Source organism: Borostomias antarcticus, assembly GCF_949987555.1.
Source record: "Borostomias antarcticus genome assembly, chromosome: 15".
Taxonomy (NCBI): Eukaryota; Metazoa; Chordata; class Actinopteri; order Stomiiformes; family Stomiidae; genus Borostomias; species Borostomias antarcticus.
Genome location: NC_140248.1, coordinates 5306821 through 5378909, shown reverse-complemented (window position 1 = coordinate 5378909; position 72089 = coordinate 5306821).

Sequence of the window (72089 nt, the reverse complement as noted above, 5' to 3'; positions counted from 1 at the left end):
CAATCTGCATGATACTGGGTACACACAATCTAAGGACCGATATCTATAATTCCATCTCGGCAAAAGTAGAAAAAGTTACATTTAACAGCAACTATGAGCCAATGAAAATGGCATGGGGCGTGGCTTTTCACATAAAGGGGTATACTTTCTTAAGAGTTGTGCAGAACACCACGCCACTTGGTAGACATCTGTGCAGATATAACCTGAGGCGGCCACTGCATTATTGGCCGAATCAAACCAAATGGGGGCGCTAGAGAGCTCATTTTCAGTTTAGGCCTAACCGCCATGCAGAGCTTTCCGAACCACGGTACAGTGGTACCAGGGTATGTCTAATGGTCACTCGAGAAAGAAGAGCCTGATTGGCCACAGGGTGGCGCTATAACAAGCCAAAATACATAAAAGGGGCTAAAATGCTAACTTTGAAAGGTCATATCTCATGCCCCGTTGGAGCTAGAGTCATGACGCTTTGGAGGCATATATGTCTCATCAGGTTGAACAAATTTGCCTCAAAGAGCCATAACTTCAGATTATGTTAATTTGCAACAATTTTGCAATTGTAGAAAAACACTTAAAATCTATCTCCTCCTAGAAAGTTTTGTCAATCTACATGAAGCACAGTAGGTAGAATCTAGCAATGAATATCTAAAGTTCCATCTCAGCATAATTTAGAAAACTTGATGAAAAGAGCCACTATGAGCAATTGAATATTGCAGAGGGTGTGGCTTTTCACAAAAAGGCATATCACTTCTGATGGAATAGATGGAACACCACAAAACTTTGTGTTCATATCAACAATGTCAGCCTGAGGCAAAGCCTCCATTACTGGCAAGATCAAACTGAATGGGGGCGCTAGAGAGCTCATTTCCTGTTAAGGCCTAACCGCTTGGATGGTATTTCCTAAAACAGATATAGTAGTACCAGAGCATATCTTGAGGTAACTCAAGAAATATGAAGCAGTTAGGCAAAAGGGTGGCGCTATAACAAGCAAAAATTCTTAAAAGTGGCTTAAACGCAATTGATTGCTGTAGCGCCCCCCGTGGCTAAATGGGGTTCATAATGCTTGTATGGGTAGCGGATGGCATGCTCTACAACTTACTAATTGGGCACAACACTGTCAGATTACATTTTGATGTTTATATAAGCATTGTTGTGCAAAGGGACCCCCATTGCACTTTCATTGTATTTTTATTGCTAGAATTAAACCAATGTGCCGTCTCTTCTTATATGAAGAATGTGCTTGTTTAACTGAAATAATCAAGATCACTACAATTGAATGTATATGGACTCCACGTTAGTTTGACAGTTGTCATTCAGGTCAATTGGATGGAAATGTAGACCTTAAATTACATAGCCTACTTACACCAAATGTATGGGTAGGAGAGGGGCATTCTTCTGAAAACTGTGAGGTTAAGAGAGAAACAAGAATTGTGAGTGTTGTTCACAGATTGCTGAATTGTCAAGCTATCCTTGCAGTGATACTTGATGGTAAAGGTGGGTCTCCCAGGCAGATGGAAGGCCTGGACAATGACCAGGTGGGATGTTGACATGCAGAGAAATAGTCACATGCATAGCTCAAATGTGGCTATGGCAGATGTTAGCCATGTTTCTGTTACACAAATGCAATCTGCGTTCATAAAGAATTGATGTGTGTGTACATCTTTGAAGTCTGCTTTAAGACTGGATATTGTATAGAGCCATTGTAAATTAACTGGCTTTTGTAGGAGTCAGTGTGTGAGAGGCATTTAGTGTAAAATGTGACATAGGTAGAGAGGTGATAGTTGGAGAAGGGTGCAAATGAGAATAAACTAGGGAATGTTATGACAGGTTTGATGGGAAGGTTAGTTGTCCAAAGAGTAACGAGTGCAGTATGTGTATTGTATGTGGAATGGGTGACAAACTGGATGGTAGAGTGGTAAAGAGTATCAAGTTTGGAAAGTGTACTTTTTGCAGTATATAGCTTACACACTTCAACCAGGGAGAGGGTTTTAGCCTTTAATCTAAACACTTCATCCTGGGAGAGGACAGTAGCCCACAGACTACATAGCCTACTTACACCAAGTGTAGGGGGGGCATTCTTCTGGAAACTGTGAGGTGTAGAGAGAAACAAAAGTTGTGAGTGTTCTTCATAGGTAGCTGAATTATCAAGAAATCCCCGCACTGAGACTTGATGGTAAAGGTGGGCCTTCCAGGCAGATGGAAGGCCTGGAGAATGATCATGTGGCATGTAGACATGCAGAGAAAAAGGTTCTAAAACATATGTACCAAAATAGAATGAATGTAATGAGATTCTAAAAAGGACCTGACTCTCACTTGACGCTGTCAGATGAATTGAATGTGAATGCAATTGTATAATGATGATGATGATCATGGTGATGATGATACTGTTGCATGAATTTGACCTGATTCACCTGGTCAGGCGACATAGATGCTCACATGCATAGCTCCAATGTAGCTATGGCGTGTTTTGCTCGTTGGCTTTGATGCGTTCATTGTGCTTGGCCCCGTTATTGCTGCTTGCAGCTATATTTAGGGGCCAAGCCCCGTAGGGGCGAAGACCCTATTGTAATTGATGGTATTATTATTATTATTTATCTGCCATGGGAGTCTATGGCAGGCCCTATAACCGACTGGTCGCTTTTTACAAAAAGCGGTAGAGTCGTAGAGGCTTAGGCCCTGAAGCCATGGAGCAAGTCTCACATGGATTGGCCAAAAGGTGGCGCTATAGCAGCCGACTGAAGTTGCGAACTTTGAACAGGCATATCTCAGGCCCCGTTTGACCTACAGACATGACAATTTGCACACATATGTCTATCCTCATGACGAACAAATTTGCCTCAAGGACCCATAACTTCCGGTTATATAGATTTTCCGCCATTTTGAATTTTTTGAAAAACGCTTAAAATCTATCTCCTCCTAGAGACTTTGACCAATCTGCATGATACTGGGTATACACAATCTAAGGACCGATATCTATAATTCCATCTCGGCAAAAGTAGAAAAAGTTACATTTAACAGCAACTATGAGCCAATGAAAATGGCATGGGGCGTGGCTTTTCACATAAAGGGGTATACTTTCTTAAGGGTTGTGCAGAACACCACGCCACTTGGTAGACATCTGTGCAGATATAACCTGAGAAGGCCACTGCATTATTGGCCGAATCAAACCAAATGGGGGCGCTAGAGAGCTCATTTTCAGTTTAGGCCTAACCGCCATGCAGAGCTTTCCGAACCATGGTACAGTGGTACCAGGGTATGTCTAATGGTCACTCGAGAAAGAAGAGCCTGATTGGCCACAGGGTGGCGCTATAACAAGCCAAAATACATAAAAGGGGCTAAAATGCTAACTTTGAAAGGTCATATCTCATGCCCCGTTGGAGCTAGAGTCATGATGCTTTGGAGGCATATATGTCTCATCAGGTTGAACAAATTTGCCTCAAAGAGCCATAACTTCAGATTATGTTAATTTGCAACAATTTTGCAATTTTAGAAAAACACTTAAAATCTATCTCCTCCTAGAAAGTTTTGTCAATCTACATGAAGCACAGTAGGTAGAATCTAGCAATGAATATCTAAAGTTCCATCTCGGCATAATTTGGAAAACGTGATGAAAAGAGCCACTATGAGCAATTGAATATTGCAGAGGGTGTGGCTTTTCACAAAAAGGCATATCACTTCTGATGGAATAGATGGAACACCACAAAACTTTGTGTTCATATCAACAATGTCAGCCCAAGGCAAAGCCTCCATTACTGGCCAGAATAAACTGAATGGGGGCGCTAGAGAGCTCATTTCCTGTTGAGGCCTAACCGCTTGGATGGTATTTCCGAAAACAGATATAGTAGTACCAGAGCATATCTTGAGGTAACTGAAGAAATATAAAGCAGTTAGGCCAAAGGGTGGCGCTATAACGAGCCCAAATTCTTAAAAGTGGCTTAAACGCAATTGATTGCTGTAGCGCCCCCCGTGGCTAAATGGGGTTCATAATGCTTGTATGGGTCGCGGATGGCATGCTCTACAACTTACTAATTGGGCACAACACTGTCAGATTACATTTTGATGTTTATATAAGCATTGTTGTGCAAAGGGACCACCATTGCACTTTCATTGTATTTTCATTGCTAGAATTAAACCAATGTGTCGTCTCTTCTTATATGAAGAATGTGCTTGTTTAACTGAAATAATCAAGATCACTACAATTGAATGCATATGGACTCCACGTTAGTTTGACAGTAGTCATTCAGGTCAATTGGATGGAAATGTAGACCTTAAATTACATAGCCTACTTACACCAAATGTATGGGTAGGAGAGGGGCATTCTTCTGAAAACTGTGAGGCTAAGAGAGAAACAAGAATTGTGAGTGTAGTTCACAGATTGCTGAATTGTCAAGCTATCCTTGCAGTGATACTTGATGGTAAAGGTGGGTCTCCCAGGCAGATGTAAGGCCTGAACAATGACCAGGTCGGATGTTGACATGCAGAGAAATAGTCACATGCATAGCTCAAATGTGGCTATGGCAGATGTAAGCCATGTTTCTGTTACACAAATGCAATCAGCGTTCATAAAGAATTGATGTGTGTGTACATCTTTAAAGTCTGCTTTAAGACTGGATATTGTGTAGAGCCATTGTAAATGAACTGGCTTTTGTAGGAGTCAGTGTGTGAGAGGCATTTAGTGTAAAATGTGACATAGGTAGAGAGGTAATAGTTGGAGAAGGGTGCAAATGAGATTAAACTAGGGAATGTTATGACAGGTTTGATGGGAAGGTTAGTTGTCCAAAGAGTAACGAGTGCAGTGGTGTGTATTGTATGTGGCATGGGTGACAAACTGGATGGTAGAGTGGTAAAGAGTATCAAGTTTGGATAGTGTACCTTTTGCAGTATATAGCTTCACACTTCAACCAGGGAGAGGGTTTTAGCCTTTAATCTAAACACTTCATCCTGGGAGAGGACAGTAGCCCACAGACTACATAGCCTACTTACACCAAGTGTAGGGGGGGCATTCTTCTGGAAACTGTGAGGTGTATTCTTCTGGAAACTGTGAGGTGTAGAGAAACAAAAGTTGTGAGTGTTCTTCATAGGTAGCTGAATTAACAAGAAATCCCCGCACTGAGACTTGATGGTAGAGGTGTGCCTTCCAGGCAGATGGAAGGCCTGGAGAACGATCATGTGGCATGTAGACATGCAGAGAAATAGGTTCTAAAACATATGTACCAAAATACAATAAATGTAATGAGATTCAAAAAAGGACCTGACTCTCACTTGATGCTGTCAGATTAATTGAATGTGAATGAAGTTATATAATGATGATGATGATCATGGTGATGATACTTTTGCATGAATTTGACCTGATTCACCTGGTCAGGTGACATAGATGCTCACATGCATAGCTCCAATGTAGCTATGGCGTGTTTTCCTCGTTGGCTTTGATGCGTTTGTTGCGCTTGGCCCCGTTCATTGCTGCTTGCAGCTATATTTAGGGGCCAAGCCCCGAAGGGGGCGAAGCCCTATTGTAATTGATGGTATTATTATTATTAGGGGCCAAGCCCGAAAGGGCGAAGCCCCTATTGTAATTGTTAGTGTTATTATTATTATTATTCATCTGCCATGGGAGTCTATGGCAGGCCCTATAGCCGATTGGTAACTTTTTACGACACTTTGCAAGATGGTAGAGGCTTATGGCCCGAAGCAGTGGAGCAAGTCTCACATTGATTGGCCAAAAGGGGGCGCTATAGCAGCCGACTGAAGTTGCGAACTTTGAACAGGCATATCTCAGGCCCTGTTTGACCTACAGACATGACACTTCTCACACATATGTCTCTCCTCATGATGAACAAATTTGCCTCAAGGACCCATAACTTCCGGTTATATAGATTTTCCGCCATTTTGAATTTTTTGAAAAACGCTTAAAATCTATCTCCTCCTAGAGACTTTGACCAATCTGCATGATACTGGGTACACACAATCTAGCGACCGATATCTAAAATTCCATCTCGGCAAAAGTTGAAAAAGTTAAATTTAACAGCAACTATGAGCCAATGAAAATGGCATAGGGCGTGGCTTTTCACATAAAGTGGTATACTTTCTTAAGGGTTGTGCAGAACACCATGCCACTTTGTAGACATCTCTGCAGATATAACCTGAGGCGGCCACTGCATTATTGGCCCAATAAAACCAAATGGGGGCGCTAGAGAGCTCATTTTCATTTTAGGCCTAACCGCCATGCAGAGTTTTCCGAAAAACAGTACAGTGGTACCACGGTATGTCTAATGGTGACTGGGAAAAGAAGAGCCTGATTGGCCACATGGTGGTGCTATAATAAGCCAAAATACATAAAAGGGGCTAAAATGCAAACTTTGAACAATCATATCTCATGCCCCGTTGGAGCTAGATTCTTGGAAGCTTTGGAGGCATATATGTCTCATCAGGTTGAACAAATTTGCCTCAAGGAGCCATGACTTCAGATTATGTTAATTTGCAACAAATAAGCATTTTTGGAAAAACACTTGAAATCTATCTCTTCCTAGGAAATTTTGTCAATCTACATAAAGCACAGTTTATAGAATCTAGCAATGAATATCTAAAGTTCCATCTCGGCATAATTTAGAAAACTTGATGAAAGTAGCCACTGTGAGCAATTGAATATTGCAGAGGGTGTGGCTTTTCACAAAAAGGCATATAACTTCTGAAGGAATGCATGGAACATCACAAAACGTTGTGGTCATATCAACAATGTCAGCCCAAGGCTAAGCCTCCATTACTGGCCAGAATAAACTGAATGGGGGCGCTAGAGAGCTCATTTCCTGTTGAGGCCTAACCGCTTGGATGGTATTTCCGAAAACAGATATAGTAGTACCAGAGCATATATTGAGGTAACTGAAGAAATATGAAGCAGTTAGGCCAAAGGGTAACGCTATAACGAGCCAAAATTCTTAAAAGTGGCTAAAACGCAATTGATTGCTGTAGCGCCCCCCGTGGCTAAATGGGGTTCATAATGCTTGTATGGGTAGCTGATGGCATGCTCTACAAATTACTAATTGGGCACAACACTGTCAGATTACATTTTGATGTTTATATAAGCATTGTTGTGCAAAGGGACCCCCATTGCACTTTCATTGTATTTTCATTGCTAGAATTAAACCAATGTGTCGTCTCTTCTTATATGAAGAATGTGCTTGTTTAACTGAAATAATCAAGATCACTACAATTGAATGCATATGGACTCCACGTTAGTTTGACAGTAGTCATTCAGGTCAATTGGATGGAAATGTAGACCTTAAATTACATAGCCTACTTACACCAAATGTATGGGTAGGAGAGGGGCATTCTTCTGAAAACTGTGAGGTTAAGAGAGAAACAAGAAGTGTGAGTGTTGTTCACAGATTGCTGAATTGTCAAGCTATCCTTGCAGTGATACTTGATGGTAAAGGTGGGACTCCCAGGCAGATGTAAGGCCTGGACAATGACCAGGTGGGATGTTGACATGCAGAGAAATAGTCACATGCATAGCTCAAATGTGGCTATGGCAGATGTTAGCCATGTTTCTGTTACACAAATGCAATCAGCGTTCATAAAGAATTGATGTGTGTACATCTTTAAAGTCTGCTTTAAGACTGGATATTGTGTAGAGCCATTGTAAATGAACTGGCTTTTGTAGGAGTCAGTGTGTGAGAGGCATTTAGTGTAACATGTGACATAGGTAGAGAGGTGATAGTTGGAGAAGGGTCCAAATGAGATTAAACTAGGGAATGTTATGACAGGTTTGATGGGAAGGTTAGTTGTCCAAAGAGTAACGAGTGCAGTGGTGTGTATTGTATGTGGCATGGGTGACAAACTGGATGGTAGAGTGGTAAAGAGTATGAAGTTTGGATAGTGTACCTTTTGCAGTATATAGCTTACACACTTCAACCAGGGAGAGGGTTTTAGCCTTCAATCTAAACACTTCATCCTGGGAGAGGACAGTAGCCCACAGACTACATAGCCTTCTTACACCAAGTGTAGGGGGGCCATTCTTCTGGAAACTGTGAGGTGTAGAGAGAAACAAAAGTTGTGAGTGTTCTTCATAGGTAGCTGAATTATCAAGAAATCCCCGCACTGAGACTTGATGGTAAAGGTGGGCCTTCCAGGCAGCTGGAAGGCCTGGAGAACGATCATGTGGCATGTAGACATGCAGAGAAATAGGTTCTAAAACATATGTACCAAAATAGAATGAATGTAATGAGATTCTAAAAATGACCTGACTCTCACTTGACGCTGTCAGATGAATTGAATGTGAATGCAGTTGTATAATGATGATGATGATGATGATGATGATCATGGTGATGATGATACTGTTGCATGAATTTGACCTGATTCGCCTGGTCAGGCGACATAGATGCTCACATGCATAGCTCCAATGTAGCTATGGCGTGTTTTGCTCATTGGCTTTGATGCGTTCATTGTGCTTGGCCCCGTTATTGCTGCTTGCCTATGCAAGGCCCTATAGCCGATTGGTAACTTTTTACGAGACTTTGCACGATGGTAGAGGCTTATGGCCCGAAGCCATGGAGCAAGTCTCACATTGATTGGCCAAAAGGGGGCGCTATAGCAGCCGACTGAAGTTGCAAACTTTGAACAGTCATATCTCAGGCCCCGTTTGACCTACAGACATGACACTTTGCACACACATGTCTCTCCTCAGGTTAAACAAATTTGCCTCAAGAACCCATAACTTCCGGTTATATAGATTTTCCGCCATTTTGAATTTTTTGAAAAACGCTTAAAATCTATCTTCTCCTAGAGACTTTGACCAATCTGCATGATACTGGGTATACACAATCTAAGGACCGATATCTATAATTCCATCTCGGCAAAAGTAGAAAAAGTTACATTTAACAGCAACTATGAGCCAATGAAAATGGCATGGGGCGTGGCTTTTCACATAAAGGGGTATACTTTCTTAAGGGTTGTGCAGAACACCACGCCACTTGGTAGACATCTGTGCAGATATAACCTGAGGCGGCCACTGCATTATTGTCTGAATCAAACCAAATGGGGGCGCTAGAGAGCTCATTTTCAGTTTAGGCCTAACCGCCATGCAGAGCTTTCCGAACCACGGTACAGTGGTACCAGGGTATGTCTAATGGTCACTCGAGAAAGAAGAGCCTGATTGGCCACAGGGTGGCGCTATAACAAGCCAAAATACATAAAAGGGGCTAAAATGCTAACTTTGAAAGGTCATATCTCATGCCCCGTTGGAGCTAGAGTCATGACGCTTTGGAGGCATATATGTCCATCAGGTTGAACAAATTTGCCTCAAAGAGCCATAACTTCAGATTATGTTAATTTGCAACAATTTTGCAATTTTAGAAAAACACTTAAAATCTATCTCCTCCTAGAAAGTTTTGTCAATCTACATGAAGCACAGTAGGTAGAATCTAGCAATGAATATCTAAAGTTCCATCTCGGCATAATTTGGAAAACTTGATGAAAAGAGCCACTATGAGCAATTGAATATTGCAGAGGGTGTGGCTTTTCACAAAAAGGCATATCACTTCTGATGGAATAGATGGAACACCACAAAACTTTGTGTTCATATCAACAATGTCAGCCTGAGGCAAAGCCTCCATTACTGGCCAGATCAAACTGAATGGGGGCGCTAGAGAGCTCATTTCCTGTTAAGGCCTAACCGCTTGGATGGTATTTCCTAAAACAGATATAGTAGTACCAGAGCATATCTTGAGGTAACTCAAGAAATATGAAGCAGTTAGGCCAAAGGGTGGCGCTATAACAAGCCAAAATTCTTAAAAGTGGCTTAAACGCAATTGATTGCTGTAGCGCCCCCCGTGGCTAAATGGGGTTCATAATGCTTGTATGGGTAGCGGATGGCATGCTCTACAACTTACTAATTGGGCACAACACTGTCAGATTACATTTTGATGTTTATATAAGCATTGTTGTGCAAAGGGACCCCCATTGCACTTTCATTGTATTTTCATTGCTAGAATTAAACCAATGTGCGGTCTCTTCTTATATGAAGAATGTGCTTGTTTAACTGAAATAATCAAGATCACTACAATTGAATGTATATGGACTCCACGTTAGTTTGACAGTTGTCGTTCAGGTCAATTGGATGGAAATGTAGACCTTAAATTACATAGCCTACTTACACCAAATGTATGGGTAGGAGAGGGGCATTCTTCTGAAAACTGTGAGGTTAAGAGAGAAACAAGAATTGTGAGTGTTGTTCACAGATTGCTGAATTGTCAAGCTATCCTTGCAGTGATACTTGATGGTAAAGGTGGGTCTCCCAGGCAGATGGAAGGCCTGGACAATGACCAGGTGGGATGTTGACATGCAGAGAAATAGTCACATGCATAGCTCAAATGTGGCTATGGCAGATGTTAGCCATGTTTCTGTTACACAAATGCAATCAGCGTTCATAAAGAATTGATGTGTGTGTACATCTTTGAAGTCTGCTTTAAGACTGGATATTGTATAGAGCCATTGTAAATTAACTGGCTTTTGTAGGAGTCAGTGTGTGAGAGGCATTTAGTGTAAAATGTGACATAGGTAGAGAGGTGATAGTTGGAGAAGGGTGCAAATGAGATTAAACTAGGGAATGTTATGACAGGTTTGATGGGAAGGTTAGTTGTCCAAAGAGTAACGAGTGCAGTATGTGTATTGTATGTGGCATGGGTGACAAACTGGATGGTAGAGTGGTAAAGAGTATCAAGTTTGGAAAGTGTACTTTTTGCAGTATATAGCTTACACACTTCAACCAGGGAGAGGGTTTTAGCCTTTAATCTAAACACTTCATCCTGGGAGAGGACAGTAGCCCACAGACTACATAGCCTACTAACACCAAGTGTAGGGGGGGCATTCTTCTGGAAACTGTGAGGTGTAGAGAGAAACAAAAGTTGTGAGTGTTCTTCATAGGTAGCTGAATTATCAAGAAATCCCCGCACTGAGACTTGATGGTAAAGGTGGGCCTTCCAGGCAGATGGAAGGCCTGGAGAATGATCATGTGGCATGTAGACATGCAGAGAAAAAGGTTCTAAAACATATGTACCAAAATAGAATGAATGTAATGAGATTCTAAAAAGGACCTGACTCTCACTTGACGCTGTCAGATGAATTGAATGTGAATGCAATTGTATAATGATGATGATGATCATGGTGATGATGATACTGTTGCATGAATTTGACCTGATTCACCTGGTCAGGCGACATAGATGCTCACATGCATAGCTCCAATGTAGCTATGGCGTGTTTTGCTCGTTGGCTTTGATGCGTTCATTGTGCTTGGCCCCGTTATTGCTGCTTGCAGCTATATTTAGGGGCCAAGCCCCAAAGGGGCGAAGACCCTATTGTTATTGGTAGTATTATTATTATTATTATTCCGCCATGGGTGTCTATGCAAGGCCCTATAACCGACTGGTCGCTTTTTATGAAAATCGGCAGAGTCATAGAGGCTTAGGCCCCGCAGCAGTGGAGCAAGTCTCACATCGATTGGCCAAAAGGGGGCGCTATAGCAGCCGACTGAAGTTGCGAACTTTGAACAGGCATATCTCAGGCCCCGTTTGACCTACAGACATGTACATTTGCACACATATGTCTCTCCTCATGACGAACAAATTTGCCTCAAGGACCCATAACTTCCGGTTATATAGATTTTCCGCCATTTTGAATTTTTGGAAAAACGCTTAAAATCTATCTCCTCCTAGAGACTTTGACCAATCTGCATGATACTGGGTACACACAATCTAAGGACCGATATCTATAATTCCATCTCGGCAAAAGTTGAAAAAGTTAAATATAACAGCAACTATGAGCCAATGAAAATGGCATGGGGCGTGGCTTTTCACATAAAGTGGTATACTTTCTTAAGGATTGTGCAGAACACCATGCCACTTGGTAGACATCTGTGCAGATATATCCTGAGGCGGCCACTGTATTATTGGCCGAATCAAACCAAATGGGGGCGCTAGAGAGCTCATTTTCAGTTTAGGCCTAACCGCCATGCAGAGCTTTCCGAACCACAGTACAGTGGTACCAGTGTATGTGTAATGGTCACTGGAGAAAGAAGAGCCTGATTGGCCACAGGGTGGTGCTATAACAAGACAAAATACATAAAAGGGGATAAAATGCAAACTTTGAATGGTCATATGTCATGCCCCGTTGGAGCTAGAGTCAGGACGCTTTGGAGGCATATATGGCTCATCAGGGTAAACAAATTTGCCTCAAGGAGCCATAACTTCGGATTATGTTAATTTGCAACAATTTTGCATTTTTTGAAAAACACTTGAAATCTATCTCCTCCTAGGAAGTTTTGTCAATCTACATGAAGCACAGTATATAGAATCTAACAATGAATATCTAAAGTTCCATCTCGGCATAATTTAGAAAACATAATGAAAATAGCCACTGTGAGCAATTGAATATTGCAGAGGGTGTGACTTTTCACAAAAAGGCATAATACTTCTGAAGGAATGCATGGAACACCACAAAACGTTGTGTTCATATCAACAATGTCAGCCAGAGGCAAAGCCTCCAATACTGGGCAGATTAAACTGAATGGGGGCGCTAGAGAGCAAATTTCCTGTTCAGGCCTAACCGCTTGGATGGTATTTCCGAAAACAGATATAGTAGTACCAGACCATATCTTGAGGTAACTGAAGAAATATGAAGCAGTTAGGCCAAAGGGTGGCGCTATAACGAGCCGAAATTCTTAAAAGTGGCTTAAATGCAATTGATTGCTGTAGCGCCCCCCGTGGCTAAATGGGGTTCATAATGCTTGTATGCGTAGCTGATGGCATGCTCTATAACTTACTAATCGGGCACAACACTGTCAAATTACATTTTGAGGTTTATATAAGCATTGTTGTGCAAAGGGACCCCCATTGCACTTTCATTGTATTTTCATTGCTAGAATTAAACCAATGTGTCGTCTCTTCTTATATGAAGAATGTGCTTGTTTAACTGAAATAATCAAGATCACTACAATTGAATGCATATGGACTCCTGTTTAGTTTGACAGTAGTCATTCAGGTCAATTGGATGGAAATGTAGACCTTAAATTACATAGCCTACTTACACCAAATGTATGGGTAGGAGAGGGGCATTCTTCTGAAAACTGTGGTTAAGAGAGAAACAAGAATTGTGAGTGTTGATCACAGATTGCTGAATTGTCAAGCTATCCCTGCAGTGATACTTGATGGTAAAGGTGGGTCTTCCAGGCAGATGGAAGGCCTGGAGAATGACCAGGTGGGATGTAGACATGCAGAGAAATAGGTCCTAAAAATATGTCCCAAAATAGAATAAATGTGTTGAGATGCTTAAAAGGACCTGACACTCACTTCACATCATCAGATGAATTAACTGTGAGTGTGGTTGTATGATGATGCTGTTGCATGAATTTAACCTGATGTACCTAGTCAGGCGACAAAGACAGTCACATGCATAGCTCAAATGTGGCTATGGCAGATGTTAGCCATGTTTCTGTTACACAAATGCTATCAGCGTTCGTAAAGAATTGATGTGTGTACATCTTTAAAGTGTGCTTTAAGACTCTGGATATTGTTTAGAGCCATTATAAATGAACTGGCTTTTGTGGGAGTCTGTGTGAGAGAGGCATTTAGTGTAACATGTGACATAGTTAGAGAGGTGATAGTTGGAGAAGGGTGCAAATGAGAATAAACTAGGGAATGTTATGACAGGTTTGATGGGAAGGTTAGTTGTCCAAACAGATAGGAGTGCAGTGTTGTGTATTGTATGTGTCATGTGTGACAAACTGGATGGTAGAGTGGTAAAGAGTGTCACGTTTGGAAAGTGTACCTTTTGCACTCTATAGCTTACACACTTCAACCAGGGAGAGGGTTGTAGCCTTTAGCCTAAACACTTCATCCTTGGAGAGCGCAGTAGCCCACAGACTACATAGCCTACTTACACCAAGTGTAGGGGGGGAATTCTTCTGGAAACTGTGAGGTGTAGAGAGAAACAAAAGTTGTGAGTGTTCTTCATAGATAGCTGAATTATCAAGAAATCCCCGCACTGAGACTTGATGGTGGAGGTGGGCCTTCCAGGCAGATGGAAGGCCTGGAGAATGATCATGTGGCATGTAGACATGCAGAGAAATAGTTCCTAAAACATATTTACCAAAATAGAATAAATGTAATGAGATTCTAAAAAGGACCTGACTCTCACTTGACGCTGTCAGATGAATTGAATGTGAATGCAGTTGTATAATGATGATGATGATGATGATCATGGTGATGATGATACTGTTGCATGAATTTGACCTGATTCACCTGGTCAGGCGACATAGATGCTCACATGCATAGCTCCAATGTAGCTATGGCGTGTTTTCCTCATTGGCTTTGATGCGTTAGTTGCGCTTGGCCCCGTTATTGCTGCTTGCAGCTATATTTAGGGGCCAAGCCCCGTAGGGGCGAAGACCCTATTGTAATTGGTAGTGTTATTATTATTATTATTATTATTCTTTTTCCGCCATGGGAGCCTATGCCAGGCCCTATAGCCGATTGGTAACTTTTGACGACACTTTGCAAGATGGTAGAGGCTTATGGCCCGAAGCCATGGAGCAAGTCTCAAATTGATTGGCCAAAAGGGGGCGCTATAGCAGCCGACTGAAGTTGCGAACTTTGAACAGGCATATCTCAGGCCCCGTTTGACCTACAGACATGACACTTTGCACACATATGTCTCTCCTCATGATGAACAAATTTGCCTCAAGGACCCATAACTTCCGGTTATATAGATTTTCCGCCATCTTGAATTTTTTGAAAAACGCTTAAAATCTATCTCCTCCTAGAGACTTTGACCAATCTGCATGAAATCCTTTACACACAATCTAGGGAACGATATCTAAAATTCCATCTTGGCAAAAGTTTAAAAAGTTACATTTAGCAGCAACTATGAGCCAATGAAAATGGCATAGGGCGTGGCTTTTCACATAAAGTGGTATACTTTCTTAAGGGTTGTGCAGAACACCACGCCACTTGGTAGACATCTGTGCAGATATAACCTGAGGCGGCCACTGCATTATTGGCCCAATTAAACCAAATGGGGGCGCTAGAGAGCTCATTTTTAGTTTAGGCCTAACCGCCATGCAGAGCTTTCCGAACCACGGTACAGTGGTACCAGGGTATGTCTCATGGTCACTGGAGAAAGAAGAGCCTGATTGGCCACAGGGTGGCGCTATAACAAGACAAAATACATAAAAGGGGATAAAATGCAAACTTTGAATGGTCATATGTCATGCCCCGTTGGAGCTAGAGTCATGAAGCTTTGGAGGCATATATGTCTCATCAGGTTGAACAAATTTGCCTCAAGGAGCCATAACTTCAGATTATGTTAATTTGCAACAATTTTGCATTTTTTGAAAAACACTTGAAATCTATCTTCTCCTAGGAAGTTTTGTCAATCTACATGAAGCACAGTAGATAGAATCTAGCAATGAATATCTAAAGTTCCATCTCGGCATAATTTAGAAAACTTGATGAAAATAGCCACTGTGAGCAATTGAATATTGCAGAGGGTGTGGCTTTTCACAAAAAGGCCTATAACTTCTGAAGAAATGCATGGAACATCACAAAACCTTGTGTTCATATCAACAATGTCAGCCCGAGGCAAAGCCTCCATTACTGGCCAGATTAAACTGAATGGGGGCGCTAGAGAGCTCATTTCCTGTTCAGGCCTAACCGCTTGGATGGTATTTCCGAAAACAGATATAGTAGTACCAGAGCATATCTTGAGGTAACTGAAGAAATATGAAGCAGTTAGGCCAAAGTGTGGCGCTATAACCAGCCAAAATTCTTAAAAGTGGCTTAAACGCAATTGATTGCTGTAGCGCCCCCCGTGACTAAATGGGGTTCATAATGCTTGTATGGGTAGCTGATGGCATGCTCTACAAATCACTAATTGGGCACAACACTGTCAGATTACATTTTGATGTTTATATAAGCATTGTTGTGCAAAGGGACCCCCATTGCACTTTCATTGTATTTTCATTGCTAGAATTAAACCAATGTGTCGTCTCTTCTTATATGAAGAATGTGCTTGTTTAACTGAAATAATCAAGATCACTACAATTGAATGCATATGGACTCCACGTTAGTTTGACAGTAGTCATTCAGGTCAATTGGATGGAAATGTAGACCTTAAATTACATAGCCTACTTACACCAAATGTATGGGTAGGAGAGGGGCATTCTTCTGAAAACTGTGAGGTTAAGAAAGAAACAAGAATTGTGAGTGTTGTTCACAGATTGCTGAATTGTCAAGCTATCCTTGCAGTGATACTTGATGGTAAAGGTGGGACTCCCAGGCAGATGTAAGGCCTGGACAATGACCAGGTGGGATGTTGACATGCAGAGAAATAGTCACATGCATAGCTCAAATGTGGCTATGGCAGATGTTAGCCATGTTTCTGTTACACAAATGCAATCAGCGTTCATAAATAATTGATGTGTGTGTACATCTTTAAAGTCTGCTTTAAGACTGGATATTGTGTAGAGCCATTGTAAATGAACTGGCTTTTGTAGGAGTCAGTGTGTGAGAGGCATTTAGTGTAACATGTGACATAGGTAGAGAGGTGATAGTTGGAGAAGGGTCCAAATGAGATTAAACTAGGGAATGTTATGACAGGTTTGATGGGAAGGTTAGTTGTCCAAAGAGTAACGAGTGCAGTGGTGTGTATTGTATGTGGCATGGGTGACAAACTGGATGGTAGAGTGGTAAAGAGTATCAAGTGTGGATAGTGTACCTTTTGCAGTATATAGCTTACACACTTCAACCAGGGAGAGGGTTTTAGCCTTCAATCTAAACACTTCATCCTGGGAGAGGACAGTAGCCCACAGACTACATAGCCTACTTACACCAAGTGTAGGGGGGGCATTCTTCTGGAAACTGTGAGGTGTAGAGAGAAACAAAAGTTGTGAGTATTCTTCATAGGTAGCTGAATTATCAAGAAATCCCCGCACTGAGACTTGATGGTAAAGGTGGGCCTTCCAGGCAGCTGGAAGGCCTGGAGAACGATCATGTGGCATGTAGACATGCAGAGAAATAGGTTCTAAAACATATGTACCAAAATAGAATGAATGTAATGAGATTCTACAAAGGACCTGACTCTCACTTGACGCTGTCAGATGAATTGAATGTGAATGCAGTTGTATAATGATGATGATGATGATGATGATGATCATGGTGATGATGATACTGTTGCATGAATTTGACCTGATTCGCCTGGTCAGGCGACATAGATGCTCACATGCATAGCTCCAATGTAGCTATGGCGTGTTTTGCTCGTTGGCTTTGATGCGTTCATTGTGCTTGGCCCCGTTATTGCTGCTTGCAGCTATATTTATTATTATTATTATTATTTATCTGCCATGGAAGTCTATGGCAGGCCCTATAACCGACTGGTCGCTTTTTACGAAACTCGGCAGAGTCATAGAGGCTTAGGCCCCGCAGCAGTGAAGCAAGTCTCACATGGATTGGCCAAAAGGGGGCGCTATAGCAGCCGACTGAAGTTGCGAACTTTGAACAGGCATATCTCAGGCCCCGTTTGACCTACAGACATGACACTTCTCACACATATGTATCTCCTCATGATGAACAAATTTCCCTCAAGGACCCATAACTTCCGGTTATATAGATTTTCCGCCATTTTGAATTTTTTGAAAAACGCTTAAAATCTATCTCCTCCTAGAGACTTTGACCAATCTGCATGATACTGGGTACACACAGTCTAAGGACCGATATCTATAATTCCATCTCGGCAAAAGTTGAAAAAGTTAAATTTAACAGCAACTATGAGCCAATGAAAATGGCATGGGGCGTGGCTTTTCACATAAAGGGGTATACTTTCTTAAGGGTTGTGCAGAACACCACGCCACTTGGTACACATCTGTGCAGATATAACCTGAGGCGGCCACTGCATTATTGGCCGAATCAAACCAAATGGGGGCGCTAGAGAGCTCATTTTCAGTTTAGGCCTAACCGCCATGCAGAGCTTTCCGAACCACGGTACGGTGGTACCAGGGTATGTCTAATGGTCACTCGAGAAAGAAGAGCCTGATTGGCCACAGGGTGGCGCTATTACAAGCCAAAATACATAAAAGGGGATAAAATGCAAACTTTGAATGGTCATATGTCATGCCCCGTTGGAGCTAGAGTCAGGACGCTTTGGAGGCATATATGTCTCATCAGGGTAAACAAATTTGCCTCAAGGAGTTATAACTTCGGATTATGTTAATTTGCAACAATTTTGCATTTTTTGAAAAACACTTGAAATCTATCTCCTCCTAGGAAGTTTTGTCAATCTACATGAAGCACAGTATATAGAATCTAACAATGAATATCGAAAGTTCCATCTCGGCATAATTTAGAAAACATAATGAAAATAGCCACTGTGAGCAATTGAATATTGCAGAGGGTGTGGCTTTTCACAAAAAGGCATATCACTTCTGAAGGAATGCATGGAACAACACAAAATGTTGTGTTCATATCAACAATGTCAGCCAGAGGCAAAGCCTCCAATACTGGGCAGATTAAACTGAATGGGGGCGCTAGAGAGCAAATTTCCTGTTCAGGCCTAACCGCTTGGATGGTATTTCCGAAAACAGATATAGTAGTACCAGACCATATCTTGAGGTAACTGAAGAAATATGAAGCAGTTAGGCCAAAGGGTGGCGCTATAACGAGCCGAAATTCTTAAAAGTGGCTTAAACGCAATTGATTGCTGTAGCGCCCCCCGTGGCTAAATGGGGTTCATAATGCTTGTATGCGTAGCTGATGGCATGCTCTACAACTTACTAATTGGGCACAACACTGTCAAATTACATTTTGATGTTTATATAAGCATTGTTGTGCAAAGGGACCCCCATTGCACTTTCATTGTATTTTCATTGCTAGAATTAAACCAATGTGTCGTCTCTTCTTATATGAAGAATGTGCTTGTTTAACTGAAATAATCAAGATCACTACAATTGAATGCATATGGACTCCACTTTAGTTTGACAGTAGTCATTCAGGTCAATTGGATGGAAATGTAGACCTTAAATTACATAGCCTACTTACACCAAATGTATGGGTAGGAGAGGGGCATTCTTCTGAAAACTGTGGTTAAGAGAGAAACAAGAATTGTGAGTGTTGTTCACAGATTGCTGAATTGTCAAGCTATCCCTGCAGTGATACTTGATGGTAAAGGTGGGTCTTCCAGGCAGATGGAAGGCCTGGACAATGACCAGGTGGGATGTAGACATGCAGAGAAATAGGTCCTAAAAATATGTCCCCAAATAGAATAAATGTGTTGAGATGCTTAAAAGGACCTGACACTCACTTCACATCATCAGATGAATTAACTGTGAGTGTGGTTGTATGATGATGCTGTTGCATGAATTTAACCTGATGTACCTAGTCAGGCGACAAAGACAGTCACATGCATAGCTCAAATGTGGCTATGGCAGATGTTAGCCATGTTTCTGTTACACAAATGCTATCAGCGTTCGTAAAGAATTGATGTGTGTACATCTTTAAAGTGTGCTTTAAGACTCTGGATATTGTTTAGAGCCATTATAAATGAACTGGCTTTTGTGGGAGTCTGTGTGAGAGAGGCATTTAGTGTAACATGTGACATAGTTAGAGAGGTGATAGTTGGAGAAGGGTGTAAATGAGAATAAACTAGGGAATGTTATGAAAGGTTTGATGGGAAGGTTAGTTGTCCAAACAGATAGGAGTGCAGTGTTGTGTATTGTATGTGTCATGTGTGACAAACTGGATGGTAGAGTGGTAAAGAGTGTCACGTTTGGAAAGTGTACCTTTTGCACTCTATAGCTTACACACTTCAACCAGGGAGAGGGTTGTAGCCTTTAGCCTAAACACTTCATCCTTGGAGAGCGCAGTAGCCCACAGACTACATAGCCTACTTACACCAAGTGTAGGGGGGGCATTCTTCTGGAAACTGTGAGGTGTAGAGAGAAACAAAAGTTGTGAGTGTTCTTCATAGATAGCTGAATTATCAAGAAGTCCCCGCATTGAGACTTGATGGTGAAGGTGGGCCTTCCAGGCAGATGGAAGGCCTGGAGAATGATCATGTGGCATGTAGACATGCAGAGAAATAGGTCCTAAAACATATGTAACAAAATAAAATAAATGTAATGAGATTCTAAAAAGGACCTGACTCTCACTTGACGCTGTCAGATGAATTGAATGTGAATGCAGTTGTATAATGATGATGATGATGATGATCATGGTGATGATGATACTGTTGCATGAATTTGACCTGATTCACCTGGTCAGGTGACATAGATGCTCACATGCATAGCTCCAATGTAGCTATGGCGTGTTTTACCCGTTGGCTTTGATGCATTCATTGTGCTTGGCCCCGTTATTGCTGCTTGCAGCTATATTTAGGGGCCAAGCCCCGAAGGGGGCGAAGCCCCTATTGTAATTGATGGTATTATTATTATTATTATTATTATTATTATTTATCTGCCATGGAAGTCTATGGCAGGCCCTATAACCGACTGGTCGCTTTTTACGAAACTCAACAGAGTCATAGAGGCTTAGGCCCCGCAGCAGTGAAGCAAGTCTCACATGGATTGGCCAAAAGGGGGCGCTATAGCAGCCGACTGAAGTTGCGAACTTTGAACAGGCATATCTCAGGCCCCGTTTGACCTACAGAAATGACACTTCTCACACTTATGTCTCTCCTCATGATGAACAAATTTGCCTCAAGGACCCATAACTTCCGGTTATATAGATTTTCCGCCATTTTGAATTTTTTGAAAAACGCTTAAAATCTATCTCCTCCTAGAGACTTTGACCAATCTGCATGAAATCCGGTAGACACAATCTAGGGACCGATATCTAAAATTCCATCTTGGCAAAAGTTTAAAAAGTTACATTTAACAGCAACTATGAGCCAATGAAAATGGCATGGGGCGTGGCTTTTCACATAAAGTGGTATACTTTCTTAAGGGTTGTGCAGAACACCACGCCACTTGGTAGACATCTGTGCAGATATAACCTGCGGCGGCCACTGCATTATTGGCCGAATCAAACCAAATGGGGGTGCTAGAGAGCTCATTTTCAGTTTAGGCCTAACCGCCATGCAGAGCTTTCCGAACCACGGTACAGTGGTACCAGGGTATGTCTAATGGTCACTCGAGAAAGAAGAGCCTGATTGGCCACAGGGTGGCGCTATAACAAGCCAAAATACATAAAAGGGGCTAAAATGCTAACTTTGAAAGGTCATATCTCATGCCCCGTTGGAGCTAGAGTCATGACGCTTTGGAGGCATATATGTCTCATCAGGTTGAACAAATTTGCCTCAAAGAGCCATAACTTCAGATTATGTTAATTTGCAACAATTTTGCAATTTTAGAAAAACACTTAAAATCTATCTCCTCCTAGAAAGTTTTGTCAATCTACATGAAGCACAGTAGGTAGAATCTAGCAATGAATATCTAAAGTTCCATCTCGGCATAATTTAGAAAACTTGATGAAAAGAGCCACTATGAGCAATTGAATATTGCAGAGGGTGTGGCTTTTCACAAAAAGGCATATTACTTCTGATGGAATAGATGGAACACCACAAAACTTTGTGTTCATATCAACAATGTCAGCCTGAGGCAAAGCCTCCATTACTGGCCAGATCAAACTGAATGGGGGCGCTAGAGAGCTCATTTCCTGTTAAGGCCTAACCGCTTGGATGGTATTTCCTAAAACAGATATAGTAGTACCAGAGCATATCTTGAGGTAACTCAAGAAATATGAAGCAGTTAGGCCAAAGGGTGGCACTATAACAAGCCAAAATTCTTAAAAGTGGCTTAAACGCAATTGATTGCTGTAGCGCCCCCCGTGGCTAAATGGGGTTCCTAATGCTTGTATGGGTAGAGGATGGCATGCTCTACAACTTACTAATTGGGCACAACACTGTCCGATTACATTTTGATGTTTATATAAGCATTGTTGTGCAAAGGGACCCCCATTGCACTTTCATTGTATTTTCATTGCTAGAATTAAACCAATGTGCCGTCTCTTCTTATATGAAGAATGTGCTTGTTTAACTGAAATAATCAAGATCACTACAATTGAATGTATATGGACTCCACGTTAGTTTGACAGTTGTCATTCAGGTCAATTGGATGGAAATGTAGACCTTAAATTACATAGCCTACTTACACCAAATGTATGGGTAGGAGAGGGGCATTCTTCTGAAAACTGTGAGGTTAAGAGAGAAACAAGAATTGTGAGTGTTGTTCACAGATTGCTGAATTGTCAAGCTATCCTTGCAGTGATACTTGATGGTAAAGGTGGGTCTCCCAGGCAGATGGAAGGCCTGGACAATGACCAGGTGGGATGTTGACATGCAGAGAAATAGTCACATGCATAGCTCAAATGTGGCTATGGCAGATGTTAGCCATGTTTCTGTTACACAAATGCAATCAGCGTTCATAAAGAATTGATGTGTGTGTACATCTTTGAAGTCTGCTTTAAGACTGGATATTGTATAGAGCCATTGTAAATTAACTGGCTTTTGTAGGAGTCAGTGTGTGAGAGGCATTTAGTGTAAAATGTGACATAGGTAGAGAGGTGATAGTTGGAGAAGGGTGCAAATGAGATTAAACTAGGGAATGTTATGACAGGTTTGATGGGAAGATTAGTTGTCCAAACAGTAAGGAGTGCAGTATGTGTATTGTATGTGTCATGTGTGACAAACTGGATGGTAGAGTGGTAAAGAGTGTCACGTTTGGAAAGTGTACCTTTTGCACTCTATAGCTTACACACTTCAACCAGGGAGAGGGTTGTAGGCTTTAGCCTAAACACTTCATCCTTGGAGAGCGCAGTAGCCAACAGACTACATAGCCTACTTACACCAAGTGTAGGGGGGGCATTCTTCTGGAAACTGTGAGGTGTAGAGAGAAACAAAAGTTGTGTGTTCTTCATAGATAGCTGAATTATCAAGAAATCCCCGCACTGAGACTTGATAGTAAAGGTGGGCCTTCCAGGCAGATGGAAGGCCTGGAGAATGATCATGTGGCATGTAGACATGCAGAGAAATAGGTCCTAAAACATATGTACCAAAATAGAATAAATGTAATGAGATTCTAAAAAGGACCTGACTCACTTGACGCTGTCAGATGAATTGAATGTGAATGCAGTTGTATAATGATGATGATGATGATGATCATGGTGATGATGATACTGTTGCATGAATTTGACCTGATTCACCTGGTCAGGCGACATAGATGCTCACATGCATAGCTCCACTGTAGCTATGGCGTATTTTCCTCGTTGGCTTTGATGCGTTAGTTGCCGTTAGTTGCGCTTGGCCCCGTTATTGCTGCTTGCAGCTATATTTAGGGGCCAAGCCCCGAAAGGGGCGAAGCCCTATTGTAATTGATGGTATTATTATTATTAGGGGCCAAGCCCCGAAGGGGCGAAGACCCTATTGTTATTGGTAGTTTTCCTATTATTATTCTGCAATGGAAGTCTATGGGAAGCCCTATAGCCGATTGGTAACTTTTTACGAAACTTTGCACGATGGTAGAGGCTTATAGCCCGAAGCCATGGAGCAAGTCTCACATCGATTGGCCAAAAGGGGGCGCTATAGCAGCCGACTGAAGTTGCGAACTTTGAACAGGCATATCTCAGGCCCCGTTTGACCTACAGACATGACACTTTGCACACATATGTCTCTCCTCATGATGAACAAATTTGCCTCAAGGACTTATAACTTCCGGTTATATAGATTTTCCGCCATTTTGAATTTTTAGAAAAACGCTTAAAATCTATCTTCTCCTAGAGACTTTGACCAATCTGCATGACATCCGGTACACACAATCTAGGGAACAATATCTAAAATTCCATCTCGGCAAAAGTTGAAAAAGTTAAATATAACAGCAACTATGAGCCAATGAAATGTGCAGAGGGCGTGGCTTTTCACATAAAGGGGTATCATTTCTTAAGGGTTGTGCAGAACACCATGCCACTTTGTAGACATCTCTGCAGATATAACCTGAGGCGGCCACTGCATTATTGGCCCAATAAAACCAAATGGGGGCGCTAGAGAGCTCATTTTCATTTTAGGCCTAACCGCCATGCAGAGTTTTCCGAAAAACAGTACAGTGGTACCACGGTATGTCTAATGGTGACTGGAGAAAGAAGAGCCTGATTGGCCACATGGTGGTGCTATAATAAGCCAGAATACATAAAAGGGGCTAAAATGCAAACTTTGAACGGTCATATCTCATGCCCCGTTGGAGCTAGATTCTTGGAAGCTTTGGAGGCATATATGTCTCATCAGGTTGAACAAATTTGCCTCAAGGAGCCATGACTTCAGATTATGTTAATTTGCAACAAATAAGCATTTTTGGAAAAACACTTGAAATCTATCTCTTCCTAGGAAGTTTTGTCAATCTACATAAAGCACAGTTTATAGAATCTAGCAATGAATATCTAAAGTTCCATCTCGGCATAATTTAGAAAACTTGATGAAAGTAGCCACTGTGAGCAATTGAATATTGCAGAGGGTGTGGCTTTTCACAAAAAGGCATATAACTTCTGAAGGAATGCATGGAACATCACAAAACGTTGTGGTCATATCAACAATGTCAGCCCAAGGCTAAGCCTCCATTACTGGCCAGAATAAACTGAATGGGGGCGCTAGAGAGCTCATTTCCTGTTGAGGCCTAACCGCTTGGATGGTATTTCCGAAAACAGATATAGTAGTACCAGAGCATATATTGAGGTAACTGAAGAAATATGAAGCAGTTAGGCCAAAGGGTAACGCTATAACGAGCCAAAATTCTTAAAAGTGGCTAAAACGCAATTGATTGCTGTAGCGCCCCCCGTGGCTAAATGGGGTTCATAATGCTTGTATGGGTCGCGGATGGAATGCCCTACAACTTACTAATTGGGCACAACACTGTCAGATTACATTTTGATGTTTATATAAGCATTGTTGTGCAAAGGGACCACCATTGCACTTTCATTGTATTTTCATTGCTAGAATTAAACCAATGTGTCGTCTCTTCTTATATGAAGAATGTGCTTGTTTAACTGAAATAATCAAGATCACTACAATTGAATGCATATGGACTCCACGTTAGTTTGACAGAAGTCATTCAGGTCAATTGGATGGAAATGTAGACCTTAAATTACATAGCCTACTTACACCAAATGTATGGGTAGGAGAGGGGCATTCTTCTGAAAACTGTGAGGTTAAGAGAGAAACAAGAATTGTGAGGGTTGTTCACAGATTGCTGAATTGTCAAGCTATCCTTGCAGTGATACTTGATGGTAAAGGTGGGTCTCCCAGTCAGATGTAAGGCCTGGACAATGACCAGGTGGGATGTTGACATGCAGAGAAATAGTCACATGCTTAGCTCAAATGTGGCTATGGCAGATGTTAGCCATGTTTCTGTTACACAAATGTAATCAGCGTTCATAAAGAATTGATGTGTGTGTACATCTTTAAAGTCTGCTTTAAGACTGGATATTGTGTAGAGCCATTGTAAATGAACTGGCTTTTGTAGGAGTCAGTGTGTGAGAGGCATTTAGTGTAAAATGTGACATAGGTAGAGAGGTAATAGTTGGAGAAGGGTGCAAATGAGATTAAACTAGGGAATGTTATGACAGGTTTGATGGGAAGGTTAGTTGTCCAAAGAGTAACGAGTGCAGTGGTGTGTATTGTATGTGGCATGGGTGACAAACTGGATGGTAGAGTGGAAAAGAGTATCAAGTTTGGATAGTGTACCTTTTGCAGTATATAGCTTCACACTTCAACCAGGGAGAGGGTTTTAGCCTTTAATCTAAACACTTCATCCTGGGAGAGGACAGTAGCCCACAGACTACATAGCCTACTTACACCAAGTGTAGGGGGGGCATTCTTCTGGAAACTGTGATGTGTAGAGAAACAAAAGTTGTGAGTGTTCTTCATAGGTAGCTGAATTATCAAGAAATCCCCGCACTGAGACTTGATGGTAGAGGTGGACCTTCCAGGCAGATGGAAGGCCTGGAGAACGATCATGTGGCATGTAGACATGCAGAGAAATAGGTTCTAAAACATATGTACCAAAATACAATAAATGTAATGAGATTCTAAAAAGGACCTGACTCTCACTTGATGCTGTCAGATTAATTGAATGTGAATGCAGTTATATAATGATGATGATGATGATGATCATGGTGATGATACTTTTGCATGAATTTGACCTGATTCACCTGGTCAGGTGACATAGATGCTCACATGCATAGCTCCAATGTAGCTATGGCGTGTTTTCCTCGTTGGCTTTGATGCGTTTGTTGCGCTTGGCCCCGTTATTGCTGCTTGCAGCTATATTTATTATTATTATTATTATTTATCTGCCATGGAAGTCTATGGCAGGCCCTATAACCGACTGGTCGCTTTTTACGAAAATCGGCAGAGTCATAGAGGCTTAGGCCCCGCAGCAGTGGAGCAAGTCTCACATCGATTGGCCAAAAGGGGGCGCTATAGCAGCCGACTGAAGTTGCGAACTTTGAACAGGCATATCTCAGGCCCCGTTTGACCTACAGACATGACACTTTGCACACATATGTCTCTCCTCATGACGAACAAATTTGCCTCAAGGACCCATAACTTCCGGTTATATAGATTTTCCGCCATTTTGAATTTTTTGAAAAACGCTTAAAATCTATCTCCTCCTAGAGACTTTGACCAATCTGCATGACATCCGGTACACACAATCTATGGAACAATATCTAAAATTCCATCTCGGCAAAAGTTGAAAAAGTTAAATATAACAGCAACTATGAGCCAATGAAATTTGCAGAGGGCGTGGCTTTTCACATAAAGGGGTATCATTTCTTAAGGGTTGTGCAGAACACCATGCCACTTTGTAGACATCTCTGCAGATATAACCTGAGGCGGCCACTGCATTATTGGCCCAATAAAACCAAATGGGGGCGCTAGAGAGCTCATTTTCATTTTAGGCCTAACCGCCATGCAGAGTTTTCCGAAAAACAGTACAGTGGTACCACGGTATGTCTAATGGTGACTGGAGAAAGAAGAGCCTGATTGGCCACATGGTGGTGCTATAACAAGCCAAAATACATAAAAGGGGCTAAAATGCAAACTTTGAACGGTCATATCTCATGCCCCATTGGAGCTAGATTCTTGGATGCTTTGGAGGCATATATGTCTCATCAGGTTGAACAAATTTGCCTCAAAGAGCCATGACTTCAGATTATGTTAATTTGCAACAAATAAGCATTTTTGGAAAAACACTTGAAATCTATCTCTTCCTAGGAAGTTTTGTCAATCTACATAAAGCACAGTTTATAGAATCTAGCAATGAATATCTAAAGTTCCATCTTGGCATAATTTAGAAAACTTGATGAAAGTAGCCACTGTGAGCAATTGAATATTGCAGAGGGTGTGGCTTTTCACAAAAAGGCATATAACTTTGTCAGTGTGTGAGAGGCATTTAGTGTAAAATGTGACATAGGTAGAGAGGTAATAGTTGGAGAAGGGTGCAAATGAGATTAAACTAGGGAATGTTATGACAGGTTTGATGGGAAGGTTAGTTGTCCAAAGAGTAACGAGTGCAGTGGTGTGTATTGTATGTGGCATGGGTGACAAACTGGATGGTAGAGTGGTAAAGAGTATCAAGTTTGGATAGTGTACCTTTTGCAGTATATAGCTTCACACTTCAACCAGGGAGAGGGTTTTAGCCTTTAATCTAAACACTTCATCCTGGGAGAGGACAGTAGCCCACAGACTACATAGCCTACTTACACCAAGTGTAGGGGGGGCATTCTTCTGGAAACTGTGAGGTGTAGAGAAACAAAAGTTGTGAGTGTTCTTCATAGGTAGCTGAATTATCAAGAAATCCCCGCACTGAGACTTGATGGTAGAGGTGGGCCTTCCAGGCAGATGGAAGGCCTGGAGAACGATCATGTGGCATGTAGACATGCAGAGAAATAGGTCCTAAAACATATGTACCAATAAATGTAATGAGATTCTAAAAAGGACCTGACTCTCACTTGATGCTGTCAGATTAATTGAATGTGAATGAAGTTATATAATGATGATGATGATGATGATCATGGTGATGATACTTTTGCATGAATTTGACCTGATTCACCTGGTCAGGTGACATAGATGCTCACATGCATAGCTCCAATGTAGCTATGGCGTGTTTTCCTCGTCGGCTTTGATGCGTTTGTTGCGCTTGGCCCCGTTCATTGCTGCTTGCAGCTATATTTAGGGGCCAAGCCCCTAAGGGGCGAAGACCCTATTGTTATTGTTAGTGTTATTATTAGGGGCCAAGCCCGAAAGGGCGAAGCCCCTATTGTAATTGTTAGTGTTATTATTATTATTATTTTTCCGCCATGGGAGCCTATGCCAGGCCCTATAGCCGATTGGTAACTTTTTACGAAAACTTGGCACGATGGTAGAGGCTTATGGCCCGAAGCCATGGAGCAAGTCTCACATTGATTGGCCAAAAGGGGGCGCTATAGCAGCCGACTGAAGTTCCGAACTTTGAACAGGCATATCTCAGGCCCCGTTTGACCTACAGACATGACACTTTGCACACATATGTCTCTCCTCACGATGAACAAATTTGCCTCAAGGACCCATAACTTCCGGTTATATAGATTTTCCGCCATTTTGAATTTTTTGAAAAACGCTTAAAATCTATCTCCTCCTAGAGACTTTGACCAATCTGCATGATACTGGGTACACACAATCTAAGGACCGATATCTATAATTCCATCTCGGCAAAAGTAGAAAAAGTTACATTTAACAGCAACTATGAGCCAATGAAAATGGCATGGGGCGTGGCTTTTCACATAAAGGGGTATACTTTCTTAAGGGTTGTGCAGAACACCACGCCACTTGGTAGACATCTGTGCAGATATAACCTGAGGCGGCCACTGCATTATTGGCCGAATCAAACCAAATGGGGGCGCTAGAGAGCTCATTTTCAGTTTAGGCCTAACCGCCATGCAGAGCTTTCCGAACCACGGTACAGTGGTACCAGGGTATGTCTAATGGTCACTCGAGAAAGAAGAGCCTGATTGGCCACAGGGTGGCGCTATAACAAGCCAAAATACATAAAAGGGGCTAAAATGCTAACTTTGAAAGGTCATATCTCATGCCCCGTTGGAGCTAGAGTCATGACGCTTTGGAGGCATATATGTCTCATCAGGTTGAACAAATTTGCCTCAAAGAGCCATAACTTCAGATTATGTTAATTTGCAACAATTTTGCAATTGTAGAAAAACACTTAAAATCTATCTCCTCCTAGAAAGTTTTGTCAATCTACATGAAGCACAGTAGGTAGAATCTAGCAATGAATATCTAAAGTTCCATCTCGGCATAATTTAGAAAACTTGATGAAAAGAGCCACTATGAGCAATTGAATATTGCAGAGGGTGTGGCTTTTCACAAAAAGGCATATTACTTCTGATGGAATAGATGGAACACCACAAAACTTTGTGTTCATATCAACAATGTCAGCCTGAGGCAAAGCCTCCATTACTGGCCAGATCAAACTGAATGGGGGCGCTAGAGAGCTCATTTCCTGTTAAGGCCTAACCGCTTGGATGGTATTTCCTAAAACAGATATAGTAGTACCAGAGCATATCTTGAGGTAACTCAAGAAATATGAAGCAGTTAGGCCAAAGGGTGGCGCTATAACAAGCCAAAATTCTTAAAAGTGGCTTAAACGCAATTGATTGCTGTAGCGCCCCCCGTGGCTAAATGGGGTTCATAATGCTTGTATGGGTAGTGGATGGCATGCTCTACAACTTACTAATTGGGCACAACACTGTCAGATTACATTTTGATGTTTATATAAGCATTGTTGTGCAAAGGGACCCCCATTGCACTTTCATTGTATTTTCATTGCTAGAATTAAACCAATGTGCCGTCTCTTCTTATATGAAGAATGTGCTTGTTTAACTGAAATAATCAAGATCACTACAATTGAATGTATATGGACTCCACGTTAGTTTGACAGTTGTCATTCAGGTCAATTGGATGGAAATGTAGACCTTAAATTACATAGCCTACTTACACCAAATGTATGGGTAGGAGAGGGGCATTCTTCTGAAAACTGTGAGGTTAAGAGAGAAACAAGAATTGTGAGTGTTGTTCACAGATTGCTGAATTGTCAAGCTATCCTTGCAGTGATACTTGATGGTAAAGGTGGGTCTCCCAGGCAGATGGAAGGCCTGGACAATGACCAGGTGGGATGTTGACATGCAGAGAAATAGTCACATGCATAGCTCAAATGTGGCTATGGCAGATGTTAGACATGTTTCTGTTACACAAATGCAATCAGCGTTCATAAAGAATTGATGTGTGTGTACATCTTTAAAGTGTGCTTTAAGACTGGATATTGTGTAGAGCCATTGTAAATGAACTGGCTTTTGTGGGAGTCTGTGTCAGAGAGGCATTTAGTGTAACGTGACATAGGTAGAGAGGTGATAGTTGGAAAAGGGTGCAAATGAGAATAAACCAGAGAATGTTATGACAGGTTTGATGGGAAGGTTAGTTCTCTAAAGAGTAACGAGTGCAGTGGTGTGTATTGCATGTGTCATGTGTGACAAACTGGATGGTAGAGTGGTAAAGAGTGTCAAGTTTGGAAAGTGTACCTTTTGCAGTATATAGCTTACCCACTTAAACCAGGGAGAGGGTTTTAGCCTTTAATCTAAACACTTCATCCTGGGAGAGCACAGTAGCCCACAGACTACATAGCCTACTTACACCAAGTGTAGGGGGGGGGGTTCTTCTGAGAACTCTTTTAGAGAGAAACAAGAGTTGTGAGTGTTGTTCACAGATAGCTGAATTATCAAGCAAACTACACACTGAGACTTGATGGAAGAGGTGGGTCTTTCAGGCAGATGGAAGGCCTGGAGAATGACCATGTGGCCTGTAGACATGTAGAGAAATAGGTCCTAAAAGATATGTCCCCACATATAATTAATGTTATGCGATGCTTAAAAGGACCTGACACTCCTTCAGATGAATTGAATGTGATTGCAGTTGTATGATGATGATGATGATCATGGTGATAATGATGCTGTTGCATGAATTTTACCGGATTTACCTGGTCAGGCGCTTGGAAACTGTACTTTTGCATGCATATATGTATGTTGTGTCACTGAAATAGTACATGAAAATGATTGAATTTGTGGTTGTTTATAGTTTGTACTTTGCATAACATTCTTTGTAAACATGTTATTCAGATCCTTTTATGCTGTTGTCCTGTAATCTGCACACTTACCAATGTGCATCTATCTGATTTTATGCATTCTTCTTCATGGTTTTGGTGCTGAAGACGAAATAAGTCATTGACATCTTTTCTTACATGTTCAAATATATTAATTTTATTAATTTGCATAGTAATGTAGAAATCCAACGTAATGTGATTTTTCCCCAAGATAAATACACACAATGACACTCTCAATCTCATGAGGGGCAAAATAAAATGAAGATTGGAAAATATAAAACATTCAATCTAAAAGGCACTGCTTGTTTGATATGTCAATCCACATATTAACATTTGTTTCTTTAGCAGCTGGATCTTAATTATGGACAAATCTAAATAAACAATCTCATATTTACTTCCATTATTATAGTTTTTTTTTTTTTTACAGTTAATCCATGATCTTACCAAAATCATCACTCTTTTCCACAGATTATGTTTATTTCTGTTGTCTCTTCATGAACATACTTTCAACCAGCTACCATGCAAGGTGCTAGCTTGCTCATTGGGAGCAAATTGTACTTCAGTGTTTTGTAGACAAGGACACAGTGAAATGTAGACAAGGGGAGCTAGGATTCTATCTGCCAACCCTATGTTTATGAAATTACCCACTCTATTTGTTATGAAATATAAATATAAATTAAAATGTGTCCCTACCTCCCTTTTCACTCCCAAACATTTTTGTACAACATACAACATGTCACAGTCTGTCACTACCAGGGCATTACATGACAATGATATTTTCTCAGTTTCTTTCTCAGAGGAAACACGTGTGATATCCTTTCCAAAATAGCATGGGGAGACATCTGCCCAGACCTTCTTATTGATGTCAATCTTGAAGATTGTCTTCCTTTTGTCCTTCAGTTTGTCCAGAAAGAGGAAGATCTGTAGTTCATGGAATCTCTTGTCAGAAAACACAGTATGTACTTTTTTAAAGAACATTCATCATGTCCATAGAGTCCTCGCACTTCATTATGTAATATTGTGACACTCTCCAGTCTAATTCAATTTGAATGAAATTATGAGTTATATTTCATCAATATATACCTGTCTTGTCCATTGAAGTCTTCAGGTGTTGGTCAAAGCTGCCTGGATTGTAGTGTATTGTAATGCTGTACCATTCGGTAGAGGCTGTTCCATCTTCTTAAGATATCAAAGATTTGAATGTTGTCATGTGACACTCTGGTCTTAGAAGAGAATCAGAAGTACAACATGCATGCATGCTTTGTCTCAGAATCTGTCAAATGCAATTTTCATGAAGTTATAACTTCTTTGTAAATCAATTCATACCTGTCTCTGTCCATTAAAGTCCTCAGTCATTGGTCCATCAAATGTTCCTGGATTGTAGGGTATTATTTGATGAAATGCTGTACCATTAGGAAGAGGCTGTTCCATCTTCAGACTGTTCTGGAAGGCCTTTAAGAAAACAAACAAAACATGCATTACAAATACTTTTCTTTTTTTCTTTTTTTGAATTGGACTCCAGTACAACATAGTAGTAATAATATGGAATATTATTGTTGTTGATAATTAAAATAATAGTACAACATATTAAATATGAATTGTAACAATAGGAACATCATTAACATTACATGGATGTTTTTAAACAACTTACCCAGGATGGTTTCTTTTTCAGGACAAGGTTAGCAAGGCTAACGTTCTCCCGCCCCTGCAGTGTGATCCAGTCTCCCATCCGAGCATTGCTTTGAAAAGGTGCAACGTCCACAGAAGGTGTCACAGTTATTATTGGTTGTTGGTATAGGGAGCCAGCTGCCCTCAGAGTACTTGCTGCCTCGGGGCCAGGTGTTCCCCCTGTTTAACCCCTAGCAGGTGTAGTGGTGGTCATGCACATTGTCCTCTTGTCTGTTGCAGTGTAAGGGCCAGGTGTTCCCCCTGTTTAACCCCTAGCAGGTGTAGTGGTGGTCATGGACATTGTCCTCTTGTCTGTTGCAGTGTCAGGGCCAGGTGTTCCCCCTGTTTAACCCCTAGCAGGTGTAGGGGTGGTCATGCACATTGTCCTCTGGTCTATTGCGGCGTCAGGGCCAGGTCTTCTCCCTGTTAAATCCTCAGATGTAGTAGCAAGCTTTCTTTTTCAGTGCTCTAGTCTGTTGCTGCTTGGTGAACTTGGGTGAGTCGATTTTACGTTTGGCTAACTCGCCCACCATGACAATAATAATAATAATAATAATAATAATAATAATAATAATAACAACAACAACAACAACAACAACAGACATTATTAGTATAGCATCTTTCATGCCATAAAATGCAGCTCAAAGTGCTTTACTTAAAGAAGAGCTAATTAAAATATATAAACTATCATAAAACAGGGTAAAAAAAAATAGACGCAGAAAATATGATCAAACCATAAGGGAAGAGCAATAAACGATAAAAGCAAGATCAAGTAAAAGCAATAAATAACAGTGTATACACAAATAAATCGGGTAATAATGAAATGTAACACAACATAAAACATTAAGATAAATGTGATCAGATAAGAGCAAGAAAAATCATCCTTCAGTGAGAGAAAGGCTGTAATTCATGACATATATGTAAAATGAAGGAAGGCTACGTAAGTGACATTGTAAATTTGTTCATTAAAATTCAACTCAGAACTGAGAACAGTGCTAAGATTTTTTTCCAATAGTCTTATTTAAGGGGCCCATGGCCAGTGAGAAAGCACCTGTTGTTGGTTTCCCACAGGGGGCCGCCCGAAATATGATACCCCCCTGCTTCCACCCTCCCCCTTAAATAGTGGACGGAAGTAATTAATGGCAGAATAAGATTTCATTTACAAGTGTTAAGCAATAAGGATGTAAGATTTCAATAAAAAATGTTAAGCAATGACTCCATCATTTGTCTATTACATAACAATTGCCAAAAATAATTTTTAGCAATGCAACAAGTCACACTATTGAAATGCTAATAGCTTCATGGAAACTATAGTAAGTTGGCAACACACGGACAGTCGCATTGTCAACATCTTTAATATATACATGATCAATCAAGGTACCTTTCTCTGTTGTTGCATTTTGTACACATTGTAGGTAGTTGTGTTGTTGCATCAAATTTACAATGGTAGATGATGTCAATATGTCTTCATTGAAATCTCCCATAATTAGTTTACCTCCAGGATATCTATCCAAAGCATTAATGAGTTTTACCAAGTTGTGACGAAAGAGATCCATTGAATATGAATTTGGTCTGTATAAAACAGCAACTGTCAGATTAATTTGTTGAATGTCAAACATCAAACACTCTAAATTACAGGTTGGTGGAATCCAGGCATTGATTGTGTGATCAAGGCTACAATATATTCCAACTCCACCTCTTGCTTGTTGTTTTAATTTGGTTAGCACTGGATGGCTGTTATCATAACAATTTGATCTTGGATTGTGTTGGAATTTAAAACCTGACAAATGTGGCTCATTGTGGGAGTCATCAGATGTTAGCCATGTTTCTGTTAAACAAATGCAATCCGCTTTCATAAATATTTTATGTGCTTGTATATCTTTAAAATGTGCTTTTAGACTTTGGACATTGTGTAAAACCATTGTAAATGAAGTGGTTTTGGTGGGGTTCTGTTGGGGCACAAGAAACTCTGGCATGTTTTTAATTGCCTCCTCAATTTTCTCATTGCAATATATCGCAGAATTCTTAAAATCTTCAATAATAAGGCCACTGAGAGTCCTCACACGACTTAGTGCAACATATGCTTGTCCTGCCGCAAAGATATTTTTCAGTGAAACGACTGCATGGTCAACGGTCAAACCTTGGACTTTGTGAACTGTACATGCCCATGCTAGTTTAAGAGGAAATTGGCGTCGTACTCCACCACTGTTTGTCACGTGATCTTCTTGTGGTTGAATTATTGTTCCATTCTGAGAGATGTTTTGTCGGGTCTTTGATCTTTGATTTTTGCCAACTTTTGGATCATCAAATATAACATGAACTTCAGAGGGAAATGAACTTTCAGATGAAGACATTATATGGACAACAGTTCCAAATGCACCATTCACAAGACCATCTGAAACATCTATATTCTTCTTTAACATCACTCTTGCACCATTTCCAATACTTACAGATTGTGATAAACAAGAGTTAAAGACTTTCTTATGATGACCTGTTTTTTTCTCCATCCTTCCAGTCTTTGGATTTCTTTCATAATCTTCTGCCTCTATGGTAATCGCATTTGGACATTTTTCATGCAGCATTTCAATATTATACCTGTCAACTTCTCGATTGGTGGCAAATATGTGCATTGCGTTGGACTGCTCTCCAGTTTCACATTGTTTTATCAAATGGACATCTGTGTCATTTAAAGGTTCATTCTTTTTTCGTAATCTGAACCGATTCAGTAACTCGGCAAATGTCTCATTTTTTTGTCTGACAATCTGTGTTAGTTTAGCAACCATGAAGTTATCTTGCCACAAATTCACTCCTTTTGCATCTGCATGTAATGCTGTACCTTTCACAGGTGGTAGCTGATAAAAATCACCGACTGCCAGTATGCTCACTTTTCCAAAGAGTGAATAGTCACCAGTCTGTTTTATTTGTCTCAATCTGCCATGTATGTAGGCCAAAAGCCGATGGTCAACCATAGATATTTCATCAATAATTAGTATTTGTAAATCAGCCAGTTTTGCACGTAGAGCATTTATTTTCTCTTCACCGAGAGGTACATACGGCAATGTGACATTAGCACCAATGGAGAAAGTGTTGTGTATGGTTGACGAACCAATATTAAATGCAGCAACGCCAGTTGGAGCTGTTAAAAGAACTGTGATGTTGTCAGGATTTCCAGACATTTGAGACAACAGTCTGCTTGATTCATAATGTATAGCTTTCAGCAAGTGTGTCTTCCCTGTGCCTGCACCTCCAGTGATAAAGTAATTGAATGGTTCTGGACTTTCTCCACATACTTTTTGTAAACACCAGTTGCGGATTTTATAAAAGATACTTGATTGCTCCTCATTTAAAGATCTCATGAGATGTAATGCATCTTCTCTACATATTTGGGCATTTTGAGCTTCAGTGGTGCAAACCTTTTGTGCATTTGAGGTCAGGTCAGGGATGTTTCTATCATCATCATTGTAATCATCATCATTTACTTGTTTTTTCCTTAGGTCAACACATTCTAACCGTTCATTTTCAGATTCAGGACAGAGTTGAGCCCAAGCATCTTCCAAATCACCATTCTGCTCCAACAGCTCTTGAGCTTCATCAATTTTGGTACTTTCTTTTTCATAAAGGGACCTGTTTGTGTCAACAATGGATTTCACTGTTTCTAAAACATTATCAGCATTTGTCACAGCACCAAGTTTGTAAAAATCTTCAAATGACTCAAAACCTGAAGGTTTTAATTGATGATCTTGATAATATGGCAAGAACAGTTGTAAAAGTGAATGATGGTATTTTTCAGGATCTTTTGTGGGTGAAAATCTTGGATACCTCACAACTGCACCTTGTGTTCGTGTACGTCTTTTCACATATCCCATATTTTGTTTCAGTTGAAATGTTTCCGATTTTGATGTGGAAACCTCTGCTTTTGACAGCACCCTATATTCAGAAATAAATGTGGCTAGGCATACATGTTGAAATTGTTCTGTTTGTGGTCGGTTTTTATACCTGTCTGTCAGACTAATCATCCATAAACTCGAGTCATCATCTGTCTCATGCGAGGACATGTTCTTGAGTACATTCAAAGGTTTTGACATTCTAACAGTATCCACAACAGGAATAAACTGAACTTTGCGAGAGCATTCCTTCAAGTGCATGTTTGTTACTCTATACACAGCCTCTTGTGCACTAACTTCTCGATTGTGAAGATAAGCAGCACCAATTCTTTTGAATGCTTGTTTAGCATCAAGGTTTCCATTGAGGCTTTCCTTCTGCGTGCGATCAAGTAGCAGTCCCATTTGGCGCTCAGCTTTCGAGATGTATGAGATAATGTACACAACACATGAATATGCATCTACAACAAATTGAATATCCATATTAGCATTCCAGCCTCGTAACAAATCTTTGTTGTATTGATTTACCCAGGTACTATTTGGCGATCGTTTCAAAACAACGCTTGTTTTCTTAGCAAGTCTGTTGTATGCTAATTCAAAGATTTCTTGAGTAATACCTATTGATTGAAATAAATCATCTGTTGAATCAAATGTAGCCTCAGGATTCGATACAGTTTTTTTCACCATTTCGAGAATTTTTATTGCAGTATCTCTTTTCAAGTCCTCTTGAACTGTCTTCCAAGCTAAATGATACATTTCTGGATTAATGCCAGCTGCTTGAAGTCTGTCATCTATTGAATCAAACTTAGCATCTACCGGTAAACTTGATTCTGCTTGTCGTACCATTTCAAGAATGTTATGTGCGTCCTCTATGGTCAAAATAAATTCCTCTTTATCATTATGTGTATTATGACAGTCGTCTACACCATACAGCTTCATCTTTAGTTCCTCCATTGAATGACTTTTCTGTTCTAGAGATTTTGCTCGGCTAATGAATGTTTGACAAGAAACTGGCCTAGGAAAATTGAATCGACAAACTGTTTTATTTTTTCTGCATGTCTTTGAATGTCTGCTGCTGTGCTTTTGAACACTATTCACGATCTCGTGCAGCTCTTCATCATCTGTTGATGGCATCTCACATGTTACATACTGGTCGACAAATTCAACAACATCTGCATCTGTATTTTTATCGATTTGTGGTGCATCTTTGACCCAGAACAGACAATGGCAATGAGGACTTCCCCTCTGTTGAAATTCCACACGGTAAAAATAATCAATTACTTGTCCAATAGGTGCTGCTGAAGATAATATGACTTCTTTTAGAAAGCAATGCCAACGGTGATCAAACATCCTTGCAGCTGTCACTGGGTTCTGTTTAAGTATGCTGCTTTTTCCTGCCCAATCAAGTTCTTCAACATCAACCTGTTTTCCTTCTTGGTGTAATAGGGTGCTAAGCATTTCGGGCCATCTCATATCTGCTGCTGAAAATGAGCAAAACCATGTAGGAATACCCAGCTGTCTTATCATAGCAAACAGGTCTTTTTGTGCACATTGCCAGAATGCTGGACTGCCACGAATCTGTCTTAGATACTTGTACCCTTCATCAAAGTGTAATATTTTCCTTAATGACTCTGGATCTGTTAACATGTCAGCTGTGATGGACTTGGCTTTTTTTTTCTGTAATCCTTTTCTCATAGCTATAGAAACACTAGAAACAACCTGTTCAACTTCGGATATATATTGAGCATAAAATATGAAATCTGTATTCTTTGCAAACCTGCCATCAGCATTTAAAAGTCTGTTGTTGAGGTATCTTGCAAGTGTAATTTTCTCCTCTCTTTCATCATGAAAAGTAGGACTTCCTTTTGGATATAAAACTGGAAAACATTTAGCCTCATTTGTTTTATCCATTAATAGTCTAACAGGGCTGTTTCCTTCTGCAGGGGCCACACACATTATACTGTCAAAATGTTGGTCTGCTATGTCTTGTGCCAGATCAACTGGTTGAAGGCATGAGTCAAGGTAGAGTCCAGGTTGTTGCTCAGTGTATGTAAGATCTTCATCATTGTCTTCTGTTTCATGATCATTTTTTGTATTATCCTCAAGGGTTTCATCATCATTGGCATCGTCTTCTCTGACTGACTGATCATTCTGTTCAGTAACAACCTCATCAATCTCATCGGTTTGAATTAAAGGGTTTGTCCACTCTTTATTGATCTGTATGTCAGCATAGTAGGGGTTATGAGCAACCAAGTATTCCAAAGCATTTCTTACATGATCTGTATGAACATATTGATAATCATAATGACCTTTATATGTCAGCTTCCTTTTAAGTTTAACTCGTATCATCATGTCGTCACACTCATTTCTTGGGAGAACAGTATTCACATCAGCTAAGTTGGCAGGTACACACACAACAGGTCCATGTACACCGTTTTGCGCTCCTTTGGGCAATGCAACCACTTTCATGAATGGAATATGTTGAGCTATCAGGTGTTGTTCCAAAACATTAAGAGATTTCAGTTCTGGTGGTACTTCTTCCAGGTGTAGATTGTTTGAAACACTCTCTTGAGGCATTTTGCCAGACATCAGTTTTCGATGGCATGTGTGACAAATCCACAGTTTAGAAAATGATCCCTTTGACATTTCACAATCATATAAGCACTTATCATCACATTCATGCAAATATTTCAATGTAATGCACTTCTCTGCTAATGAAGTAATGTCTTTTCCTTTGTTCTCATAAGTAGATTTCTTGCATTCAATAACCTGCTTTCTAAAAAGTTGACGATGACAAACACAGCAAGCAAATTGAGGGCCTTCACAGACTTGTTTTTTGAAATATTCAATTGCAAAATCAATGTCATTTTGTTTTTGTTTCTTTTCCGCATATCTGTCCTTCCTGTACTTACGAACGTCTGCTTGGAACTCAGGATTGGTTGAATATTTGTCCTTGCTGTACTGACGAACGTCTGCTTGGAACTCAGGATTGGTTGAATATTTGTCCTTGCTGTACTGACGAACGTCTGCTTGGAATTCTGGATTGGTGGAGTATTTCTCCTGGCTGTACTGACGAACGTCTGCTTGAAACTCTGGATTGGTTGCATATTTGTTTTTGCTGTACTCACAAACGTTTGCTTGAAACTCGGCATTACTACTGTATTTCACCTTGCTGGACTCACGAGCATTTTCTCGGAACTGTGAATTTGTTGCGTATTCCCTCTTGATTGACATAATTTTATTGGCACTATAGATTGCATCTTTGTGATATCTATTCATATCCTTCTCAGCTTTGCGCCTTTTCCAACTTTCCTCAGTTGCGTTGTGTGACCTTTTTCTCAATGCCATTTTGCTTATTGCTAGAACTTTACACATCCCTGCACAAAGCATTTGATTATCTCTTTTATTGACACATGTTACAACCTCATAATGGTTTCCATTTGCATTATTCAGATATATTGCATTGCATGTCAGAGTGGATGTCTGAACATCTGTAGGCATATGATAACTAGGGAAGATATTCCATCTGCCACCATTAAATGTCATTATGGTTGTCTGAAACAAGTCCGCAGCAGCAAATATCTCAAGTTCTGTAGCCCAGTTTCCTGAATATTGCATTCTTGATGATGTTACGTATTGCTGCATTGATGGATAACCTTCTCTCAAATACTGCTGAAATACTGAAGGGTTCTGACAGACATGGTGAAATATAGCACGGCGGATTTTTACATGTCTGTTTTCATTGCCACAGATAGCAAAAGACAGCGCTCTGAAGAAACAGTTCCCATCACCTTTGATTTGCTTTGTCTCACAAGGATGGCCCATTGGTGTAAACTCTTTACTTGGTTCAGTAACGTTGACACTTTCATTTATGATGTTTAATTGAGAGCACAAGATATCCTGATCCACAGATGTAAGTGGTGAAAAAGTCAATTCTGGCCTTACAATGTCAGTAAGTACGAGATCATCTGTTATTTCACAAGTGTCACTGTCATGTCCTGTATTTATTTCCATAACCATATCAGAACCTTGTTCAAATGTTGTACTGCTTTGAACACTTGTTGAGCAAGTTTCCCTATGTGGTGCTTTTGTAGACGCATACGGCTGTGTGCAACTGGACATATCAGATGTTAGGTCAGCTCTTTTTCTTTTTACTCCTGTATTTCTGGTGTTCATCCCATTGCTGGTTTTACCACGCATAACTCTCTTCCCTGGTGACAATGGGCTGTTTTGTGATCGATTACAGTGGTTTGTATATTGACATGGATCATCACGTGTCACTGTACTGTTTGATGTCACTACATTCACATCGCTAAAGGAACTTGTCATGTCATCACCTGCCATGTGTTTACCTCTTAACACTGCACTGTAGAATGGCTGTCGACCGTTACTGGCACTTGTGCTGGTAGATGGCTCAATCCTCATGACACTGTTTGTAGCATGTCTTGTCCTGAGTTTACCTTTCAACATGTCACTGTAGAGTGGTTGACTGTTACAGGCACTTGTGCTGGCAGATGGCTCCTGTTCAGGGTGTTGTTTTGCTGCATGATCCATCACAATCACTTTGACTCCAGTCAACTCAAATTGCTCATCATGTACATTCAAAGAGTGTGCAAGGTTACATATGTTTCTGTACAGCGCTACAATATCAGCATGATAAACCACAACACTTTTACCATATGCATCACAAAGTCCTTCAGCACTGCGTCCATGTGGATCAAAGACAGCATACCAGCCATTCTTTCTCACAACTGCACAGGTGCTCGCATGTAAAGTTAGCAAGCATGCATCAAATTCTGAAAAAATGCTTTGCAATGACTCATCCAATGGCAACACATTTAGCGATGGTTCTTCATAATCAGACATAACCACACCAGTAAATGGAGCTCCATAGTTTATTGAAACAGTTGTGTTACACAGTTTATGGCTCACTGGTAATTCATGGACTGCAACAAAACCATTTGTCTGATCTGCAATTTGACCTGCTTTGCTCAATGAACCATACAGCACATTACCATGGTGTAGAATCTCATCCAGGTCCTTTGTTTCCCATGCTAAAACATTTGTCATTTCACTCATGATAATTGCACAAAGACTATTAGGGACACATTGTTTTCCACCATACAAACCAAAGTGTTGATGACCTTGATGGTACGAACCACGTACATAAGATACTTGTGGGCAATCAGCAGTTGTGCTTGGTGACAGCGTTGTGTTGACAGCTGGATTTACAGAAGTAGATACACAGGGTTTTGGAGACACATCAGAAGATTTTTCAGAGTTACATGCAGAGCTTGTTGCAGAGTTAGTGGTAGAGCTTTTGTGAGAACTTTCATTGTTTTTTGTGCAGTTTTGTTGGATCTTGTGCATTTTTGAGCTTGTGCTTTTGCCAGTTTCTGAGCATGATAGCGTGCAAGATAGCTGCGGCGAATAGTTGCCAGTTTCATTGAGCTGTAATATGTTGCAATATAGCGGCGGCGAATAGTTGCCAGGTTTTGACGGCTTTATTTCAAGAGGCGCCACAACCTCGTCGACCTTTTGAGGAGGTTTAACCTTGTCAGTCCGGGTCAAGTCAGTCTGTGTCTTTTTTGCATGAGGTGGTGAAACCTCAGTCTGGGTCGTCTTAGGTGGAGGAGGACAGTCGGTCCCCCTCATCCCCCTCATCGCCTCCACACGCCAGGACTGCCGTCTCCGTGGCATCTAGAAAATAAATACATGTACTGAGATCATGCAAGACAATGAATACATTATCTTTTAAAATAGTATCAAGACACTATTTGCAAGTATCTAATCACAGTAAATATAATGCAACTTGCTTGTATCACATGTATAGCACTTCAGTGTGTATGCTTACATAGTTCTTTCATGAGGTTGCAAACATAAATGTTGGCTGATTGCTCATACTAGACCACTGCTCTCTTGACACTTCTGGACAAATGTAATTGCCTGCCATATGCACTTCTCTAAGTGATAAGGAAATGAAGACAGTCTCCTCTGGACCCTTATACATAGTTGTATATTCAAATAGGTTTTTTTTTTTTCTTCTTCCAAATTGTAAATATTCACAAGATGACTCTCAGCATTAAGAATATTAGCAGCCAACATGAATGCAACAGTTGCTTCTCTGGACATTTACACCTAGTTGTATATTCAAAAATAATGTTTTATTCAAGATTTACACATTCAGAAGATTTCTTTTAGAATTTAGAATGTGAGCAGGCAATATGAAAATGCTATTAGTCATCTTATGTTTACTCACATTAAAATTGCCCTATTGCCCAAAAGGAACGAAAATGGGCATGCTACAGCATTTTGATCTGCAGACCATGAACTACTTTCAATACCCAAATCAAACATAATTAAGAACTATTTTTTGTTCAAAAAATATGGATTCTTTTAGAGGCAAATTATCAGCTGATAAGCATTTTCAGTCATCCACTTCTATTGAGTGCAGGCTTATTAAAATATCCAAATACAATCATGTGTCATGAGTTTCTACCATTAAACATGTGTTTTTGATACAACTAGCTGAGTGATGGTGGACTGTACATTTCCAATGCAAACAGTGGGACTGTAAAATCTTACCTGATATTGTACACCATCGCCAAAGCAGCAAAGACGCACATGGAAGACAGAAAGATAAAGTAAAATTAGATATCCTGTCATTACAACATTGTATGTGGCATCTACAAAACAAATACATGCACTGAGACCATGCAAGACAATGAATCATATACACTTGTCAAAGAAATTAAGAGAACGACAGTCATCAATCATCATGGCAATGATCATCATCAAAGCATTGCCATGATTCCCAGTGTATAGATTTCAATAGGTTACTTTTAGAGTATTGGAATGACTTCAGCAACACAACATTTCATTTTTTACTTTAATCTGATCTCAAGCTGATGTCCTTCTAACATCTGGCAAGCGTGAATAGTTCAATAAATGACCTCTTGTGCAATCTATTCAAAAAAACTGAATCCTGAGGGATTAATCAAAAAAAATCTATACAGTTGTACTGTAAACTCACCTGATAGTGTACACCATCGCCAAAGCAGCAAAGTAACACATGGAAGACAAAAAGATGTAAAATTAGATAACCTGTCAATAAAAAATGCACTCACTTGAAGTGATGGCTTAACCAAAGCTAAAGGTTTCATGCTGATTATTCACATAATACTGATTACTCACAAAATTGCCCTAATGGCCAATATGAAAACTACATCCTACAGCATTTGTTCTGTAGATCATGTCCTAGTTTCACAACCAAAATCAATGAAAAAGATAGGAGTGTATTTTAAGCAAAATAAAGACTAGGATCTATGAAATACAACTAGTCAGACATGAATTAATTTTAGAACCACACTAAGATGAGAGATTATCATTTGGAAGTAAACTATCATAAATCAATATTCAGCACACGCAATAGGCATACTTCTCATCCCTGTAATAAAATTACTGACAAGTACAAGACATGATCAGAAGCCAATGTAATGCTTGCTTAAAGGGTTACATTTGACATTTTGTTTACCCTGAGTATGTAACCAAAAAATAGTGTTGCATAGAATAGCAGATCACAGTAGGCTATTCATGTCACTCATTTAACACCACTATAAGATCGCAGCACATCAATTCCAAAAAAAGCTAATAAATTACACAATATAAACCAGACCTATAAATGGATGAAAAGCTGTCTGGCTTGTATAGCTATCAACATTAAGCCAGCCAGCTAGCACTACACCAACAGCAATGTAAACAGAGATCCATGGCCTGCTACGCTACTGTTTTCAGGTAGCCCTAACTAACTAGCACTACTTTTGGCCCAGCTAACCTTACTATGCCTGACAATGTAAAATAATTGCCTGCATAACTTGTTGAAAGGGTTGATGAATCTAGAGAGAAATGTATATAACATCTTACTGCCATGTATTTGATTTAATGTGTTTGTTTGTTCTCACATGGACACTGTATTGTCAATAGAGTGATGGAGGCTGCTGCTGCTGCTGTTCAGGGGAGTGGATGTCAAGAGGTCACACTTAAGCTACAGAGGAGGCATCTCCTCTGGGGTATCAATGACACATCTCTATGGGACACTATAAAGAGACAAAACCCAGACTGACAACCATTGGTGATAGAGATATCATGTTAGGGTGACAGGCGACACATCTGTATGGTCAGACCTTGACCAATCTGGCTTCACTAGGCCTAATCGGGAAGCCTACGCATAGGGGTGGGGCGAGAGAGCACTATTTAATGTCTCAACCAAACCTTGAGACTTTGATTTGGAAAGAGCAGCCAACCCAGCATGCAGACACACTGATAACACCATGTGGGGAGGGAAGTCTAAAGTCTTGACTTTGCGCCGCAGCCAGCAGAGAAGCAGGGAGAGAGAGAGACTAGGGAAACATCCGAGTGTTCCATGTGATTGTATCTTTGTACAATAAATCTATCATCTGTCGCCGCTTCCGGTCCCATGTTGGGTGATTTCATCAATGACTATCACAAGCAGAAGGCAGTTAACATCGTGGTCCATATTAGATTGTGCTGCAACTTTTATCAAGGCTTACACAATGCAACGCAGAGATTTCCTATTTGCGTGAGCTACAGTAAATAAGGTAAACCAGTAGTTACAGTATGTGGCTACAACTAGGTATATACAGCATTTCCTGTCATCCACTTCTATTGAGTGCAGGCTTATTAAAATATCCAAATACAATCATGTGTCATGAGTTTCTACCATTAAACATGTGTTTTTGATACAACTAGCTGAGTGATGGTTGTCTGTACATTTCCAATGCAAACAGTGGGACTGTAAAATCTTACCTGATATTGTACACCATCGCCAAAGCAGCAAAGACGCACATGGAAGACAGAAAGATAAAGTAAAATGAGATATCCTGTCATTACAACATTGTATGTGGCATCTACAAAACAAATACATGCACTGAGACCATGCAAGACAATGAATAATATACACTTGTCAAAGAAATTAAGAGAACGACAGTCATCAATCATCATGGCAATGATCATCATCAAAGCATTGCCATGATTCCCAGTGTATAGATTTCAATAGGTTACTTTTAGAGTATTGGAATGATTTCAGCAACACAACATTTCATTTTTAACTTTAATCTGATCTCAAGCTGATGTCCTTCTAACATCTGGCAAGCGTGAATAGTTCAATAAATGACCTCTTGTGCAATCTATTCAAAAAAACTGAATCCTGAGGGATTCATCAAAACAAATCTATACAGTGGTACTGTAAACTCACCTGATAGTGTACACCATCGCCAAAGCAGCAAAGTAACACATGGAAGAAAAAAAGATCATGTAAAATTAGATAACCTGTCAATACAAAATTCACTCACTTGAAGTGATGGCTTAACCAAAGCTAAAGGTTTCATGCTGATTATTCACATAATACTGATTACTCACAAAATTGCCCTAATGGCCAATATGAAACTACATCCTACAGCATTTGTTCTGTAGATCATGTCCTAGTTTCACAACCAAAATCAATGAAAAAGATAGGAGTGTATTTTAAGCAAAATAAGGACTAGGATCTATGGAATACAACTAGTCAGACATGAATTAATTTTAGAACCACACTGTAAGATGAGAGATTATCATTTGGAAGTAAACTATCATAAATCAATATTCAGCACACGTAATAGGCATACTTCTCATCCCTGTAATAAAATTACTGACAAGTACAAGACATGATCAGAAGCCAATGTAATGCTTGCTTAAAGGGTTACATTTGACATTTTGTTTACCCTGAGTATGTAACCAAAGAATAGTGTTGCATAGAATAGCAGATCACAGTAGGCTATTCATGTCACTCATTTAATACCACTATAAGATTGCAGCACATCAATTCCAAAAAAAGCACATAAATTACACAATATAAACCAGACCTATAAATGGATGAAAAGCTATCTGGCTTGTATAGCCATCAACATTAAGCCAGCCAGCTAGCACTACACCAACAGCAATGTAAACAGAGATCCATGGCCTGCTACGCTACTGTTTTCAGGTAGCCCTCACTAACTAGCACTACTTTTGGCCCAGCTAACCTTACTATGCCTGACAATGTAAAATAATTGCCTGCATAACTTGTTGAAAGGGTTGATGAATCTAGAGAGAAATGTATATAACATCTTACTGCCATGTATTTGATTTAATGTGTTTGTTTGTTCTCACATGGACACTGTATTGTCAATAGAGTGATGGAGGCTGCTGCTGCTGCTGTTCAGGGGAGTGGATGTCAAGAGGTCACACTTAAGCTACAGAGGAGGCATCTCCTCTGGGGTATCAATGACACATCTCTATGGGACACTATAAACAGACAAAACCCAGACTGACAACCATTGGTGATACAGATATCATGTTAGGGTGACAGGCGACACATCTGTATGGTCAGACCTTGACCAATCTGGCTTCACTAGGCCTAATCGGGAAGCCTACGCATAGGGGTGGGGCGAGAGAGCACTATTTAATGTCTCAACCAAACCTTGAGACTTTGATTTGGAAAGAGCAGCCAACCCAGCATGCAGACACACTGATAACACCATGCGGGGAGGGAAGTCTAAAGTCTTGACTTTGCGCCGCAGCCAGCAGAGAAGCAGGGAGAGAGAGAGACTAGGGAAACATCCAAGTGTTCCATGTGATTGTATCTTTGTACAATAAATCTATCATCTGTCGCCGCTTCCGGTCCCATGTTGGTTGATTTCATCAATGACTATCACAAGCAGAAGGCAGTTAACATTGTGGTCCATATTAGATTGTGCTGCAACTTTTATCAAGGCTTACACAATTACACAATGCAACGCAGAGATTTCCTATTTGCGTGAGCTACAGTAAATAAGGTAAACCAGTAGTTACAGTATGTGGCTACAACTAGGTATATACAGCATTTCCTGTCATCCACTTCTATTGAGTGCAGGCTTATTAAAATATCCAAATACAATCATGTGTCATGAGTTTCTACCATTAAACATGTGTTTTTGATACAACTAGCCGAGTGATGGTGGACTGTACATTTCCAATGCAAACAGTGGGACTGTAAAATCTTACCTGATATTGTACACCATCGCCAAAGCAGCAAAGACGCACATGGAAGACAGAAAGACAAAGTACAATTACATATCTTGTCATTACAAAATTGTATGAGGCATCTACAAAACAAATACATGCACTGAGATCATGCAAGAGAACGAATATTAGATTATCCATTCAATACTATGAAGACAGTACTTAATGAGGCAACTGGCTGATATCATGTGTGGCCTATAGTACTTCAGTGTGCATCAGTACATTTTTATTTTATTTAAGTGCAAACACAAATTTAAAGAAAGAATGTAATGGTAACATGTTATTATTATCTAAACAGTCTCGTGTTTCATAATTGAGAAATGTAATTGTTACATCAAAGCATTGCCATGATTCCTAGAGTATTCAGGTTCCCACACCTTCTGCAACATCAAATTCAAGGACCATTCAAAGACTTTCAAGGCCAAAACCCTCAAATTCAAGGACCCAATACGGCATAGTTTGAGATGTAGATCAAGATGCAAATGTTTATAAGAGGTACTAGCCACTCACAGACCACTATTAAAAAGAGAGGCTTGAATAAAGTCAGGGTGGGACTGTGACGTAACAGCATTGCCACATTATTTAACTACATCATAGTTACATATTTCAGCAGCAGTGACAGCAACATTGCCATACAGTCTCCTTGAGGCAAGTTATTTTGCAACTATATAGGCACGGTGTCAACAACTTCAGCTGTTGGTACCGTCGCAATTTACGGAACTACGACCACTGTGTCGGCTTTACGTGCTGTGCTAGTAGGGAGGCTCTGCATCAGGCCATATGTATGTCCAGTGAATCTTTAAGCAGCCATTCATTGTTGATGTCTTTATCAAGCTACGTATGCTGGAGGTTCGCTTAGCTACTTACTAGCCTATATCTTGCTTCCCGCCAGAAACATTTGACTGCACTTTTTTTGGCCAGGCGGCGTGACTTGCGCCCAACTCAGATGGAGGGAGACATGCAGACAACATCATCTAACATATTGCACAAAATATATAAATTCCAACTATGACCCATGTCTATTTTCAAGCACTTTCAAGGCCTTGATTTTTTCCCCTCAAATTCACAAACTTTAAAGGATTTCACAACCCAATGGGAGCCCTGAGTATTGGTATGACTTCAGCAACTAATAACATTTCATTTTTAACTTCAATCTGATCTCAAGCTGATGTCACTAGTTCAATTAGTGACCTCTTGTGCAACCTATTTAAATAAACAGAATCCTGAGATTAATCAGAACAAACCTATACAGTGGTACTGTAAACTCACCTGATATGTTACACCATCGCCAAAGCAGAGATGGAAGACACACATGGAAGACAAAGATGAAGTAAAATTAGATATCCTATCATTACAAAATCCACTCACTTGAAGTGATGGCTCCCCCAAAAGCTTAAAGTTCCATGCTGATTACGCACATAATACTGACTGCTCACACAAAATTGCCCTAATGGCCAATGTGAACCTACATCCTACAGCACATCAGTTTGCATCAGTACATTTGTATGTTATGAAAGTGCAAACACAAATGTGACAAAAAACATAACATGTAACCATTATATTATATCTAAACAGACGCTCCAGTTTCATATGATTAAGATACTTGTTACATCAAATCATTGGCATGATTCTTAGCATATAGATTCAAGTGGTTACTTTTACAGTAATATAATAACTTCAACAACATCACAAGGTTTCATTTTTAACTTCAATCTGATCTTAACAGATGATACCCTTCTAACATGTGCCAAGCATCATTAACTCAATTGCTTACCAACTATGCCAACTAGTGGACATTTAAAGAACTGCACGGAATCCTGGGAGGTTACTTAGAACCAATCTATACAGTGGGACTGTAAGATCTTACCTGATATTGTAAAGCATCGTCAAAGCAGCATACACACATGGAAGACAAAGACATTAAATTAGATATCCTGTCATTCTTGTATGAGCCATACAGAAAACAAATACAAGCACTGACATCATGCAAGAAAATGAATAATATAATATCCATTCAAATACTATGAAGAGCCCACTGACTGCTATCTTGTGTAGCCTATAGCACTTCAGTGTGCAGCAGTACATTTTTATGTTAAGAAAGTGCAAATACAAATGTAAAGAAAAGAATAACATGTAACCATTATATTATATTCATAACAGAAGCCCCAGTCTCATAATTGAGAAATGTCATTGTTAAATCAAATAATTTAGATGATTCCTAATGTATACATTAAAATTGGTTACTCTTAGCCAGCTAGGCTATGCCAACCACCCACACTGACCAGTTATACAAGCTAAAGTCACCCTTCTAATATTACACCTGAAATCACATGTAACAATGAAATACTCTCAGTATATTATACATTTACTGAATCCTTGGAATCCTGTGAGTATTGCAGTTTGTGTCTTTTGTTTCTATAATGTTTATTGATGCCACAGTGCTAAAATAAGGTAATAAGTTTAGGCTGAAATTGTGGGAAAGTATGTAGAGTATTTGGATGGTTTGAAGCTCCAATGACTTCTATATTTATCAGAAAGCTGCACCAATAGGCTTCAATGAAAGCTTAGAATGTCCGCTTTAAGATTATACCAAACACAATATTATAAAACAATGAAAAGTGTCTTGACCATGACCTGAAACCAGGATCTCCACCATCGTCTACTCTACAATGCCATTTTTTAGAGGGCGATTCACTTCATGAAGAGACAACCACTAAAAAGCTAGCAGTCTGACAGTTCCATGAAATCAAAGCATAAACTACAGATGTATAGGTACAATAAAATCACAAACTACAATTTGCCCACCAAGATGGTACCGATATCTGTCTTGCCCATGAACTACTGCCTAGCTAGCTCTCACGTGGTGGTTTAGCCCTAACATAGCTGCCCAGCTAGCTCTCACGTGGTTGTTTAGCCCTAACTTAGCTGCCCAGCTAGCTCTCACGTGGTGGTTTAGCCCTAACTTAGCTGCCCAGCTAGCTCTCACGTGGTGGTTTAGCCCTAACTTAGCTGCCTAGCTAGCTCTCACGTGGTGCTTTAGCCCTAACTTAGCTGCCCAGCTAGCTCTCACGTGGTGCTTTAGCCCTAACTTAGCTGCCTAGCTAGCTCTCACGTGGTGCTTTAGCCCTAACTTAGCTGCCTAGCTAGCTCTCACGTGGTGCTTTAGCCCTAACTTAGCTGCCCAGCTAGCTCTCACGTGGTGCTTTAGCCCTAACTTAGCTGCCTAGCTAGCTCTCACGTGGTGCTTTAGCCCTAACATAGCTGCCTAGCTAGCTCTCACGTGGTGCTTTAGCATGCCCTAACCCTAACTTAGCTGGCTAGCGCGCCTACCCGTTCAGCCAAATAGGTGCCACAGTATCTACTGCCCGTGACGAAGTCGGACAAATGCCTGAATAACATTTATGTTGAACGTGGAAACTTGTTTAGCATATCAAGCGACGTCGCCTAAATAGCAAAATAGCTTGTTAGCATCATCAACATAGCGCACGTAGCTACCTAACATTAGCCAGCAATAGCTAGCTAGCTAGCTTGCTTGCTTTCAGTAAACAACGTAGCCTACAGCTAGCGCCTTTAGCTATCCCCTTTGCATTCAAGTAACTTTAGAGCGACATAACACAGCAAAGCCAACATTTTTAGCCAACGAACGATACTACGCTTGTGAAGCTACGTTACCTCAATGCCTTGTAAGGACGGCCAAAAAAAATCTCTTTTACAAAATTTATTTTCGTGTAAACTCTCGACAACTTTGAACAGACTTTTGTCTTTTTCTTCTTCTTCTTCTTCTTCTGCTGCTACTGCTTCTTCGTCTTCTTCTTGGGGTTAATGGCGGTTGACAAACAACTTATAGGTGCATTACCGCCACCCACTGGTTGTCGAAGCACACAACGGCAAATGGAGATTATGATGTTGAACCGTTAGTTTCGCCAGAGTATTCTGAGCTCCCTGAAGGAACGAACGAGTCACTCAGTACTTTCATACCACATCAACGACTGGTTCGTGAACAACACAAATCTAGTCTCTAAGAACTCATATGTTTTCTAAAACAATGGCAAACAATCTAGCCACGTTCTAAATAATATTCTCTAAACCATAACCTCATGTTTGGAAGTTCCAAGTGTGAAATAGCCCTAGTCTACACAAACATGCCAGTAATTCCTAAACACTCTTAAGTCTTAATTGATCATCCTCAAAATGATAACAACACATAGCCTACCTTAAAATATAAGTGGCACAGTATATAGACGTTATACTTGCTCTTTACATTGTCCTGTCTCTGCACTGCCCTGTCTTGTCCCTGCACCCTGTCCAATGCTGTCTCCATGTTATAAACCATAGCCAAAATCACATTGCTAGTACATTGAAAAATATAGCAATACAAAATATTCTGATGTCATTCGATCCCAATATAAATATGACCATAAATATCACCACTAGATGGCATTAGAGTATCAATGTTTCACTTTGTCCTAACCACACCACTATATCAACAAAACTTGACTCTGTCCCTCTCTCTAGTACATCCAACAAAGGAAGTGATGCTACTGGAGAAACCATTATATATATCTCTGTGATTCAATTATTTCTTTATTTCCATTTCAACACTGAAAAATATGCTCATTGTTTGCTTGTAACATCTTTCCTCCCTTCCTACTCACCACCCATCCATATAAACTCTTTCAGAAACATCTTCTAAATGACAAGATAAAGAAAATTGCAATCACTTAGCAAGGTTCAAGAAAATAATACATTTGAGCCAGAGGGATGGTAATGTGTTTTTATTGAACACCACTGAAACAGTCAACACACCAACATCAATATAAAATAGCTCACTTTGCAATAAGACATTGATAAATAAATGGAAACAAAGAGATTTACCTACAGTAAAGAACACTATCACTAAAAACAGAAAAACTACACAGCATGCAAATGCTATTTAAAAAAGGTTACCTATAACTGCTGCAAGCCATGTAAGTACAGAAAACTCACAGTAATGGTGGACTGCTCTTGATGAATATCAAAATACACAATTCAATTACACATAAGTACAACTTATAAAAGCCATGTAAGTACAAAAAATACACACAAAACTATAGATAAAAATGTTTTATCCTGCCAACATTACCAATAAGTACTGGAGGTTTGATGTGGGTCCACAGACACCTCAAACCTAGTCAAAATGTATCACACATTACAATCACTCAGGGGGGCCTTCTCTTGAACAACATCACAACACACACATACAAGTACACTGTAGTGAAACTCCCCAAAACAATTTAAGTATAATGAAAAACACACGATATCAAAAATACACAACACCAACAAACTATACAAAAAAAGTCCACTATGCCTAACTTAGGCAGAACTCGTTGAAGGTTGCTGTAGGTCAGAAGACACCTCGGTCCAGTCATCCCAGTTCTCCACCTCCACTTCTTGGCTCACACCAGCAACAGATGCTTTGACCAGCGAAGTCACCACTTCTTCTTTAGTGTACGTGACCCTGAAGTCACCCCCGTCCAGCAAGTGGTCCGACACGAGCCTCACGTCCGAAAGGAGCTCCTGCAGCTTGTTGGCGTTCAAGTAAACACACAACACTGACATTGTGAGCAGCAGACTTTTGTTGCCAACAACCACCTTCCCACTTATGGAAGACAAAAACCGTCCTGCCTTCTGACGTAAGTTACACCCTTCACACTGGTGAAACTTGTCCTTGGGGTCAAAGGCTTTCTGATACGTGTGACAGTGTATACAACGCCGCATGTCCGTGAGGTCAGCGCCAACGATCTCCCCTTCCACACTGACAAGCTCCTCTTCATGCACCTCCACCACTGCACTGGCGATGTGTTCTGGCACCTCCACAGCTGCTATGCTCCCAATGGTCGTGTCCCGAGTGGTGGTCAGAGCTAACACCCCGTCGATCTGGCGCAATGTCACATTGGAGATGGCATAGCTGTTCCCCTGAACCACCTGCCCAATCAGCCTGTCCCACAAAATGAGCTTGATCCTCCCGGTCCTGTCTGCAACATAACAGTCTTTCTTCTCCAGATCCGTTCCAAAGACCTTCACCATCTCACTGCCAACTTGAACAGAAGTCACCTTCACCTGGATCCTGCCCACCTAAAATACAAACACAAGGAAAAGTTGCTACTGTTAACAAATGTACAGAAATACAAATGTTTTGCTCATGCTCTCAAGAGGCGCAATCAAATATTAATCTAATGAATGCCTATATGTTCATAACAACCTGTAAAGAGTCATCAGTATAACTACTTTGCTTAATGCAGCATAAAAGGCAACCTACTTGTATTACTTGCAATATGAGTTTCCCCACACAATATATGGACAGAGGAGGTGATGACATATGTCAGCTAGTCACATACAATCTCACCAATGACCTATGTTTCATTTAAAAGTCATTTTATCCTCTCCTACAAATGCAGTATAAACTTGCATGCTATATCCTTCACAATGTAAATTACTTACTTTCTGATGAGCATGAAGTAAAGCAACCTGCTCCAGGTTCAAGCTGCTGCTTTGACTTGGTGTCCTGCAGTTGAAATCAAGGCCTGGCCTCACCTCCAACGATGAAGACCGCGTCACCTGCACGTCATATTCGCCCCCACTGATGCCTGGAAAACAAAACAAGAACCAGAACAAACAAAAAAACACGTATTAACATACATATCCATAGAAGCCAATGCAAATGCATCCTTTCCACGCTGTGTGTGTGTGTTGTGTGTGTGTGTGTGTGTGTGTGTGTGTGTGTGCGCGCACTTAAGTACTATAACAACATCTAGCACACTAGAAGGGATACTCAGAGACCAAAGGCCTCCACGCATTAATGCGCACGCATTATTGCGACTCAGTTCAAAAAGTTGAAATTACAACTGACTTTATATATACAGTAATAGCTTTCCACAGCATTCAAGCTACGTAAATCTTTCACCTCCAAATACAGAATGATAATCAAATATTATTTTGCTTTACATGCATAGTTTGCAAATAATATGTAGCCAACGTGCGTTTTAAACAACACTACATTACACATGTGCTACAAGGATCCGGTTCCCACTGCGGAATAGCCTACTTATTACATAGGAATATTAACCAAAATAAACTTACTCAAAACTCTCCTGATGTTTTTCAGCTTAATCGGCGTCTTCCTTTCTTCGGCCTGTTGGAAGCTGCTATGCTTCTCGGGTGAAAAGGAGACCCCGTTTCGAAATGTGTCTCTATCAGTTTGCAGCACGTAATTGAAGTATTTACTGCTTTTCTTTGAAATCTTCACCGGACTGACACAGTGCATAAAGCCTTCTTCTGCTACTATATCTTCTTCCTGACTGACCTTCATTCTTTTCGCCGCCAGATGTGCCATTGCAAAAATATGATAACGCTGACCTGAAAAAACAACTGTACACTGCACTCAAAATGGGTAATCGCTCTGCAGGCTCACAACCTTTATAGGCCTTGACCTGCGCCAGGTAGCGCATTGTTCCAATCTGGCGCTGTGATTGGACGACGCGTTCTGAATGAAGTTCGTACCAAAGACCCTGACCCACCCCAAGTTCCCCAAAAGTCTTGGGACTTGTCCCTCTACAGTTTTTTTTTTTCCAAAGAGACAAAAAATGCGCAATTGCCTATTTTCTTACAACGTAGTTATAGACCATTATTTTCTAACTGCATTTAAGCTATGTCTTAGGCTACGCAACTCATTAATGAAAATATTTCAAACAATACAAATATTTAATATGTAGCCAATGTTGAAACCTACAAATCAGTATTTCACAATATGAAAAACGAAGCACAATTAGCTAGAATTATTACAAGGCGCAAATGCACAAGGTCGCTAGTCTACTATCTCCCCTTTCCGTTCGTTCGCAACCACTGACTACATTAAGTGATTGTGTGTATACCTGCATGGCTACAATGGCCAAAAACCGACATGTTAGAGCGGGGGGAGGGGGGAAACTAAGCTGCCCCAATTCTAACCTTCAACCCCTCAGAAATCTTGCTCCACAGGTTACTTAAAACTAATACATTTTGTCAGAAGAAGAAGATCTGACCTTAACACTAACTTTAGTAGCCTAAGCATAGTGCATTTGGAATTGTAGATATAGCATAGGCTTATTCCTACATAATTAAATACAATGCAAAATGAAAATAGTCTTACAATACTCATCAGTTTGCCATGCCAATATTTTCATAGCCTACTGCAGCGATACGCTACTACCATGTAAACCCTGATAATAATAAGACCATTAGCTGTAGCCTACATAAAATATAGACTGTTCTTGACGTTGCATATATCAGAACAAATGTGTAGCCTATAATCTCCAGCCTGCCATATCTACATTATTACATTGCCTTCATAAGGTTAACGATGTAGATGAGTGATTTCATAAAAGTGGATATGGTTAAATACATGTTACTACACTATCTAAATGACCAACTAAATTCTATTCTTTTGCATCTTCGTGTAGCCCTGGGCTGTAGACATATAATAAATATAGGGTTAGAGTTAGGGAACATCTAATTTTTTGTCCATGACTCATTTTTTCCTTTTAATTTGGTGCCTCAGATTATCTCCTGACAAATAGAGTCTACAATACTGACAGTAGAGTCTACAGTAGCCTACACCATGAATGTGCAATACAATCACCATGAACGTGCAATACAATCCTAGCCTCTAGACCGCGTTCCCAGTCTGAGCCCTAGTGTCTCAAGTCTAAGTCCAATACACATTCATCACTACATATGCAAAGTACAGGTACTCTGGCCTGGTGCCTGCTAGTCTAGCACGTCAAGGAAGACAGGATACAAAAGTTAAGTTACATTCTCTTGTTTTACCTTCATCACATTTAGATTAAACACCCAGGACTTCAATTATAGGCCTTTATTATACAAAGATTGTGCCTATAACCTACAGAAACAATGTCGTAGAATGAAAAACAGATATTTATTACATAGTGTCCTTTTTTACAACATATATCATAGCATATTGTCGATTATGGATATGGTGAAAACATAGCATGATGAGAATCTGGGATTTCAGGCTACTATCGAAAAACGTCATCCTATCACTTCATCATACATAGGCTACCATACATATCATACACAGCGAACCCTGCAATATTGGCTCCTTCCCACCGTAACACATCTAGAAATCACCAGGGGGGTGGTTATTCTACCTACGGCTCTGGGAACAAAGGGTGCTGTTCCTAAATAAACTAGGTTGATGCAAACTTTTGGCTTCTTCGATCAGTCCATTTTGAGGCAGCATTCCAGGGTGCTGAACCGATCGACACATGCGTAGCCTACAGCATTCATAATTGGCTACATTGTTGATGGAAAATACTCTTTTACATTCTAAGTGCCTTATATATATTTCATATATTTTCATTTATGAATCACCAGTGACAGGCCTACTTGTGTTCCCCACAAAAGTGCCATTGCGCACGCAGCAGAATGTCTGACTCTGAAAACATGAACTGACGCAAATAATGTCCAATAACCCTGATAAAAAATCGGAAAATAAATTAAATGGAAAAAAAAAAGAAATAACATTACATGATGCCGTGACCCCAACAAACATAATGGGGAAAACGCTGAGATATGCATGGAGAGCAGGAGTCGAAGCCATGCCCACCAAATATCAACAGCTCACAGATGCACGGGACAATGTGACAGGTAGGCTAGAAATAATAGCAAAGGACACATTCAAGATGACACAACAAACAACATGTATAGGCAACAAAAATGGCCCATATGATAGAGTATGAATACATAGTCAACCGTGGTGGCCTGATACCCAATGCACCAACTCCCCGTTGCTCGTGTGTGTGATGACAGACTATCCAACAGCTATCCAAATGGCAATCACATCCAATTACGCACAGCTAGGGCTATTGGTTAATGCAGACTATTGTATATAATGATCCGGGGGTAGTTGCACACATTTGATGGGGATGAACTACTGTATCTTATACTGTATGTCCATTCAAATAAGTGACGGTTGCAGAATAATCATGGTCAAACCTGTTCCATCTCGCGGGCGGGTCCAGTGTGGACAACACCGAAAAATATGCACTACAAAATCTACCTTGGTCCAGGTGTACCACCGTCCGACAGCTTAATTATTTAAGGACATTATTTATTGGACATTATTTGCGTCAGTTGATGTTTTCAGAGTCAGACATTCTGCTGCGTGCGCAATGGCACTTTTGTGGGGAACACAAGTAGGCCTGTCACTGGTGATTCATAAATGTAAATATATGAAATATATATAAGGCACTTAGAATGTAAAAGAGTATTTTCCATCAACAATGTAGCCAATTATGAATGCTGTAGGCTACGCATGTGTCGATCGGTTCAGCACCCTGGAATGCTGCCTCAAAATGGACTGATCGAAGAAGCCAAAAGTGTGCATCAACCTAGTTTATTTAGGAACAGCACCCTTTGTTCCCAGAGCCGTAAGTAGAATAACCACCCCCCTGGTGATTTCTAGATGTGTTACGGTCGGAAGGAGCCAGAGCGACTCGGGGGTTAGGCACGTTTCATAGTCAGTCCATGGATGACAGGCAGATGACGCCCACTCGGCAGCAGCCGGTGTATGCGCCGAGCGTACACCGAACGCAAACCAAAACAAACCACACAGCGTTTGTTTTTCTGATTTTTCGTTTTTCCGTTTTGAAAAACCAAACCAAATCATCTCGGTTTTTCTCGGTTTGGTTTTTCTCTTTTTTCGTTTTAAAACCAAAACGGAAAAACGAAAATTCACTCGTTTTTTGGTTTTTCCAATTTCGTTTTGAAACAGAAAAACCAAAGAACGAACCATACACGGATTACTAAGCTGCCCCAATTCTACAGCCCTGGGCTGTAGACATATAATAAATATAGGGTTAGAGTTAGGGAACATCTAATTTTTTTTCCATGACTCATTTTTTCCTTTTAATTTGGTGCCTCAGATTATCTCCTGACAAATAGAGTCTACAATACTGACAGTAGAGTCTACAGTAGCCTACACCATGAATGTGCAATACAATCACCATGAACGTGCAATACAATCCTAGCCTCTAGACCGCGTTCCCAGTCTGAGCCCTAGTGTCTCAAGTCTAAGTCCAATACACATTCATCAATACATATGCAAAGTACAGGTACTCTGGCCTGGTGCCTGCTAGTCTAGCATGTCAAGGAAGACAGGATACAAAAGTTAAGTTACATTCTCTTGTTTTACCTTCATCACATTTAGATTAAACACCCAGGACTTCAATTATAGGCCTTTATTATACAAAGATTGTGCCTATAACCTACAGAAACAATGTCGTAGAATGAAAAACAGATATTTATTACATAGTGTCCTTTTTTACAACATATATCATAGCATATTGTCGATTATGGATATGGTGAAAACATAGCATGATGAGAATCTGGGATTTCAGGCTACTATCGAAAAACGTCATCCTATCACTTCATCATACATAGGCTACCATACATATCATACACAGCCAACCCTGCAATATTACTGCTCCAACGCCATGGCCGCCTCACGACTAGCATTCATGGCCTATATGCTCTTGAGATGTATATAGACCTTCCTGTCGCAGTGGACGAAAAAGAAGGTACAAGATTAACCGCATGATACAGCTCTCCAAATCTCCTATAGGCTACATTTGACACACGGGGTAAAGTTTAGGCTACCCACGATCAATCTATCACCGCAGGCGCAGCCCTCAGAAGTTTGCGGGGCAAATGCGAAACATTCCATAACCTAGCATAAACAACGGTTCATTTGTGTTGTGAGTGCTATCAACCGGATGACGAGTAGGCTACAGCTAAATCAGACAAGCAACGTCAATAACTATAGAATATATTGCCATATGATCAATTACGTCAACATGATGTTTGAACGCTGACTCAAAACAGTGCCCTGCTAGAACCCACATTTATGAGCGGAATGAAACGGACTGACCCTCAAAAATAACCTACTGTTATAATCATCTACCTGATTTTGGGGGCGGATATATATCAAGACACGTTAGAAATGACACAGGCTTTAGCCTTTAAAAATATCTGCATGAAAAACATTCACCACCAAAAACAACCAATAATAATAATAACAATCTACCTCATTTTGTGAATCGGTAGCCTATAATCACAAGACAACTTTGAAATGATAACAAGTTTGATCAGGCTATATTACACTCAGCTCACTCAGCACACGCGACAATAGAGTAAAAGAAGACTGTCATATAGAGACACATATTGCACTGCATCAAAAGTTTGTCTAGTAGACTAGCCTACGTGTCAACAAGTCACTTGCTTCCACAATCTTGATACATGATGTCAACATTAACAACTTCATCAAAAAATACATCATATTAGCCTGCATCAACGCAAGGCATATCAAGATACATTGACTAACATTCAGCAGTAACCTAATGTTTATTTCACCAGCAGCTCTCTATCATTATGTTTCCAGGAACGCCACCCCACCTGCTGGTAAAAACTGGTCATTACACTCTTTAAGACATTTTAAGATGATTCCTTAAAAAAATTACATAATGAAATTATTTCACATGAAAAAGCATGAAATACGCATTCAACATACATTATTGATTACTACATGTATTCTTGTCATATACAATGACATACTGATTACTTAAACAGAACACCAGACATCTGGGACATATGAAAAGGCCTATTAGCCTACACAATCCACCCATGGAGATAGTTGTAGCCTGCATTCTACCCACTTCAACCAGGGAGACAGTAGTAGCCTTTAGCCTAAACACTTCATCCAGGGAAACTGCAGCACCCCATAGACTACATAGCCTACACACACCAAGTGTATGTGTGTGTGTCTGTATGTGTGAGGGGTGGGGCACTGTTCTGAAAACTATGATGTTAAGAGACAAACAAGAGCTGTGAGCATTCTTCATACATCAGCACATGCAACAATAGAATAACAGAAGACTGTCATGTAGGACAGAGACACATATTGCACTGGATCAAAAGTTAGTCTAGTAGACTAGCCTACGTGTCAACAAGTCACGTGCTTCCACAATCTTGATGCATGATGTCAACATTAACAACTTCATCAAAAAATACATCATATTAGCCTGCATCGACGCAAGGCATATCAAGATACATTGACTAACATTCAGCAGTAACCTAATGTCTATCTCACCAGCAGCTCTCTATCATTATATTTCCAGGAGCGCCACCCCACCTGCTGGTAAAAACTGGTCATTACACTCTTTAAGACATTTTAAGATGATTCCTTAAAGAAATTACATAATTAAATTATTTCACATGAAGAAGCTTTGTAAGACGCATTCAACATACAATATTGATTACTACATGTATTCTTGTCATATACAATGACATACTGATTACTTAAACAGAACGCCAGACATCTGGGACATATGAAAAGGCCTATTAGCCCACACAATCCACCCCTGGAGATAGTTGTAGCCTGCACCCACTTCAACCAGGGAGAGAGTAGTAGCCTGCAGCACCCCATAGACTACATAGCCTACACACACCAAGTGTATGTCTGTGTGTGTGTGTGTGTGTGTGTGTGTGTGAGGTGTGGGGCATTGTTCTGAAAACTATGATGTTAATACAGATACAAGACCTGTGAGCATTGATCATACATAGGTTAATGATAAATAAATCCCCACACACACTTGATAGTAAAGTTGGTTATCCCAGGCAAATGCCAGGCCTTGTGAATGACCATGTGGCAAGTCAATATGCAGAGAAATACGTCCTAAAAAATATGTCCCAAAATACAATCAATGTAATGACATGCAAAAAATATACCTCACACTCACTTGATGCCATGAATTCAATGTGATTGCACTGATTCATCTGGTCAGGCGACATATATAGATACTCACATGCAAATGGAGCCTGGAGAATGATCACGTGGCATGTAGACATGCAGAGAAAAAGGTCCTAAAATGTAGATAACTCCCAAATTACAATGAATATAATGAGATGCAAAAAAGGACCTAACACTCACTTGATGCCGTCAGATGAATTGAATGTCATTGCACTTGCATGATCATATTTTTCTTGCATGAATTTAACCTGATTTACCTGGTCAGGTGACACAGACACTCATATGCATGGTTCCAATGCCACGTTTCCCTTGTTGTCTTTCTTGCATCCATTGTGCTTGGCCCCGTTATTGCTGCTTGCAGCTATATTTATTAGGGGCCAAGCCCCAAAGGGGCGAAGACCCTATTGTTATTGGTAGTATTATTATTATTATTATTCCGCCATGGGTGTCTATGCAAGGCCCTATAACCGACTGGTCGCTTTTTACGAAAATCGGCAGAGTCATAGAGGCTTAGGCCCCGCAGCAGTGGAGCAAGTCTCACATCGATTGGCCAAAAGGGGGCGCTATAGCAGCCGACTGAAGTTGCGAACTTTGAACAGGCATATCTCAGGCCCTGTTTGACCTACAGACATGTACATTTGCACACATATGTCTCTCCTCATGACGAACAAATTTGCCTCAAGGACCCATAACTTCCGGTTATATAGATTTTCCGCCATTTTGAATTTTTTGAAAAACGCTTAAAATCTATCTCCTCCTAGAGACTTTGACCAATCTGCATGATACTGGGTACACACAATCTAAGGACCGATATCTATAATTCCATCTCGGCAAAAGTAGAAAAAGTTACATTTAACAGCAACTATGAGCCAATGAAAATGGCATGGGGCGTGGCTTTTCACATAAAGGGGTATACTTTCTTAAGGGTTGTGCAGAACACCACGCCACTTGGTAGACATCTGTGCAGATATAACCTGAGGCGGCCACTGCATTATTGGCCGAATCAAACCAAATGGGGGCGCTAGAGAGCTCATTTTCAGTTTAGGCCTAACCGCTATGCAGAGCTTTCCGAACCACGGTACAGTGGTACCAGGGTATGTCTAATGGTCACTCGAGAAAGAAGAGCCTGATTGGCCACAGGGTGGCGCTATAACAAGCCAAAATACATAAAAGGGGCTAAAATGCTAACTTTGAAAGGTCATATCTCATGCCCCGTTGGAGCTAGAGTCATGACGCTTTGGAGGCATATATGTCTCATCAGGTTGAACAAATTTGCCTCAAAGAGCCATAACTTCAGATTATGTTAATTTGCAACAATTTTGCAATTTTAGAAAAACACTTAAAATCTATCTCCTCCTAGAAAGTTTTGTCAATCTACATGAAGCACAGTAGGTAGAATCTAGCAATGAATATCTAAAGTTCCATCTCGGCATAATTTAGAAAACTTGATGAAAAGAGCCACTATGAGCAATTGAATATTGCAGAGGGTGTGGCTTTTCACAAAAAGGCATATTACTTCTGATGGAATAGATGGAACACCACAAAACTTTGTGTTCATATCAACAATGTCAGCCTGAGGCAAAGCCTCCATTACTGGCCAGATCAAACTGAATGGGGGCGCTAGAGAGCTCATTTCCTGTTAAGGCCTAACCGCTTGGATGGTATTTCCTAAAACAGATATAGTAGTACCAGAGCATATCTTGAGGTAACTCAAGAAATATGAAGCAGTTAGGCTAAAGGGTGGCGCTATAACAAGCCAAAATTCTTAAAAGTGGCTTAAACGCAATTGATTGCTGTAGCGCCCCCCGTGGCTAAATGGGGTTCATAATGCTTGTATGGGTAGCGGATGGCATGCTCTACAACTTACTAATTGGGCACAACACTGTCAGATTACATTTTGATGTTTATATAAGCATTGTTGTGCAAAGGGACCCCCATTGCACTTTCATTGTATTTTCATTGCTAGAATTAAACCAATGTGCCGTCTCTTCTTATATGAAGAATGTGCTTGTTTAACTGAAATAATCAAGATCACTACAATTGAATGTATATGGACTCCACGTTAGTTTGACAGTTGTCATTCAGGTCAATTGGATGGAAATGTAGACCTTAAATTACATAGCCTACTTACACCAAATGTATGGGTAGGAGAGGGGCATTCTTCTGAAAACTGTGAGGTTAAGAGAGAAACAAGAATTGTGAGTGTTGTTCACAGATTGCTGAATTGTCAAGCTATCCTTGCAGTGATACTTGATGGTAAAGGTGGGTCTCCCAGGCAGATGGAAGGCCTGGACAATGACCAGGTGGGATGTTGACATGCAGAGAAATAGTCACATGCATAGCTCAAATGTGGCTATGGCAGATGTTAGCCATGTTTCTGTTACACAAATGCAATCAGCGTTCATAAAGAATTGATGTGTGTGTACATCTTTGAAGTCTGCTTTAAGACTCGATATTGTATAGAGCCATTGTAAATTAACTGGCTTTTGTAGGAGTCAGTGTGTGAGAGGCATTTAGTGTAAAATGTGACATAGGTAGAGAAGTGATAGTTGGAGAAGGGTGCAAATGAGATTAAACTAGGGAATGTTATGACAGGTTTGATGGGAAGGTTAGTTGTCCAAAGAGTAACGAGTGCAGTATGTGTATTGTATGTGGCATGGGTGACAAACTGGATGGTAGAGTGGTAAAGAGTATCAAGTTTGGAAAGTGTACTTTTTGCAGTATATAGCTTACACACTTCAACCAGGGAGACGGTTTTAGCCTTTAATCTAAACACTTCATCCTGGGAGAGGACAGTAGCCCAAAGACTACATAGCCTACTTACACCAAGTGTAGGGGGGGCATTCTTCTGGAATCTGTGAGGTGTAGAGAGAAACAAAAGTTGTGAGTGTTCTTCACAGGTAGCTGAATTATCAAGAAATCCCCGCACTGAGACTTGATGGTAAAGGTGGGCCTTCCAGGCAGATGGAAGGCCTGGAGAATGATCATGTGGCATGTAGACATGCAGAGAAATAGGTCCTAAAACATATGTACCAATAAATGTAATGAGATTCTAAAAAGGACCTGACTCTCACTTGATGCTGTCAGATTAATTGAATGTGAATGAAGTTATATAATGATGATGATGATGATGATCATGGTGATGATACTTTTGCATGAATTTGACCTGATTCACCTGGTCAGGTGACATAGATGCTCACATGCATAGCTCCAATGTAGCTATGGCGTGTTTTCCTCGTCGGCTTTGATGCGTTTGTTGCGCTTGGCCCCGTTCATTGCTGCTTGCAGCTATATTTATTATTAGGGGCCAAGCCCGAAAGGGCGAAGCCCCTATTGTAATTGTTAGTGTTATTATTATTATTCTTTTTTCCGCCATGGGAGACTATGGCAGGCCCTATAGCCGATTGGTAACTTTTTACGAAAATTTGCAAGATGGTAGAGGCTTATGGCCCGAAGCCGTCCAGCAAGTCTCACATTGATTGGCCAAAAGGGGGCGCTATAGCAGCCGACTGAAGTTGCGAACTTTGAACAGGCATATCTCAGGCCCCGTTTGACCTACAGACATGACACTTCTCACACATATGTCTCTCCTCATGATGAACAAATTTGCCTCAAGGACCCATAACTTCCGGTTATATAGATTTTCCGCCATTTTGAATTTTTTGAAAAACGCTTAAAATCTATCTCCTCCTAGAGACTTTGACCAATCTGCATGACATTCGGTACACACAATCTAGGGAACAATATCTAAAATTCCATCTCGGCAAAAGTTGAAAAAGTTAAATTTAACAGCAACTATGAGCCAATGAAAATGGCATAGGGTGTGGCTTTTCACATAAAGTGGTATACTTTCTTAAGGGTTGTGCAGAACACCATGCCACTTTGTAGACATCTCTGCAGATATAACCTGAGGCGGCCACTGCATTATTGGCCCAATCAAACCAAATGGGGGCGCTAGAGAGCTCATTTTCATTTTAGGCCTAACCGCCATGCAGAGTTTTCCGAAAAACAGTACAGTGGTACCAGGATATGTCTAATGGTGACTGGAGAAAGAAGAGCCTGCTTGGCCACATGGTGGTGCTATAACAAGCCAAAATACATAAAAGGGGCTAAAATGCTAACTTTGAAAGGTCATATCTCATGCCCCGTTGGAGCTAGAGTCATGACGCTTTGGAGGCATATATGTCTCATCAGGTTGAACAAATTTGCCTCAAGGAGCCATAACTTCAGATTATGTTAATTTGCAACAATCTTGCATTTTTTGAAAAACACTTAAAATCTATCTCCTCATAGGAAGTTTTGTCAATCTACATGAAGCACAGTATATATAATCTAGCAATGAATATCTAAAGTTCCATCTCGGCATAATTAAGAAAACTTGATGAAAATAGCCACTGTGAGCAATTGAATATTGCAGAGGGTGTGGCTTTTCACAAAAAGGCATACAACTTCTGAAGGAATGCATGGAACACCACAAAACCTTGTGTTCATATCAACAATGTCTGCCCGAGGCAAAGCCTCCGTTACTGGCCAGAATAAACTGTATGGGGGCGCTAGAGAGCTCATTTCCTGTTTAGGCCTAACCGCTTGGATGGTATTTTTCAAAACAGATATAGTAGTACCAGAGCATATCTTGAGTGAACTGAAGAAATATGAAGCAGTTAGGCCAAAGAGTGGCGCTATAACGAGCCGAAATTCTTAAAAGTGGCTTAAATGCAATTGATTGCTGTAGCGCCCCCCGTGGCTAAATGGGGTTCATAATGCTTGTATGCGTAGCTGATGGCATGCTCTACAACTTACTAATTGGGCACAACACTGTCAGATTACATTTTGATGTTTATATAAGCATTGTTGTGCAAAGGGACCCCCATTGCACTTTCATTGTATTTTCATTGCTAGAATTAAACCAATGTGTCGTCTCTTCTTATATGAAGAATGTGCTTGTTTAACTGAAATAATCAAGATCACTACAATTGAATGCATATGGACTCCACTTTAGTTTGACAGTAGTCATTCAGGTCAATTGGATGGAAATGTAGACCTTAAATTACATAGCCTACTTACACCAAATGTATGGGTAGGAGAGGGGCATTCTTCTGAAAACTGTGAGGTTAAGAGAGAAACAAGAATTGTGAGTGTTGTTCACAGATTGCTGAATTGTCAAGCTATCCTTGCAGTGATACTTGATGGTAAAGGTGGGACTCCCAGGCAGATGTAAGGCCTGGACAATGACCAGGTGGGAGGTTGACATGCAGAGAAATAGTCACATGCATAGCTCAAATGTGGCTATGGCAGATGTTAGCCATGTTTCTGTTACACAAATGCAATCAGCGTTCATAAAGAATTGATGTGTGTGTACATCTTTAAAGTCTGCTTTAAGACTGGATATTGTGTAGAGCCATTGTAAATGAACTGGCTTTTGTAGGAGTCAGTGTGTGAGAGGCATTTAGTGTAAAATGTGACATAGGTAGAGAGGTGATAGTTGGAGAAGGGTGCAAATGAGATTAAACTAGGGAATGTTATGACAGGTTTGATGGGAAGGTTAGTTGTCCAAAGAGTAACGAGTGCAGTATGTGTATTGTATGTGGCATGGGTGACAAACTGGATGGTAGAGTGGTAAAGAGTATCAAGTTTGGATAGTGTACCTTTTGCAGTATATAGCTTACACACTTCAACCAGAGAGAGGGTTTTAGCCTTCAATCTAAACACTTCATCCTGGGAGAGGACAGTAGCCCACAGACTACATAGCCTACTTACACCAAGTGTAGGGGGGCCATTCTTCTGGAAACTGTGAGGTGTAGAGAGAAACAAAAGTTGTGAGTGTTCTTCATAGGTAGCTGAATTATCAAGAAATCCCCGCACTGAGACTTGATGGTAAAGGTGGGCCTTCCAGGCAGATGGAAGGCCTGGAGAACGAACATGTGGCATGTAGACATGCAGAGAAATAGGTTCTAAAACATATGTACCAAAATACAATCAATGTAATGACATGCAAAAAATAAACCTCACACTCACTTGATGCCATGAATTCAATGTGATTGCACTGATTCATCTGGTCAGGCGACATATATAGATACTCACATGCAAATGGAAGGCCTGGAGAATGATCACGTGGCATGTAGACATGCAGAGAAAAAGGTCCTAAAATGTAGATAGCTCCCAAATTACAATGAATATAATGAGATGCAAAAAAGGACCTAACACTCACTTGATGCCGTCAGATGAATTGAATGTCATTGCACTTGCATGATCATATTTTTGTTGCATGAATTTAACCTGATTTACCTGGTCAGGTGACACAGACACTCATATGCATGGTTCCAATGCCACGTTTCCCTTGTTGTCTTTCTTGCGTCCATTGTGCTTGGCCCCGTTCATTGCTGCTTGCAGCTATATTTATTATTATTATTCCGCCATGGGAGTCTATGCAAGGCCCTATAACCGACTGGTCGCTTTTTACGAAAAATAGGCAGAGTCATAGAGGCTTAGGCCCCGCAGCAGTGGAGCAAGTCTCACATTGATTGGCCAAAAGGGGGCGCTATAGCAGCCGACTGAAGTTCCGAACTTTGAACAGGCATATCTCAGGCCCCGTTTGACCTACAGACATGACACTTTGCACACATATGTCTCTCCTCACGATGAACAAATTTGCCTCAAGGACCCATAACTTCCGGTTATATAGATTTTCCGCCATTTTGAATTTTTTGAAAAACGCTTAAAATCTATCTCCTCCTAGAGACTTTGACCAATCTGCATGATACTGGGTACACACAATCTAAGGACCGATATCTATAATTCCATCTCGGCAAAAGTAGAAAAAGTTACATTTAACAGCAACTATGAGCCAATGAAAATGGCATGGGGCGTGGCTTTTCACATAAAGGGGTATACTTTCTTAAGGGTTGTGCAGAACACCACGCCACTTGGTAGACATCTGTGCAGATATAACCTGAGGCGGCCACTGCATTATTGGCCGAATCAAACCAAATGGGGGCGCTAGAGAGCTCATTTTCAGTTTAGGCCTAACCGCCATGCAGAGCTTTCCGAACCACGGTACAGTGGTACCAGGGTATGTCTAATGGTCACTCGAGAAAGAAGAGCCTGATTGGCCACAGGGTGGCGCTATAACAAGCCAAAATACATAAAAGGGGCTAAAATGCTAACTTTGAAAGGTCATATCTCATGCCCCGTTGGAGCTAGAGTCATGACGCTTTGGAGGCATATATGTCTCATCAGGTTGAACAAATTTGCCTCAAAGAGCCATAACTTCAGATTATGTTAATTTGCAACAATTTTGCAATTGTAGAAAAACACTTAAAATCTATCTCCTCCTAGAAAGTTTTGTCAATCTACATGAAGCACAGTAGGTAGAATCTAGCAATGAATATCTAAAGTTCCATCTCGGCATAATTTAGAAAACTTGATGAAAAGAGTCACTATGAGCAATTGAATATTGCAGAGGGTGTGGCTTTTCACAAAAAGGCATATTACTTCTGATGGAATGGATGGAACACCACAAAACTTTGTGTTCATATCAACAATGTCAGCCTGAGGCAAAGCCTCCATTACTGGCCAGATCAAACTGAATGGGGGCGCTACAGAGCTCATTTCCTGTTAAGGCCTAACCGCTTGGATGGTATTTCCTAAAACAGATATAGTAGTACCAGAGCATATCTTGAGGTAACTCAAGAAATATGAAGCAGTTAGGCCAAAGGGTGGCGCTATAACAAGCCAAAATTCTTAAAAGTGGCTTAAACGCAATTGATTGCTGTAGCGCCCCCCGTGGCTAAATGGGGTTCATAATGCTTGTATGGGTAGCGGATGGCGTGCTCTACAACTTACTAATCGGGCACAACACTGTCAGATTACATTTTGATGTTTATATAAGCATTGTTGTGCAAAGGGACCCCCATTGCACTTTCATTGTATTTTCATTGCTAGAATTAAACCAATGTGCCGTCTCTTCTTATATGAAGAATGTGCTTGTTTAACTGAAATAATCAAGATCACTACAATTGAATGTATATGGACTCCACGTTAGTTTGACAGTTGTCATTCAGGTCAATTGGATGGAAATGTAGACCTTAAATTACATAGCCTACTTACACCAAATGTATGGGTAGGAGAGGGGCATTCTTCTGAAAACTGTGAGGTTAAGAGAGAAACAAGAATTGTGAGTGTTGTTCACAGATTGCTGAATTGTCAAGCTATCCTTGCAGTGATACTTGATGGTAAAGGTGGGTCTCCCAGGCAGATGGAAGGCCTGGACAATGACCAGGTGGGATGTTGACATGCAGAGAAATAGTCACATGCATAGCTCAAATGTGGCTATGGCAGATGTTAGCCATGTTTCTGTTACACAAATGCAATCAGCGTTCATAAAGAATTGATGTGTGTGTACATCTTTGAAGTCTGCTTTAAGACTGGATATTGTATAGAGCCATTGTAAATTAACTGGCTTTTGTAGGAGTCAGTGTGTGAGAGGCATTTAGTGTAAAATGTGACATAGGTAGAGAGGTGATAGTTGGAGAAGGGTGCAAATGAGATTAAACTAGGGAATGTTATGACAGGTTTGATGGGAAGGTTAGTTGTCCAAAGAGTAACGAGTGCAGTATGTGTATTGTATGTGGCATGGGTGACAAACTGGATGGTAGAGTGGTAAAGAGTATCAAGTTTGGAAAGTGTACTTTTTGCAGTATATAGCTTACACACTTCAACCAGGGAGAGGGTTTTAGCCTTTAATCTAAACACTTCATCCTGGGAGAGGACAGTAGCCCACAGACTACATAGCCTACTTACACCAAGTGTAGGGGGGGGCATTCTTCTGGAAACTGTGAGGTGTAGAGAGAAACAAAAGTTGTGAGTGTTCTTCATAGGTAGCTGAATTATCAAGAAATCCCCGCACTGAGACTTGATGGTAAAGGTTGGCCTTCCAGGCAGATGGAAGGCCTGGAGAATGATCATGTGGCATGTAGACATGCAGAGAAAAAGGTTCTAAAACATATGTACCAAAATAGAATGAATGTAATGAGATTCTAAAAAGGACCTGACTCTCACTTGACGCTGTCAGATGAATTGAATGTGAATGCAATTGTATAATGATGATGATGATCATGGTGATGATGATACTGTTGCATGAATTTGACCTGATTCACCTGGTCAGGCGACATAGATGCTCACATGCATAGCTCCAATGTAGCTATGGCGTGTTTTGCTCGTTGGCTTTGATGCGTTCATTGTGCTTGGCCCCGTTATTGCTGCTTGCAGCTATATTAAAGCTTGTATTTGAAAAGCTAATAATTTGAAATGACTTTAAAACCTAAATCGACTGGTCGCTTTTTACAGAAATTTGCATAGTAGTAGAGGGTCATGCCAAGATGCCCTGGACCGGAATATACATGGATCGGCCAAAGGGGGGCGCCATAGCGATCGATTGAATTTGAAAACTTTGAACAAAGATATCTCATGCCACGTTTGACCTACAGTGGTGACACTTTGCACACCTATTCCTCTCCTCACAATGAACTAATGCACCCCGGGGTTGCATTACTTCCGGTTATGTAGATTTTTGGCTATTTAGCATTTTTTGAAAAGCGCTTAAAATCTATCTCCTCCTAGAAAGTTTCACCGATTCAGATGGCACTCGGTACAAAGAATCTAGGGACCAATATCTAAAGTTCCATCTCGGCACATTTTGGAAAAGTTGAATAAAACAGAAACTATGAGCCAATGAACATTGCAGAGGGTGTGGCTTTTCAAATAAAGTGTTATCATTATTGAAGGCTTGTAAAGAATAACACAAAAACGTATAGACATGTCCCTATATACATCCAGAGGTTTGCTTTGCATTATTGGCCCGATCAATTCAAAGGGGGGCGCTAGAGAGCTCATTTCCGGTTAAGGCATGACCACTATGCTGATTTTTCCGAAACCGGGTCCAGTGGCAGCAGAGCCCTTCTAATGGCCACTGGAGAAAGATGAAGCAAATCGGCCACAGGGTGGCGCTATAACAAGCCAAAATTCTTAACAGTTGCTAAAACGCAATCTATTGCTGTAGCACCCCCTGTGGTCAGATGGAGTGCATCCTGCTTGTATGGGTAGACCATGTCCTGCTCTACAACTCCCTCATTGGATGCGAAATTGTCAGATTAAATTTTGATGTCAATATAAGCATTTTTGTACAACAACACCCCCATTGCGCTTTCATCGTATTTTCATAGATATCAATGGCTAGTGGTAGCTCAATGGTAGCTCAATGTGGCTATGGTTTGTTTCGCTTGTTGGCTTTGATGCTTAATGGCTTGGCCCCGTTCATTGCTGCTTGCAGCTATATTTATTAGGGGCCAAGCCCCGAAGGGGGCGAAGCCCCTATTGT